This window comes from Bufo bufo, chromosome 3 (assembly GCF_905171765.1).
Source record: "Bufo bufo chromosome 3, aBufBuf1.1, whole genome shotgun sequence".
Lineage (NCBI taxonomy): Eukaryota > Metazoa > Chordata > Amphibia > Anura > Bufonidae > Bufo > Bufo bufo.
Window position 1 is genome coordinate 591,780,659 of NC_053391.1, and position 72,089 is coordinate 591,852,747.

The window sequence follows — 72,089 nt, forward strand, 5'->3', positions numbered from 1 at the left end:
ATATGCAGTCAGTCAGCTGTGCCTAGGAAACAACAGCATCTTGTGGCCAAACAGCAGAACGTCAGTCCAGAACATTTAATTTAATCCACACACACAGTGTTCAATCAATGAGATCTGTTTCTCAATCTCACATATCCAACGCTGCTTCTAAATGTCAGATAGCTTTCTACATTTAGACCACTAAGGTTACTTTCACATTAGCGGATCCGGGTTTTTTGCGGATCCGTCATGGATCTGCAAAAACGCTTCAGTTAAATAATACAACCACATGCATCCGTCATGAACATATGAATGTATTATGTCTTCCATAGCCATGATGGATCCGTCTTGAACACCTTTGAAAGTCAATGGAGGATGGATCCGTTTTCTATTGTGTCAACCAAATCGAACGGAATGCATTTCTATGACGGATCTCAATAGCGAAATTGAAAACACTAATGTGAAAGTAGCCTAAAACACGTCACGTCCACTTTTGCAGTAGGTGCCGGAAAAAGCCCAACGTTACCTTTTTATGCAATTAATTTAGTTATTTTTGTGAACCTCCACTGTTTATTCAGGTTCAGAGTCTTATATTCCTGGTCTGGCTGGCATTCGCAGGCCTCCTGTATACAGCATCATTTACAAATATATAATACTGAACAAACTTTATCAAATGCAGAATCTTCTCTAGAGCCCAAACGTGAGATACAAAATACACAGAAAACATCTCAGCAGACACATTTTGACATGTGGTTATCTATTAATATTTTCAGTTACAAGAAGCAGAGAGGATTTCCTGTTTTGGGTTATTTTTATCAGTTCCCATCAGTCAAAATGATGTTATGTAAAGATCATACCAGTATACAAAACGAAAACTGACATTCACTAAAACCTGTAATTCTGAGAAAGAAACTACAGATGCACAAAATATAATTAATGGCTGAGTGCATTCCGCATATTTCTACAAGAACTGGCTATTCATGTACGGGGCATGAATAGGACATGTTCTTTATTTTGCAGAACGGCCACAGAGATGTGGACAGCACACGGATGATATTTTTGTGGACCCATAGTGATTACTGGGTCCGCATGCGATCCACAAAAAAAAGCAGATCGGACATGGACCATAATTACAGTCCTGTGCATGGGGCCTTTGTTGCAGAAAATTTTCTGCAACTGAAAATCAGTTCCATTCATCTAAAAGGGGTTGTTTTGGCGGGAAGCACATGGGTACATAGTGTGCTCTCCGCATCCATTCCTGCCCCATTGAGAATGAATGGGTCTGCACCCGTTCCCGATATTGTGAAATGGATGCGGACCCATTTGCGGATGTGTGAATGGACCCAAAAACAGATAGATAGGGAATTGATTTATGGTTTTACAAACACATACATTAAGCATTTTTACCTTTAACATTAAATGGAAATTCTTCACATGAACTGTAAAACATTACATTGATCATTACATTCTTTGACATCACTAACAATTTTTGGAAAGACAATTTTGAGACTGAAAATGGATGACACCGGCTGGCATAGTTGGTGTGCCAGGACTGCTATTTAATCCTGTTTGTCAGATCGATCTAGGCCATAAGGCTCGGGCTACACAGCCCTATGTGTTGCACAACTTCTTGTCACAGAAAAATTGCGCAACATTTTTTTATAATGATAGTCAGTGGTGTCGACATGCTATGACTGCGACACGACAGTCGCAAAAATATCCATCCAGGTACGATTTTTGTGCGAACGTCACAGTCGCAGCATGGCGGAAGCAGCAGTGTGACACCATTGACCATCATTATAAAAAATGTTGCGCGACACATGCCGCGGTGTAGTTGTACTCTTTTTGTCACGCATCCTCGCCGTGTAGCTCTAGCCTTATTGATCAGTGACTACTATTGTTTGAATCTTGGTTTGCTCCATTCTACCTGCTTTCCAGGGACTAGCACTGTTACTTTCTCCCTCCTTCATCATATTAGTGTAACGGATCTCCTGGCACCCCGACTGGGTACCTCCATTGATTGATGCTCCTAGTACTTCCCGAGGACTCCAAGCACTTCACTCGATACCATAACCACCACAGACCCCACGAACCGCCGCAGCTTGGTTGGGGTCTTACCGTCCTCCACCCACGCTGGACCCAAGACCGGGCTTCAGCTTCCAGTGGGTGAACCTCTCCTAAATCCAGAGAACAGGAACCATGAACAAGCTCTTACAAGAGCTAGTAGTTATAGCCAGGGGAGTATAGCAAATCTTCAGCGAATAGCAATCCCCAGTGTCGATCAGTTACCCAAACACCAGCCTCAACATGATGAAGGGTAAAACAGGAACTCTTTATTGAACACACAAGCATTGACTTATATACACATTTTCCAACAAGGGTACTACCCCCGTGGACCTGGTTGGGAACTGAAATAGCAGCCAATGTTTTACAGTTTAAACACAAAAACTATACATTCAACAAACACAATGGCATTGTCTGTGACGCAATTAAAAAACACAATGGCATTGCCTGTGACGCACTCAATAACAGAATAGGCATGGTCTTTGACGCAATCAACAAAATACAATTACCAAAACACAATGGGCTCTGCCTGTGATACAATTAATTACCAAACATAATGGGCTAACTTAATAACTCACAGGCAGAAAACACAAATTTTTCCCCAACACACAGAAACCACCTCAAAACCCCACATATCCCCATAATTTACATCCATGGATAGCTCTAATCTAGTGATCTAGGTGAACAACATATCCAAAAATCACCCAGATCCGAGCAGGGGTTCCCGAATTCCATGGAAGTCACATTTGGCCGACCGCAAGCATGGCTTTTCTGCCCAAAACAGTTCCACAGATTTAGGCTGTGCGGCCGGTCTATCTTCTCCTTCAAAGTTAGTATATGGGCTGTAATCCTGAGGCAAGAGGCTGGCAAACAGGCCCCTCCAAAACCCAGTGGCGAGGTTATTTTCGCCACACATCTCTCCCTCCCAGGGAAGACTAACCAGATACCTGACCTCACGCCGGTCAGTACCTGAGTTAGTCTGGCAGCCCACCCACAACCAAATACTGGACCTGTTGAATTTGGTAGCCTGTCTCTGTCCAGTGAGTCCACCAAGGTTGTGTTGGTAACTGGTACTCCCGGTCTCTGTGTTGCTCCCTGGCTTGGAGTGGAGGTTGCTTTGTGGGCAGGGATCAGCGGTACTCTGCCAGCGCATCAGCTAGGCTAGTCTGTGGGGAGTCATCTTCTGAACAAGAGGATAGGTGTCACGGCGGACGTGCACTCAGACTAACAGATAAACCACCAACCAGGCTCTAGGCGAGAGGCAGGGGAAGGGTCACCTCCTAACTTATCCCTGACCTCTCTCCCTGCACTTCTCAGCCCACATGCAGACCTTTGTGGTAGGTATGATGTGTCCCCGTGCCTGGACTGAAACACCCTAAATTCCCTGAGATGGTGAAGAGGGGAAATAGGAGCAGCCTGCTCGCACAGAACCTGGATGGGAGAGATGACACCAAACAATCAAACAAGAAACCACACTTATCTCTCTGCACTGGAACAGACAACCTTTCTTCCTAGCTTCCAAGACCACAATGATTCCTATAATCCGCTCAGAGCACTGGGGTGGAGTGCTATTTAAACTCATAACCCCAACCAGTGCACCTGATGGGAGGCGGATCCAGCACGGCTCCAAAACAAAACACTAAACTCGTGCTGCTATTCTGGTCGACCTCCGCACACCGTCAGGACGGGGCATGACAGTACCCCCCCTTCTACGGGTGACCTCCGGACACCCCGGACCAACCTTATCCGGATGGGACCTTTGAAAAGCCCTCACCAGTCGGCTGGCGTTGACATCTAGGGCCGGAACCCACGTCCTCTCCTCAGGGCCGTATCCCCTCCAGTGCACCAGGTACTGAAGGGAACCCCGAAGAATTCTAGAGTCGAGAATCCTGGAGATCTCGAACTCCAAGTTTCCCTCGACTAGAAGAGGAGGAGGAGGCAATGGCAATGGTTCCACCGGTTTCACATATTTTTTCAGTAACGACCTGTGAAACACATCATGGATCCTCCAAGTCTGCGGAAGATCCAGCCGAAACGCTACAGGATTGATCACCGCAGAAATTTTATACGGACCAATAAATCTTGGACCCAGTTTCCAAGATGGCACTCTCAACTTGATATTCTTAGTGGACAACCATACCAGATTACCCACACACAGGTCCGGACCAGTCACACGTCTCTTGTCAGCCATTTGTTTATACCTCTCACCCATCTTCTCCAAATTCCCTTGAATCCTCCGCCAGATGGAGGATAAGGCAGAAGAGAATCTCTCCTCCTCTGGCATCCCAGAGGAACTAGTCCCAGAAAAGGTACCAAACTGAGGATGGAAACCGTATGCGCCAAAAAATGGCGACTTACCCGTGGACTCCTGCCTACGGTTATTCAACGCAAATTCTGCTAAGGACAAGAATAAGGACCAGTCCTCCTGATTCTCAGCCACAAAACACCTCAAGTAGGTCTCCAGGTTTTGGTTAGTACGCTCCGTCTGACCATTCGACTGCGGATGAAAAGCCGAAGAGAAAGAAAGTTGAATGCCAAGCCGAGAGCAGAACGCCCTCCAAAACCTGGAGACAAACTGCGTGCCCCTATCAGAGACCACATCCGAAGGAATACCATGCAATTTCACAATATTATCCACAAAAATCTGCCCCAGAGTCTTAGCGTTAGGCAGACTAGTTAGTGATATAAAGTGAGCCATTTTACTGAAACGGTCAACTACCACCAAAATCACTGTTCTCCCGGAGGAACTCGGCAGATCCGTAATGAAATCCATAGACAAATGCGTCCAAGGACGAGACGGAATAGACAATGGAAGAAGTGAACCAGCCGGTCAAGTATGAGCAACCTTTGACCGAGCGCAGGTTTCACAGGCTGTCACGTAATTCTCAATGCTCTTATGTAACCCTGGCCACCAGAATCTCCTGGACACCAGATCACAGGTGGACTTACCACCAGGATGTCCAGCAAGGACAGTATCGTGATGTTCCTTGAACACCTTGTATCGCAGGCCCTCAGGAACAAACAACCTCCCTGGGGGACAAGAACCAGGAGCCCCCTCCTGGGCTCCCAACAACTCCATCTCCAATTCAGGGTATAGAGAGGAGACCACCACCCCATCCGCTAAAATCGGCGCAGGATCCTCTGAATCACCTCCCCCAGGAAAGCTGCGAGACAAGGCATCTGCCTTGACGTTCTTGACCCCTGGGCGAAAGGTAACCACAAAATTGAACCTAGTAAAAAACAGTGACCATCTGGCTTGCCTAGGGTTCAGACGCTTGGCAGATTGCAGGTATGCCAAATTCTTATGGTCTGTATATACCGTAACGGGGTGAGCTGCCCCTCCAACCAGTGGCGCCATTCCTCAAAGACCAACTTGATAGCCAACAACTCTCTATCTCCAACATCATAATTCCTCTCGGCGACTGAGAGCTTCTTGGAGAAAAAGGCACACGGGACCCACTTGCCAGGGGATGAACCCTGTGACAGTACCGCTCCAACCCCCACCTCTGATGCATCAACCTCCACTACAAATGGCTGACACACATCCGGCTGCACCAGAATGGGAGCAGACGCAAAACACTCCTTAATAGCCGAAAAGGCCTGCTATGCCTCATCCGACCAGACAGAGACGTCGGCGCCCTTTTTGGTCATATCAGTGAGAGGTTTTACTATGGTAGAATAGTTTGAAATAAATTTTCTATAATAATTTGTAAACCCCAAGAACCGCATCAAGGCTTTCTGATTCTCTGGTCGGTCCCATTCCAGAACCGCCCGGACCTTCTCGGGGTCCATACGAAAACCAGAATCAGAAAGCAGGTATCCCAAGAACAGAAGCTCTTGCACCGCAAACAAACATTTCTCCAATTTAGCATATAATTTATTCTCCCGAAGGATCGTCAAAACCTGTCTCACATGATCCTGATGGGTCTTCAGATCAGGAGAGTAAATTAAAATATCATCCAGGTAAACTACTACGAACCTCCCCACCAAAAGATGAAAAATGTCATTGACGAATCGCTGAAATACTGCTGGCGCATTCGTCAACCCAAAAGGCATAACCAGGTTCTCAAAATGACCCTCATGCGTATTGAAGGCCTTTTTTTCACTCATCCCCCTCCTTGATTCTGATCAGATTGTAGGCCCCTCTCAAATCCAACTTGGAGAACACCTTGGCTCCAACAATCTGATCAAAATGGTCAGAGATCAAAGGCAGGGGATATGGATCCCGGACTGTAATACGGTTCAATTCCCGAAAATCCAAACACGGTCTCAGTGATCCATCCTTTTTCTTCACAAAGAACAACCCCACTGCCACTGGAGACTTAGATGGTCTAATATGCCCTTTTGCCAAACTCTCGGCGATATACTTTCGCATGACCTCTCTTTCGGGTTGAGAAAGGTTATAAAGCCGAGACTTTGGCAACTTAGCCCCTGGGACGAGATTGACTGGACAATCATAGTCACGATGAGGGGGCAATTCCTGAGCCCTACCCTCCGAAAAGACATCAGCAAAATCTGAGAGATACGGAGGTAAAACCGTAGTGGACACACCAGAGATAGAAGTGCCAAAACAATTATCCGAACAAAACTCACTCGAACCGATGATTTGTCTCGCTTGCCAGTCTATAATTGGGTTATGTTTAGTCAACCATGGCAACCCCAAAACTATAGGAGCTGGCAAATCCTTCAAGACAAAACAAGAAATAATTTCAACATGTGAATCACCCACCCTTAAGTGAATACCATGAACAATGTGAGTAAGGCTTCTTTGAGAAAGAGGGGAAGAATCAATTGCAAAAACACGAATCTCGTTCTCTAAAGTGCAAGTACTTAGTCCTAAATCTTGAAGGAAAAGAAAGTCAATTAGGTTAACACCAGCACCACAATCAAGGAACACCTCTAAAAAAACATTTCTTGACTCCAGCGCCACCATAGCTGGAAGGAGAAAACGGGAACTGCAGGGAGTTTGCATACCTGCCTGCTCCACCACACCATTCATGCTACCAAGTGTCAGGGAAGTTTTTTTTTTCTTTTTCTCTACCACCTGTGGTTTAACATAAGGACAAGCAAAAACAAAATGACCACTCTTTCCACAATAGTAACATAGTTTGTGCGATTTCCTAAAGTCTCTACTATCCGAATGGAAAGAAATCTGACCCAATTGCATGGGTTCCTCCGCTACCCCCGCGTTACCTGTAACATCACCCGGGGAGGCAATAGAGACAAAACCACTCACAGAAGGGATACCTTGTGCAGGAGAAGCCCTATACCTCTCTATGATACGTACCAAAGATCTGGCTTCTTCCGTACCAATCCCCGGAAGAAGCCAGATCTGCTGGCGAAACGGCGTTGGGTCAGGAGTCGGCCGAGAGATCTCTGCACCATTCAGGGTATGTTTATACTTTGTCCTTTTTATTTCAACCTCAATCTCTACAATCGCCTCCTTTGCACTTCGTTTGGGGCGTTGCTGCTATGAGGTTTTGAGGTATGCTCTTTCAGCTAGCATTCTTTTTCCCTTTTATTTCGTGCATCGATCTCCCGGACTCTCCTTGGGCCCTGCTACTCATCTGTGTGTCCCGCCTTGTGCTGCCTGTTTTATTATATATGTATGTATTGTTTATATGTTTATATATACTTACAATAAAGTTGTTTGGATCTTCATACATATGTAAGTTATTTTCATTCATCTCTATGATACGTCTGTCTAGCCGTACTGCTAACGACATGGCGTTCTCCAAAGAGTCTGGGTATTCATGAAAAGCAAGGGCATCCTTCAGATAACCCCTGACAAAACTGGCTACGTAACGCAGGATCATTCCACTCTGATTCAGCAGCAACACAATAAGCCTCTGCAGTATGTTCCCCCTGAAATAAATTACGTAATCTCGACTCTGCCATCGAGACCCGATCTAGGTCATCGTAGATTAATCCCAGAGCCTTAAATAATTCCTCCACCGACCGGAGCGCCCGAGAACCAGGCGGCAGAGAAAAGGCCCAGGATTGCGCGTCCCCTTTAAGCAGAGAAATAATTATTCCTATCCTCTGACCCTCATCACCTGATGATGATGGACGCAGCCGAAAGTACAATTTGCAGGACTCTCTAAAACGGACAAAGACATCCGTACCCCCTGAAAATCGATCAGGAAGACCCACTTTAGGCTCCACACAAACTTGACCTCCTCCTGATGCCAGAGCACTCTGACACCGTGCGACCGAACCACGCAGCTCCGCAACCTCTAGGGATAGCCCCTGCATGCGGTCAACTAATGCTTCAATTGACGCCATTACAAAACCGCTGAGTACTGACAGTCAAAGTTTTGGGCGGATTATAATGTCACGGCGGACGTGCACTCAGACTAACAGATAAACCACCAACCAGGCTCTAGGCGAGAGGCAGGGGAAGGGTCACCTCCTAACTTGTCCCTGACCTCTCTCCCTGCACTGCTCAGCCCACATGCAGACCTTTGTGGTAGGTATGATGTGTCCCCGTGCCTGGACTGAAACACCCTAAATTCCCTGAGATGGTGAAGAGGGGAAATAGGAGCAGCCTGCTCGCACAGAACCTGGATGGGAGAGATGACACCAAACAATCAAACAAGAAACCACATTTATCTCTCTGCACTGGAACAGACAACCTTTCTTCCTAGCTTCCAAGACCACAATGATTCCTATAATCCGCTCAGAGCACTAGGGTGGAGTGCTATTTAAACTCATTACCCCAACCAGTGCACCTGATGGGAGGCGGATCCAGCATGGCTCCAAAACAAAACACTAAACTTGTGCTGCTATTCTGGCCGACCTCCGCACAATGTCAGGACGGGGCATGACAATAGGGGAGGGCAGAGGCCAACTGTGCTTTGCCCAGATGCCAGCTCTTCCACTGGGGTAGCCTGTGGGGAGTCAGCCTCTGGACAAGAGGATAGAGGAGGGCAGAGGCCGACTGTGCTCTGCCCACATGCCAGCTCTTCCGCTGGGGTAGCCTGTGGGGAGTCAGCCTCTGGACAAAAGGATAGAGGAGGGCAGAGGCAAACTGTGCTCTGACCACATGCCAGTTCTTCCGCTGGGGTAGCCTGTGGGGAGTCAGCCTCTGGACAAGAGGATAGGGGAGGGCAGAGGCCAACTGTGCTCTGACCAGATGCCAGCTCTTCCGCTGGGGTAGCCTGTGGGGAGTCAGCCTCTGGACAAGAGGATAGGGGAGGGCAGAGGCCCACTGCACTCTGACCAGATGCCAGCTCTTCTGCTGGGATGGGGTCAGGAAATCCTACCCCCAGTACCTTGTTGCGGATCAGCTGTGGAGAGGAGGGATCGCTTACCTCCTCCTCCTGGCATTCCTGCGGGGTTGGTGGGGGATCTGTAACGGCCGTCCAGCATCCCAGTAGGCCTGGTGCAGAGACTGCGGTCCTATCTGCACCATCAGAGTTAGGGGTGCTGTCCCCCTGTGGTTGGGGAGAGAGACCGGTTGTCTCCTCTCCCATCAAGGTACACTGCCGCTGGGGAATGGAGACGATGCTCTTCTCTCCCTGAAAAACATACTGCCGCTGGGGAGCAGGACCGACTGTCCCTACTCCCTAAAAATCCGGCTGCCGTTGGGGATTTGGGCCGACTGCCCAGCATCCCTGTAGGGCCGGTGGAGAGACCTCAGTCCCATCTCCACCTGCCATATGGGGTTCCCCCCAGGACCAGTCTATGAGGTCCCCTACCTCTGCAGCTGGTACTGAAGCAGGGGATACTTCAGTCGGGTCTTCCCAGCTGTAGGGTTGTAGGTCTGGGATTGACACCCAGCTCTCCGGCAGTGTATATTGGGGCCGAATTGAGATGAGGAAGTATTGGTAATCCTGCTCCAGCTCCTACTACATTGTCACTAGAGATGCCAGGTCTTGTCTCACCTCTCTCGCTGTAGCCCAATCATGCATAGCCTCCCTGTAGTCATAGATATCCCAAAACCGGGACTCTCCAGAATCTCCGAAATCCGGTTCTGAGAAGGAATCAAACAACAGGCCAGGGCCATCATAATCCTTACCCTCGGGTCTGTCGTGCTCAGCCATCTAGGCGGAGTGCCGAATCACATACCACCAGAGTGCCTGGTAGGCGTTGTCTAGCCAAAGCTCCTTCCATACCAGGCTCTTGAGTTCTGTCACCCACTCATCCAGGGGCTGCTCTCCCAGAAGGGGCATTCGTGGGGCCACTCGCATCCGCAACTGCTGCTCCTCACTGGGGAGACTCTAGCCCCTCCGACGCTGTACATCTTCCAGGGCCTCGTGCCAGGCGCCTTTCCAGACTGCATCTGTCCAGTCCGGGTCATCCTCCTCCTCGTAGTGAAACGCTGTCCGAAGACTAGCCGATTCCATCCTGCTGTAGCCAGGGGCGCTGTACGGATACTAGTGTTGCCATCAATATACTCCACGAACAGTGTCTCCGAGCTGCTTCTCCTCACACTAGGACGCATCCCACTGCTGCCACCACTGTAACGGATCTCCTGGCACCCCGACTGGGTACCTCCTTTGATGGATGCTCCTAGTGCTTCCCGAGGACTCCAAGCACTCCACTCGACACCATAACCACCACAGACCCCACGAACTGCCGCAGCTTGGTTGAGGTCTCACCGTCCTCCACCCACGCTGGATCCAAGACCGGGCTTCAGCTTCCAGTGGGTGAACCTTTCCTAAATCCAGAGAGCAGGAACCATGAACAAGCTCTTACAAGAGCTAGTAGTTATAGCCAGGGGAGTATAGCAAATCTTCAGCGTATAGCAATCCCCAGTTTCGATCAGTTACCCAAACACCAGCCTCAACATGATGAAGGGTAAAACAGGAACTCTTTATTGAACACACAAGCATTGACTTATATACACATTTTCCAACAAGGGTACCACCTCCGTGGACCTGGTTGGGAACTGAGGACATAACATAGCAGCCAATCCTTTACAGTTTTACAGTTTAAACACAAAAACTATACATTCAACAAACACAATGGCATTGTCTTTGAAGCAATCAACAAAATACAATTACCAACACACAATGGGCTCTGCCTGTGATACAATTACCAAACATAATGGGCTAACTTAATCACTCACAGGCAGAAAACACACATTTTTCCCCAACACACAGAAACCACCTCAAAACCCCACATATCCCCATAATGTATGCATTCATGGATGGCTCTGATCTGGGTGAACAACATATCCAAAAATCACCCAGATCCGAGAAGGGGTTCCCGAATTCCATGGCTTTCCTGCCTAAAACAGTTCCACATATTTAGGCTGTGCGGCTGGTCTACCTTCTCCTTCAAAGTTAGCATATGGGCCATAATCCTGAGGCAAGAGGCTGGCAAAAGGGCCTCTCCAAAACCCAGTGGCGAGGTTATTTTCGCCACAATTAGTTAGTAATTCTACCACCATTTGGTGTTGGCTTGAGAGTAGCAACCACATGTGGGGGAATAGAAGTAGTAAAGGCACTGAGATTCCAGTCTCTGCACTTAGGTGAAGCCAATGCCAAACCATTTATGATTTTGGTTATACAGCTAAGATTTCTAAGGATAACCCCTCATTCGTAGGTCAGTGTTTGTTCAGTGATTTCCATCAGTGATTTTGAGCCAAAGCCAGGTGCGGCTCTAAACCCAGAACAGGTGCAGATCATTCTATTATACCTTATCTCCGTGGAGGCTCCATTCCTGGTTTTGGCTCAAAATCACTGATGGAAACCATTGACCAAAGCACTGATGTGTGAATGAAGGGATATTTTGGGGGCTATGCTACTACAAAAAAAATCAGGAATATATATATTTTAGTAACATAATCTCAGGATTCAAGAGGATCACCTACAGCAGGTTTCACCTTGATAATTCAAAATGATCTTTTTAGTGATTTCTTCATTTTCTTAGCAACCACAACAAATCTAGCAATTCTTTCAGTAAAGGAAGAAAAAAGGGAGAAATGGTGCTCTTCTATGGTAATATCGGCAGGAGTGCTCATCCATAAGTGTTGTGCATACATATCAGCACAACAAAATATTTAGCGTGTGGAGGGTTACTTTCAAAGTCACCAATGCTGCATGTTCCTGAAGTTGACAGTGAGTATCGACCTGGAGGTATATCGACCTGGAGGTATATCTCAATTCTCAAATGATATAAACTTCTTACATTGAGCACTGCCACTTGTGGAATGAAAAAATACAAGCGGCTGCAAGAGTTCTAAAGAACTGGATTAATTATTCATAAAATGCTACTCATTTCAACATCATACAAATTCCTGATAAAGACCTCCATATGAGGTTGAAACATGTAGAAATTTATGAATAGAATTAATGGAATGAACAAAACTAGTTCTTCAGAGCTCTTAAAACTCAACTTGACATGTTTCTTTGGTCCATATAGACTGACTGCAAAAAATAACGCAGCAAGAAGTTGATAGAACTGAATGAAACCTTATAAGTGTGAATGTAATGATAATATATGTAAGTGATTACAATATGAGAGCAAAAGGATAAGTTTATTGGGGGAAAACTGTACAACAGAAAGCAGGCTCTAGTACCCGTTTGGCCACCTCTTGCCTGGATACAAGATCCTGCAGCACATTTGCCCACAGATGTTACAGCTGCGCCTGCATATCCTGCACTCTTATAGGTCGCTGATGCTGGTGCCCCAGCCGGTCCCATAAATGCTTCATTAGAGAAAAATCTGGCAACCGGGAGGCCAAGGAAGTGTTGCAATCTGGCAGAGACATTCCTGTTAAACCCTTGCTGTGTATTGGTGAACATTATCTTGGTGAAAAATAGCAGGTGGAAGCCCACCCATTAAAGGCAACACATGTGGCTGCAGAATGTCCTGCACATATCACTGAGCTACTAAGGGTGACCGACTTTTGTATGCAATCGCCCCCCAGATCATCATGCCAGCAGTTTGGACAGTGTATTACTCCATAGCAAAGACAGTATTGAAGTACTTACCACAAGGCCTCCATACCCAAGTTCAACAGTTGTGGGATCCCAAACAAAATCTGGACATTTAAGGCAGGACATTTAATGGGCACCAAAACACCAAATTTCCTTTTGCTAAGACCCTTGGTCTAGGCAGAGACACAGGTGTGTAATGAAGGTGCTACCGGTGTCTGGATGGTCGACAACAAAACTGTGGGAGCTGCTCATGCTTTTCAGCAGATCAAATGAACCTCTCTACTGGTGGTATGTCTGGGCCATCTGGAATGGGCCTAAATTGGGGAAAGTTTGCTAAAATAACAATCCTGCTTCTCTTAATCCAATGATGCACCTCCTCTCAAGGTCTTACTGCTAGGCAAAATGTTTACAAGTGCATCACAGAGGCATGTGTAGCATTCAACAATCTCTCCCGGGAGGTATACTACCCAAAAGTAGCCTCTAAGAGCCTTTTTATAAGACAGCAGAGAAACCACTTTTACACCATCTTGTGGCAAGACCCAATGTCTAATCAGACCACATCTGTAATCATTTACATATCTGCTGAGAAATAACTTCATGCCAAGGTTTGCAGCAATCTGACATTTCTCTTTGGATCTTTTTTTGTCAATGAGTCAATAACAGCACAACAGTAAGAAGTTTTTCTATTGGTTTTGTTATACAACAAACCTAATTGAGGTGGAAATCACCAGCTGCAAAATTTTCACTTTCATTTTTGCTATGGTGGCATTGAAGCCCAATGTTCCCTATTGTTCTTATCAAAGAATTATTTATCAAAATTGTTTGCAATTTAAGGACAATGCCAATGTCTTTCAACAGATGGTAATTAATATGCAGTTTGTATGTAATGTGGGGATTTGCTCTGGTAGGCAGGCTTGCGGACGCAGTACAGAGGCAATGACAACGTCTTTAACTTAAACAGTGCAGTGTTTTATTCACACATACGTAAAGTGACAACAAAAAAGGCAGTTTCAGGGAAAAACAGTCACCTTGAATCTGGTGTTTGTTCACACCAGGCTGCAGCACATAAGTCCTTGGGTGAAGCAGAAGTCCACGTGCTTTTTCCCAAACAATGTAGCAGGCCTTAGTCCCGGCCCAAACTCTCAGGCTCAAACACCCAGACTGACAAAGCTCCACTATCAGATGGAGGATAATCCACACAGCTGAGACTGCTGGCTGTTTTTTTTTATCCCAAACCAAAACCCGGCCTGGAACTTGGGGAACAGCCACCCACCCTGCACTTTGGCTGCTCCCAGTAAGAGATGGCCCGGATCGGCTTTACAGACACACTAAATACTCAATAGTGTCAGGCAGCACTAGTTGCCACTGACACTTACAATTACCAGCTCTTACCTCACCTAGGCCAGGAACCTCGGTGACACATATCTTCCGTCAATGACGGCTCCTTGCGCTTTTCTACAGTAAATACATTTTTTGCAGGGAAGCTCCACCTTGAAGTCAATTTAAATAATAGAAATAATTGCATTCTATAATAATCATTCGCATTTTAAAATGAGAGCAATCAGGTATTGAATTGCAAGTCTCTGAGGAATTCTAAATTTTGACTGGCTGTTATGGGTATTGGTTGTGGAACCACTGTGCCAACTGACAGATTTAGCTTTGAGCTAAACCTAAGAGTGTTATCGTGGTGGGTCCCTGGGTTTGACCCTTTAAGTCCTATATAGGGATCTGGTCTTCGTTGCAGGGAATGTACCAGGCTGCTACCTCTTGGAGTAGTCTGCGTGTGGTTGGCTGCTAACCTATTGGGGTTAAGAGACACTGGTGACACTGGGAGGTCAGGGTAAGCAAAGTATGTACAAATCCGAGAAACAGGTCCAAAGTCAAGACAGGCAGCAAAGGGTCAATATGGTAATCAGGAGCAGGTCAGGGAGCGGATAATCAGAATCCAGGAACAGGCAGAAATCGGTACATGGGAAGATAATTAGATACATCACACCTTAGTAGGAACGAGCAGACTGTTGAACCTATTGCTCATGCAGAAAATAAAACAAATACCATTGCATACATAGCAAAAGCTGTTTAACATTTGAAACAGGCTAGCAGTTTTACATGGAACCAAAGGAGGGTTTAACCCTTGCAATATTTCAGAATGAGTTGAGGTTTAATAAAGAATATCCCCAATAGACATGCAGGAAACCGGTGCCTGGGCCTGTGGCCAGCGCGATGGACCTGCGTTGGACACAGGGTGAGTGGAGTGGTGCTTGCACCCACCTGAAGTAGTAGGGGAGGGGCAGGCACGGGTTGCTGTCGTAACACTTGTTAACCCCAGAAACTTCTCACCTGTGGCCCCAAGCTTTGACAAAATAGGCCCCTAATGCCATATGGCTTTAACTGAAGATTTCCACCAGAAAAGGGTATTTTTTTTTAAACTCATTATTCATAGATAACAATTTTTGGCAGTTTTCTTTTGGCAGTGCTATGCCAATGTAATTTAAGTACAATGTTTTGTTCTTCTGTAGCAGTCAGCACAAATGATAAGAACTTCTATATAAATAGATAATCTATTGTCAGTTTACTGCAAAGAAATCTTCATAATAGTAGGTGTAGAATTGGGATGACAACATGACTGTTCTCTTTGTTCTATTAATAGGCCTAGAAAAGGATTCCCACAGAAGAGCATTGCATTAGTTAGTGTAATGTGTGATGCTGTAACTGAGTCACTGCAGGAGGGTCTCGCTCTGGTCGCAGTAGTGGCCTGCTGAGAGAGATAAGCAAGACTGTCTGCTGTGCTAAAAGAACAAAGAGGGAGCAAATGAAGACCGAGGACAGGAAGGAGAATACATGGAGTGACTTTGAAAAAAATACATAGAATATCCCCTTAAAAGACAGCAAAAGATAACCCAATATGGAGCTGACTTTGGAGGTAATCATATTTTTAATGTAATAATGTATTAGATAGTGTTGAGCGCGAATTTTAATCGCGAATATCGCCACTTCAAGAATTTGCGAATATTTAGAATATAGTGCTATATATTAGTATTCGCGAATAGTGTTGAATATTCTAAATCGCGAATTTATCGCGAATATATTACATTGCCGATTTTCACAATCAAGTAAACAATGACTGGAGATCACGAATTCCCGAATTTGCGGCGAATATTCGGCCAAAAATTCACGAAATATTGCGAATTCGAATATTGCCTATGCCGCTCATCACTAGTATTAGACCTAAGTGATTATATATCTTTATGTGCAATTATAACAACAAACATTACAAATACAATGCAATTAAAAGGGAAGTGCATATCTTCTGCATAGATTGTGGGCCCTCAGCATAATCTCCATCAAATGGCCCATAGAATCCCAGTCTGATACTGTGCATTAAAGGGGTATTCCCATCACATACAATGGGGGCATATCGCTAGGATATGCCCCCATTGTCTTATAGGTGCGGGTCCCACCTATGGGACCCGCACCTACAACGGGAACGGAGCGGGGAGAGCTGTGGCTGGAGGACCCCGGGGTCCGTCCACCACCGAGCTCTGCTCTCTGCTGCTCCCATACAAGTTAACGGGAGTGCACTGCGCACACGCGGCCCCTGCTCCCATTCATTTCTATGGGACAGATGGAAATAGCTGAGCCAGAGCCCCATTGAAATCAATGGAGGGCGGCTGTGCATGACCAGTGCGCCCTCCACTCATTTCCCCGCCCCGTTATCTTTGTAGGTGCGGGTCCTAGCGATATGCCCCTATTGTATGTGATGGTAAAACCCCTTTATTGATACCAAAACATGTTCCAAAGTTATTAGACCATTAACATACCAAGCTTATTCGTTATCTAGTGCTTGACTTTTGACTTTTCCAAAGGCTTTACTGGGCAGCCTTTTAAAGCATCAGTCCTTTTGCACATATACTATGTGTAACACCCCAGAGTTGTGTTACTACACGCCTCTACCCCGCTACTATCTTCTAAGATCCTTTATACTGTTATCTGATGTAATTTATATTATGTCTCCCAGAAATATGCATAAAACTATGTTAAATGTAATGGTTCATGTTATTATCCTGGTTACCAGCAGGTGGCAGCAACTCATTGGCAGGGACAAGTTATAGTTTAGTGTATCTAAGCTGGAATGGTTTATTCCAGCTTAGCTCCCCCCTCTGTTAAGAGGTGGGCTGGACCCACATCCTGCAGTATGGGTGGAGAAGGAAGGTTCCAGCCACCCCATGCTAGGGAAAGGCTGTGTGATAGTGTTCAGGAGAACCGCTTCTTAGGGAAGACAGCGAGGACATAGCCTCGGCTCAGATATGTCCATATATATTCCCCAGCTAGAGCATCTTTAGCGCTGCTGAATGAAGAAGCAGAATCCACAGACAAACTCCAGAGTTCCAGGAAGAGAGCATCCCCTGAGAATCCATCTGTGAGATAAGTCCAGAGTCCTAGGAGAAGCTTATTCCTCCTCAGCTACTGTAGTCTCTCCCCACACAGCAGAAGTTACAGATAAGTGCAGAAGCTAATCCTGCCACAGTTACAGAGCTACCAAGCAGACGATTTATCCTGAAAGCTCCACATTTAAAGCAGAAGTACTCATTCCTACCAATCATTGCCAAAACCTGCTGGGACCAAGAGACCAAAGCTGTCTACTGTTTGGATGCAAGTTATTTCAAGTAAAGCAATATTTGAACTTCATCTAAAGGTCTGGACATCATTTATTCTGCAAAGTTCCTCTATTACTCCTACTATCACTGCACTCAAATTTATTGCAAGGGAGCCAGGAGCCTGGAGTCTGGCCATACCCAGGTAGGAGACACCGTGACACAATTATCACCACCCTATAGAGACATTATAGGCCATTACACCACTATGGCATTCCTAACCTGGGACGTGCGTTATAACACCTTGGAAGGGCCCTGGGATAGTACCCTGCATATGTTTTTGGGCCGATAAAATATAGAAGGAGCTAAAATACAGAATATGTTATCAGCTATGTGGAAAAGATGATTTGTTTGCTTTTGTCTGTTTTCAGTAGGGCTTGTATCTGTGAATATTAATGATGGCAACATCTCCACATATGACAACTACCAAATATGTAGGAGGTGATCGTTACCTGGCAGGTTTTGTTTTTGTTGAATAACACTTTTTGGCTGACTATTTGAGGTGAATTAAGTTATTCTCAGGTTTCAGAAGAGAAATAGGATATTAAAATATTATTGATTTCTGCACAGTCCAAGACTGAAGATCAGTGGATTCAGTCTGATGGTGCAGTACCTGAAAACACATTCATTGCAAAAAGGTTAATTTTGTAATGTACAATTGTTAAGTGGAATGTCGATATTTATTGTATTTTTGAACTCAGCAATATTGTATGGATAAGTCAGGGTTTATCACCTTGATGTAACCCCTTCGAGGTTGCTAGGAGATGGACCTTGGTCTTCCTACCTTAAAGGAAATGTAATCAAAGTTTTTTTTCTGCCAGTTAAAACCAGATAGTAACACATATCCTTTTTTTCTAATCTCTTTTTATTTTTTATTGCAGTTTTTTTAATTTCATTTCCTGAACCCGATTATGGGGGTGGTCATCTTGCCCGAGCTGCATTTAGAAAGCATTAATTGCTTTACAGCACAGTGGTCAGGAGGGGACCTCATTGACTTCTATGGGAGAGTTTTCTTGGCATGCTCTGAGACCTGTGCACAGGACATTGTACAAAGAAAGAATAGATAAGAACATAAGATTTGACAATCACCTATTGTGAATGGTGGATCCTATCTTATCTGTCATTCTAATACTGCCTGTAATAATATTACCTCTTTGTATAGATAAGCAGCTAACTGCAGTAAAATGATCTGAACAGACCAAGAAGTGGAGTCTATTATTATTCTTATTATTCTTAGTGGCCAGTGCGAAAACTACAGGATTTTATGTTTTTTTTTTAAATATACATAGTAAAAAGAAAATTATCAAAAATTATTTAATAATATATTAAACATAAAAATGTAATTTAAACAATAGGTCAATTTCTGATGACACAGTTCCTAATTCTGTACCCCTCTGCCTGGGAATTACAGAAATATACTAAGCACCTCAATTGCATGCCTAAGGTTCTGAGACTTTATAAAGACAGAGAAGAGGAGTACCCCAATCATTGCTGCTATCCATCAATACATTGCTATTGGGAAAGAATTGCACTGTGATCTGCTGTTGGAATTGTGCCTTGATACTGTTGTATTTACTACTACTCCTATTCTGCACTTTAGTAAAGAGAGACCTGTTTATTTGAACAGACTGGCCTGGTCACTGACTTCACTCACCATAAACCGGCCACTGCACCTGCATCCACAATCCTGCCTTGCATCCAGCCAACAGACTTAGCACCAAGGGCCTCAACTGCCACCAGGCAGGAGTCCTGACACCAGGGTGTGCCTTAAGGCAAGAAAGGGTGCATCCACCTACCACTGCACAGTCCTAGTAAGTATCGATCTGAGGATTGCTACTGTGTTCCATGTGCACCGCCATAACCACTTCCACTCCTATCCTCAACTTGCTCCTTCTGGGCTTGCTGCAATAGTAAAAATTCTGATAACGTACAGTAATTTCTGTATACTGTATATTAACTGGAGAGTAGAGTTGAGCGGACACCTGGATGTTCGGGTTCGACGGGTTCGACCGAACTTCACAAAAAAGTTAGAGTTCGGGACCCGAACTTGACCCCGAACCCGAACGCCATTGAAGTCAATGGGGACCCGAACTTTTGAGCACTAAAATGGCTGTAAAAATGTAATGGAAAGGGCTAGAGGGCTGAGAATGGCATCAAAATGTGGTTAAGAGCATGGCAAGTGCTCTGCAAACAAATGTGGATAGGGAAAAGACTTTTGAATAACATAAAATACGCAAAAATAAAAAATAATAATCTTGATCTAGGAGGACGAGGTCCATATAGAGTAGTAGGTTGAGGAGGCAGTGGATGTAGCGGTGTAGGTGCAAGCGGCGGTGGAGGAGGAGGAGGTAGCCTATACTGCTTTTTTGTTTTAAATTTATTTATATTTTTTTAAATTAGGGTACACCCCAAAACATTGGGAATTATAAGTCGTGCTAAATACAGGTTCAGACAATACACTGGCTGCAGGGCAGGCCAGCACCTCCAAGGCGCAAAGGGCAAGCTCAGGCCATGTGCCCAATTTGGAGACCCAGAAGTTGAAGGTGGCAGACCCATCATTCAGTACGTGTAGGCATGTGCTCACATACTGCTCCACTATGTTGCACGTCCCCGTGATGTCCACGATCCAATTGGATATCTTCTCTAGCAACTTTCGATGTTCTTTTATGCGCCTACCATGGTGATCACGGGTGGCAGGGAATCAGGGTTCCAGGCCGGAGAGGGAGCCTGAGAAAGGGATACCACATCCAAGGGAGGTCAATGGATGAAATTTAATGTAATTGAGCGGAAATGTGGGACAAAGTATTGAAGCCGAAGCTTCCAAGTTAAGGAGGGGGCGCGCGGCAATTACCCACTCCCGACTCGGGCAGGTAGTGACAATAAATAACAATACAGGACTCTTAAGATGCCCTGTTATTTGAATGATTAATAAAAAATTATAGGGAATGTCACTGGGGTATTTTGGATTTGGAAACGTTAGCCAGGAGAGGCCCTGCTGCCGCTTTGTTGACTCTAGATAACTTCTGCCTGATCGCACGTTCCTGTGACGTCCACCATCTATTTGGATATCTTCTCTATCAACTTTCGATGTTCTTTTCTGAGCCTACCATGTTGATCACGGTTATCGGCGAATTAGGGTTCCACACCGGAGAGGGAGCATGAGAAAGGGAGACCACATCCAAGGGAGGTCAATGGCTGCAATGAGATGTAGCGGAAATGTGGGACAAGTTATTAAAGCAGTAGGATCGAATGAAAAGGGCCAATTAAAGATGAATTTTAGAAATGTAAGTCCCTGTCACCTATGCAGAGCAGTGGTTTTTCATCGCCAGAAATGGGTTTATGTCACCCACCAATGGAAACGATTATTTTTACAAATTTCGGTCCCTGTCACCTATGCAGAGCAGGAGTTTATTCACGGTAAAAATTGTAAAATGTCAACCCAAGAATGTAACAGAAAAATTAGTGAAATTTATTAACCTGTCTACTAGGTAGAGCAGGGGTCTTTCACAGACAAAAATTGTTGAATGTCACCCGAAAATGTAAAAGAAAAATTTGTGAAATTTATTAAGCTGTCAACTACTGTAGGTAGAGCAGGGGTATATCACAGCCAAAAATTGGTGAATTTCACCCGGAAATGTAAGACAAATTAGTGATTTTATTTTTTTTCTGTCTACTATGTATAGCAGTGGTATATCACACCCAAAAATTGGTGAATTTCACCCGAAAATGTAAGACAAATTAATGAATTTTTTTACCTGTCTACTAGGTATAGCAGTGGTATATCACACCTAAAGATTGGTGAATTTCACCCGAAAATGTAATAAATTAGTGATTTTTGTTTTACCTGTCTACTAGGTATAGCAGTGGTATATCACACCCAAAAATTGGTGAATTTCCCCCGAAATTGTAACAAATTAGTGAATTTTTTTTACCTGTCTACTAGGTATAGCATTGTTATATCACACCCAGAAATTGCTGAATTTCACCCTAAAATGTGACAGACAAATTAGTGATTTTTTTTTACCCGTCTACTAGGTATAGCATTTCGGCCATGCTAACCCTGTCTTCTGAGGTGCTGGCGGTGCCCCAGTTGCGTTGGCGACCTCTTCCTCCTCCTCTGCCTTCGCCTTGTGCTTCCACTGTGCCCCCGCTGTCAGGTGGGAATGCCACCAGCAGCGCGTCTACCAGCGTGCGCTTGTACTTGCGCATCTTACGATCACGCTCCAGTGAGGGAATTAAGGACGGTACGTTGTCCTTGTAATGGGGATCCAGCAGTGTGGCCACCCAGTAATCAGCACAAGTTAGAATGTAAGCAACTCGGCGGTTGTTGCGGAGACACTGCAGCATGTAATCGCTCATGTGTGCCAGGCTGCCCAGAGGCAATGAAAAGCTGTCCTCTGTGGGAGGTGTATCGTCTGTGTCCTCTGTATCCCCCATCCACGCACCAGTGATGGCCATGAGCTGGTCTGGGTGCCACCCTGCTGTGAACATGGTTCCTCCTCCTCCATCTCCTCCTCCTCATCCTCCACCTCGTCATCCTCCAGAACTGTGCTCTGGCTGGACAATTGTGTACCTGGCATTTGTGGGTGCAGGAACCCACCCTCGGAGCCACTTGTGAATGACTGGCCGGAAACCCTATGAAATGATCCCTCTTCCTCCTCCTCCTCCTCCTGTGCCACATCCTCTTCCATCATCACCAGGAGCGTTTTTTCAAGGAGGCATAGAATTGGGATAGTAATGCTGAGAACGGCGTTATCGGCACTGGCCATGTTGGTGGAGTACTCGAAACAGCGCAACAAGGAACACAGGTCTCGCATGGAGGCCCAGTCATCGGTGGTGAAGTGGTGCTGTTCCGCAGAGCGACTCACCCGTGCGTGCTGCAGCTGAAACTCCACTATCGCCTGCTGCTGCTCACACAGTCTGGCCAGCATGTGCAAGGTGGAGTTCCACCTTGTGGGCACGTCGCATATGAGGCGGTGAGCGGGAAGGCCGAAGTTGCACTGCAGCGCTGACAGGCGAGCAGCAGCAGGGTGAGAACGCCAAAAGCGCGCACAGGCGGCCCGCACTTTATGCAGTAGCTCTGACATATCTGGGTATTTTTTAAGGAATCTCTGCACCACCAAATTCAGCACATGCGCCAGGCAAGGGATGTGCGTCAAAGCGGCTAGTCCCAGAGCTGCTACGAGATTTCGCCCATTATTTCACACCACGCTTGAGGCTCACTGGCACCAACCACTCATCGGTCTGTTGTTCAAGGCCCGTCCACAGCTCCTGCGCGGTGTGGGGTTTGTCCCCGAAACAGATACATTTTAAAACTGCCTGCTGTCGTTTACACCTGGCTGTGCTGAAGTTGGTGGTGAATGTGTTACACTGACCGGACGAGGAGCTGGTAGAGGATGAGGAAGCGGAGTAGGGGGAGGAAGCAACAGGAGGAAAACTTAAGCGCCCTGCAATCCTCGGTGGTGAAAGGACATGCAGCAAACTGCTATCCGCCTCAGGCCCAGCCGCCACTGCATTTACCCAGTGTGCTGTTATGGAGATATAACGTCCCTGACTGTGCTTACTGGTCCACGTATCCGTAGTGAGGTGCACCTTCCCACAGATGGCGTTGCGCAGTGCACACCTGATTTTGTCCCCCACTTGGTTGTGCAGGGAAGGGATGGCATGCCTGGAAAAGTAGTGGCGGCTGGGCACGACGTACTGTGGGACAGCCACCGCCATAAGGCTTTTGAAAATCTCAATCTCCACCAGACGAAATGACAACATTTCAAAGGCCAGTAATTTTGAAATGCTGGCATTCAGGGCAGGGGTTCGCGGGTGGGTAGGGGGGGGGGTACTTCCTCTTCCGCTCCAGTGTTTGGGAGATGGAGAGCTGAACGCTTCCGTGGGACATTGTGGAGATGCTCGGTGAACCAGATGGTGGTGTTGCTGGCAGATCCTCTGTTTGCGGGTTGGCAGGTGGCACTGTCACTCCAGAGTTGGATGAAGAGGCCGAGACTGCAGCAGAAGAGGAAGCAGGAGGAGCCAGAGACTTTTCTTGGTTCTTGAGGTGTCTACTCCACTGCAGCTCGTGCTTTGCACTTAGATGCCTGGTCATGCACGTTGTGCTCAGGTTGAGAACGTTTATGCCTCGCTTTAGGCTCTGATTGCACAGCGTGGAAACCACTCGTGTCTTGTCGTCAGCACATTGTCTGAAGAACTGCCACGCCAGGGAACGGCACTGTCTAGGGGACGGCAGCTCCGCTTTTGCACCCTGCTCCCTCTTCTGCTGTGTTAGTGGCTCTGTGCGACCACCGCCTCTTCCTCCGAACTACAAAGGTCACTCGCATGACCTTGATTCCATGTGGGGTCGAGGACCTCATCGTTCTCCACATCATCTTCCACCCAGTCTTCACCCCTTCCTCATGAAGCTGGACAATCTATTTTTTTCACTGCCCTCCTTGTCGGTCTGCACACTTTCGAAAGCCCCAGCAGTTGGCACCTGTGTTTCGTCATCATCCGAGACGTGCTGCGATGGTCCTCCCATGTACTCATCTTAAAACATAAGTGGTTGGGCACCGGTGCACTCAATCTCTTCCACTTCTGGGGCAGGGCTAGGTGGATGGCCCTAGGAAACCCTGCTAACAGAGTCATCAAAAAGCAGAAAAGACTGCTGCATGACTTGGGGCTCAGACTGCTTGGCTGATTTGCAAGGGGGTGAGGTGAAAGACTGATGGACATCAGCTGCAGGTGCCAACTCTATTCTTTCAGCAGGAGACTGGGTGGGAGACAATGTGAAGGAACTGGAGGCACTGTCAGCAACCCAATCTACTATCGCCTGTACTTGTTCTGGCCTCACCATTCGTAGAGCCGCATTAGGCTCGACCAAATACCGCTGCAGGTTCTGTCGCCTATTCGCACCTGAGGAAGGTGTTTCACTTGTGCGTGTAGCTGGCACAGATCGACCACGTCCTCTCCCTGCAACAGGAGCTCCACCAGCAGCACCACGACCAGGGCCATGTCCCTTATTTGATGCTCTCCTCATATTTTTTTTTATAGCAGAATAGAACAGCAGTATGTAAAGGGTGAATCTCACAATGACAGATGCAGCAAAGGCTAAGTATTTTGCCCAAAAAGGGTGTTTTTTTACTAACAGAATATGACAGCAGTATATAACGCTTGAATTTCACACGTGCAGATGCAGCAAGGGCTGTAAAATTATATATTTTGCCCAAAATGGGTGTTTTTTTAAAACCAAGAAAATTATAGCTGTATTTCTAGCTTAAAATGCACACTGACTAATGCGACAGAGGCCTAAGATGAAGGTTATTGGCAAAAATGGGTGTTTGTTCAAAGCCAGAAAATTATTGAAGCATTTCAAACTTGTTTTTAACAATCACAGATGCAGCAAGGGTTGCAATATTAAGTATTTTGCCCAAAAAGGGTGTTTTTTTTACTAACAGAATATGACAGCTGTATATAACGCTTGAATTTTACACATTTAGATGCAGCAAGGGCTGTAAAATTGTGTATTTTGACCAAAAATTGTGTTTTTTAAAACCCCAAAAATTATAGCTGTATTTCTAGCTTAAATTGCACATTGACTAATGCGGCAGAGATCCAAGATGAAGGTTATTGCCAAAAATGGGTGTTTTTTCAAAACCAGAAAATTATTAAAGTATTTTAAACAAGGGCTGCAATATAAAGTATTTTGCCCAAAAAGAGTGTTTTTTTTACTAACAGAATATGACAGCAGTATATAACTTGAATTTCACACTTGCAGATGCAGCAATGACTGTAAAATTGTATATTTTGCCCAAAAAGGGTGTTTTTTTAAAACCTGAAATTTATAGCTGTATTTCTAGCTTAAATTGCATACTGACTAATGCTGAAAAGGCACCAGATGTAAGATATTGCCAAAAAAGGGTGTTTTTTTAAACCCAGATTATTATTGCAGTATTTCAAGCTTGGATTTGAATGTCACAAAAGCACAGATGCAGTGCTGGTGCACTGAGCTTGCATAAAATGGCCGCCGCCACCCACCTAACTAACAGACGGATAAAAGTTATTTTTCTCTGTCACTGGGCTCAGGGCAGGGTAAAAAGATTGTGCACTGCACCCACACAACTAAATCTATGTAGATCGCTGAGTTCAATTGGAGTTCTGATTAAAGATTCTGTCCTATTCTCTCCCTCACAGCAGCAGCATCCTCTCCCTACACTAAGCACAGCAGAGTGACGTGCAGAGCTACGTGACTCCAGCTTATATAGAGGCTGGGTCACATGCACTGGCCAATCACAGGCATGCCATTAGTAGGCATGGCTGTGATGGCTTCTAAGGGCACACAGTTAAACACTTGTTGATTGGCTGCTCTGCAGCCTTTCAAAAAGCGCAAAGAAATCGCCGAACCCGAACTTTTACAGAAATGTTCGGGTTCGGGTCCGGGATCCAAAAATCCTAAAGTTCGGTACGAACCCGAACTTTACAGTTCGGGTTCGCTCAACCCTACTGGAGAACTCTTGGTCTTTGACTGGACACACATTTTCCTCTAAGGAAAATGTGTATGGTGAGACAGGAAATTGAAGGTGGTTCAGAAAAACTAAATGTTGCCTCAAGTGTTCTCCCTATAATCTGACACAGCTTTGAAGGGTATACCATACTTCTGAGTGTACTGAGTGATGTTTTGTTTCAGGCCCCAAATATCCTGCCTGCCAGCTATATCCTGCCTCAGGATGGCAATACAATTGCATCTAAAGCACTGGAAGAGCTGAAGGACCTGTGATAACATCACAGGTCATGTGACTAGTAAAACAGGCAGTGGTTGAGGACCTTCAATTATGTCACCGTCGTGTGACCAGTGCAGGAGAGGATGGCAGTGAAGAGGAGAAGTCCTGGAGGAAGAAGCTGTGGTGAGGTATGTACATGAGAAGAGGTAAGTGAAGGGAGAGGCAGACCAATGCTGGGAGTTGTGGTTATTTAACTGGGACTGTATGTTAGGGCTGAAGGGAGGGATGTTATTTACATGGAACTGTGTGTTGGAGATGGCTGGGGAGGGGGTCATTTTATTTACATGGGACTGTTTGTTGATGGTGGCTGGGGGAGTGAGTGATGTTATTTACATGGGACTGTATGTTGATGGCGGCTTTGGGAGGGAGTGCTGTTATTTACATGGGACTGGATGTTGGAGGGGGCTGGGGTAGGGTGATGTTATTTAAATGGGATTGTATGTTGAAGGCAGCTGTGGGAGGGGATTATGTTATTTAAATGGGACTGTATGTCGGAAGGGGCTGGGGGAGGCAGTGATGTTATTTATATGGGACTGTATGTTGATGGTGGCTGTGGGAGGGAGTGATGTTATTTACATGGTACTGAATGTAACAGGGGTCTGAGGGAGGGAGTGATGTTATTTACTTCGGACTGAATGTTGAGGGGGCAATGTTATTTACGTGGTATTGAATGTTGAAGGTGGCTGGTGGGGGGGATTATGTTATTTACATGGGACTGAATGTTGAGGGGGTGATATTTACATGGGATTGCATGTTGGAAGCGGCTGGAGAGGGGGTGATATTATTTACATGGGACTGTATGTTGAAGGTGGTTGGGGAGGAGGTTATGTTATTTACATGGGACCGTATTTTTGAGGGGGCTGGATAGATGGTGTGATGTTATTTACATGGGACTCTAAGGCGGAGGGAGGGAAATAGTGTTATTTACATGTGACTATATATTGGAGAGGCTGAAGGGATGGGAGTGATGTTATTTACATGGGACTTTATGTTGGAGGCGGCTGTGGGAGGGAGTGATGTTGTTTACATGGAACTATATGTCGAAGGGGGCTGTGTGAGGCAGTGATGTTATTTACATGGGACGGTATGTTGATGGCGGCTGTGGGAGGGAGTAATGCTATTTACATGGGACTGAATGTTACAGGGTTCTGAGGGACTGTATGTTGAAGGTGGCTGGTGGGGGGAATGATGTTATTTACATGGGACTAAATGTTGAGGGGGTGATGTTTACATGGGATTGCATGTTGGAGGTGGCTGGGGATGGGGTGATATTATTTACTTGGGACTGTATATTGGAGGGGGCTGGAGAGATGGTGTGATGTTATTTACATGGGACTCTATGGCGGAAAGAGGGAAATAGTGTTATTTACATGTGACTATATATTGGAGAGGCTGAAGGGATGGGAGTGATGTTATTTACATAGGACTGTGTGGTGGAGGGAGGAATATAACTACAGGGGGCACTGCAGGGGCAGTATAAATACTGGGGGTACTGTAGGGATATTATAAATCCAGGGGACATTATAGGCGTTCTTATTACTACTGGGGGCTCTATAGGAGTGACTTATAGATCCGCCTTATTACTACTAAGAGCACTATGGGGTGCCTTATTACTACTAAGGGGTCTGTAGAGAGCTTTATTACCACTAGGGGAACAATAGGGGGCCTTATTTCTACTGGAGGGGCTCTATGAGGTTATTATTAATACTGAAGGGCTCTTCTACTAATGGGGGCACTCTCGTGGAGCGTTATCATGGTAGGGGGCACTATAGAGGGCAGTATTTCAAATGGCTGCATTTCTGGGAAGCATTATTACTGTTGTGGGCACTGTTGGTGGCAGTATTACTAATGAGGGCATTCTAGAAGTGAATTACTATTGGTGGGACCAGGGGCGGACATATCACCTGTGCAGCCGTTTCAGCTGCACAGGGGCCCAGCTTGTGAAGGGGCCCATTCATACTAGTAAGCGCTTCTGGAAGCGCTCACTAGTATCATACTAGTGAGCACATCCATAAGGGCTCACTAGTATGAATGGGCCCCCACTAGTATGCAAGAGAGAGCCGGTGGCGGTGGAGAGAAGCGCTTACTTACCCCTCCAGCTCCGCTTCTTCCCTGGTCTCCTCCAGCCTGACTGCGTACAGCGTGCACTATGACCTGACACTGTACGCAGTCAGGTCACGTGACTGTCCAGCGCGGGCTGTTTGAGACACATCAGGACACCCCGGCGGACATGGAGAGCAGCGGAGCAGGAGAGGTAAATTTTAATTATTTAGGCAGGTCCATAAATATTGGGACATCGACACAATTCTAAAATTTTTGGTTCTATACACCACCATGGATTTGAAATTAAACTAACAAGATGTCCTTTAACTGCAGACTGTCAGCTTTAATTTGAGGGTATTTACATCCAAATCAGGTGAACGGTGTAGGAATTACAACAGTTTGCATATGTGCCTCCCACTTGTTAAGGGACCAAAAGTAATGGGACAATTGGCTTCTCGGCTGCTCCATGGCCAGGTGTGTGTTATTCCCTCATTATCCCAATTACAATGAGCAGATAAAAGGTCCAGAGTTCATTTCAAGTGTGCTATTTGCATTTGGAACCTGTTGCTGTCAACTCTCAAGAGGAGATACAAAGAGCTGTCACTATCAGTGAAGCAAGCCATCATTAGGCTGAAAAAACAAAACAAACCCATCAGAGAGATAGCAAAAACATTAGGCATGGCCAAAACAACTGTTTGGAACATTCTTAAAAAGAAGGAATGCAGCGGTGAGCTCAGCAACGCCAAAAGACCCGGAAGACCACGGAAAACAACTGTGGTGGATGACCGAAGAATTATTTCCCTGGTGAAGAAAACACCCTTCACAACAGTTGGCCAGATCAAGAACACTCTCCAGGAGGTAGGTGTATGTGTGTCAATGTCAACAATCAAGAGAAGACTTCACCAGAGTGAATACAGAGGGTTCACCACAAGATGTAAACCATTGGTGAGCCTCAAAAACAGGAAGGCCAGATTAGAGTTTGCCAAATGAAATCTAAAAAAGCCTTCACAGTTCTGGAACAACATCCTATGGACAGATGAGACCAAGTTCAACTTGTACCAGAGTGATGGGAAGAGAAGAGTATGGAGAAGGAAAGGAACTGCTCATGATCCTAAGCATACCACCCCATCAGTAAAGCATGGTTGTGGTAGTGTCATGGCGTGGGCATGTATGGCTGCCAATGTAACTGGTTCTCTTGTATTTATTGATGATGTGACTGCTGACAAAAGCGGCAGGATGAATTCTGAAGTGTTTCGGACAATATTATCTGCTCATATTCAGCCAAATGCTTCAGAACTCATTGGACGGCGCTTCACAGTGCAGATGGACAATGACCCAAAGCATACTGCAAAAGCAACCAAAGAGTTTTTTAAAGGAAAGAAGTGGAATGTTATGCAATGGCCAAGTCAATCACCTGACCTGAATCCGATTGAGCATGCATTTCACTTGCTGTAGACAAAACTGAAGGGAAAATGCCCCAAGAACAAACAGGAACTGAAGACAGTTGCAGTAGAGGCCTGGCAGAGCATCACCAGGGATCAGTTCCAGACTTCAGGCTGTAATTGACTGCAAAGGATTTGCAACCAAGTATTTAAACGTGAAAGTTTGATTTATGATTATTATTATGTCCCATTACTTTTGGTCCCTTAACAAGTGGGAGGCATATATGCAAACTGTTGTAATTCCTACACTGTTCACCTGATTTGGATGTAAATACCCACAAATTAAAGCAGTTAAAGCACATCTTGTTCGTTTAATTTCAAATCCATTGTGGTGTAGAGGCAAAAATGTTAGAATTGTGTCGATGTCCCAATATTTATGGACCTGACTGTATTTGCCACTTAGTTTCATTTAAGTGAATGGGTCTGGGCTGCAATACCAAGCATAACCACAATAAAATGTATGCCATTGTGCCTGGCAAGGCTGGGTTCACATCACTTTTTGCCATCCGTTTAACTTATTAAAAAAACATACACGTTAATGGATGCCTCAGACAGATGCCATACAGTACTTTTTTTATTTTTACATATCCATTAAATGAATGGGAAAAACGCGATGTGAATCCACCCTAAGCTGTAAGGAGGCTGCAGATCCCAATGGCAGTGCTCAAACAGTTGATCAGCAGACGTGCTAGGAATCGGACACCCATTGATCAGAAATTGATAACCTATCCTGTGGATAGAACATCAATACTGAACTCCTGGAAAACTCCTTTAAGCTTTTTCAGTATTTTGAGGCCAAATTTGGAATTCGGTTAAATCCGAAACTAGTCTCATATGACTCATAAAATTTATAATAATTTCATTTCTTTTGAATCCTTATCTAACATTACTCATTTTCATAATATACAGAAAGCCCTGTAGCTGAATAGTGTTGTTCGCGAATATTCTAATCGCAAATTTTTATTGCGAATATTGGCACTTCGAGAATATCTAGAATATGGTGCTATATCTTCGTAATCGCAAATATTCTAGATTTTTTTCATCAGTACCCATGATTCCTCACTAATCTTGCTTGTGGGCCAATGAGAAGGCTGCAATATCTTTGAGTTTAGGAGTAGTGTTGATTGCGAATTTTCATATTGCGCATTTTCCCGATTGCCGATTTTCGCAATCAAGAAAATAATGACTGGAGATCACGAATTCTCGAATTCGGCAATATATGACGAATATTCACCCAAATATTCACGAAATATCGCAAATTCGAATATTGCCCCTGCCGCTCATCACTGCAGCTGAAATCATCAGAATTAGCGCTGACGTAATGACTTGCAATACCATGCTCACCCACCTGCAATCCTTCAGCCAGTTTTGTATCATCTCCATAGTACAACCCTCTGAAAGAAAGAGAAATCCTGTGTTGTATGTCATATTTCTTACTGTCTCCTCTTTTTCATGGTATGTGCACAGCTTATGAAGCTGTAAAAAGGATCACTTTATCAAGAAACATCTCTAAGGGCAAAGCAACATGCGGTATCTGATGTTGACGTGTCACAAGGTGGTCCTCCTTTCAATTTAAAAGGATATCAGAAAATGGACCTCTTAGGCTGCGTTCACACGAGCGTGTCCGGATTAGTTCCGGATGCGTCCCGGTGTGTTGCGGCAAACCCGCGCGAGTAGGAATGCAATTGCAGTCAGTTTTGACTGCGATTGCGTTCCGATGTTCAGTTTTTATCGTGCGTGTGCAATGTGTTTTGCACGTGCGTGATAAAAAACCGACTGTGGTACCCAGACCCGAACTTCTTCACAGAAGTTCAGGTTTGGGTTCGGTGTTGTGTAGATGTTATTATTTTCCCTTATAACATGGTTATAAGGGAAAATAATAGCATTCTGAAAACAGAATGCATAGTAAGTGATCAGTTGAGGGTTAAAAAAAATAAAAAAAATTAACTCACCTTCTCCATTTGTTCGCGTAAGTCCCGGTCTCTTCTTTACTTCTCCAAAGATAAACTATGGGCTAAAGGACCTTTGGTGACGTCAGATCACATGCTCCAATCACATGGTCCATCACCGCGGTGATGGACCATGTGATTGGAGCATGTGATCTTACGTCACCAAAGGTCCTTTAGCCCATAGTTCATCTTTTGAGAAGTAAAGAAGAGACCGGGACTTACGCGAACAAACGGAGAAGGTGAGTTAATTTTTTTTTATTTTTTTAACCCTCAACTGATCACTTACTATGCATTCTGTTTTCAGAATGCTATTATTTTCCCTTATAACCATGTTATAAGGGAAAATAATACAGTGAATAGACTGTCACCTAGCAACCATGCGTGAAAATCGCACAGCATCCGCACTTGCTTGCGGATGCTTGCGATTTTCACGCAACCCCATTCACTTCTATGGGGCCTGCGTTGCGTGAAAAACGCAGAATATAGAGCATGCTGCGATTTTCACGCAACGCATAAGTGATGCGTGAAAATCATCGCTCATCTGAACAGCCCCATTGAAATGAATGGGTCCAGATTCAGTGCGGGTGCAATGCGTTCACCTACCGCATTGCACCCGCGCGGAAATCTCGCCCGTGTGAACGCAGCCTTACACGTGATGTGAAAAGGGCCTTCAATGTGATGTATGTCTAATACAAAAGCGTTCAAGTGTTTAAAAAGGTTTTGCCATCTGGGCTATTGATTGCATATCCTAGAGATGAGCCTTCAATGTCCTAGATGGGCCCACCCGTTTAACTATATGTTAAGAAAAGTAACCAGTACTACTGCTTGCTGCTTACTGCAATTTTGGGCATAATTTTCTCAATGGACAGTTAATGCTCCTACGACTGTCTACTAAAAAACAAAAAACAAAGAATTCCCACACAGCACGTAAAATGGTCATATTTTGTGGTTGTGGTTTTAAGGCTTCAATTTTTTCCACATGAGTCAAAGGTGGCAAAACCATGAAAATAATGCATAGCATAACCGTGAAAATTACTGAAAGGGTACAGACACATAATCGCTGCAAATCCGCAGCATATAAAACTGTCTAGTGTATTGTGTTTTTTATACTCACCTTCCCAAAAAGCATTATCCATATCTTGGAAAGTGAATTCTGATACTGACATTATTAGAGCTAGTGCATCTTCTACCTCATAATTGTTGTTCACATGATGTGACCGTGACCAGGCGGAACGTCTGTCTGAGGGAATCATGCCTGCCATTGTTGCAAATTTCATGGGTTGTAGAAATTCCAAACACTGCAAAAAATAAAAATAAAAAAAGTATTACATTTTTTGTATGCAAAAATACCGCTATGCAACTGCAGCTCTGATTTTGGCCTCATGCACACGACCGTTGTTGTGTTCCGTGTCTGTTCCGTTTTCCGTGATTTTCTGCGGACCCATTGACTTTCAATGGGTCCGTTGAAAACTCGGATAATGCACCGTTTGTCATCACGTGATCCGTGTTTCCAGTCCGTCAAAAAAATATGACCTGTCCTATTTTTTTCACGGACAAGGTTCGCGGACCCATTCAAGTCAATGGGTCCGTGAAAAAACACGGAGGCACACAAGATTGTCATCCGCGTCCGCGCGTCCGTTTTTTTCCTATCATTTGCAAGGCAAACTTGACTTAGATTTTTTTTTCACTTTTCATGTCTGGTGATCCTCCAAAAATCAAGGAAGACACACGGAAACAAAAACGGAAACGGATCACGGAACAACTGAACAGCTTTTTGCGGTCCGCAAAAAATACTGTCGTGTGCATGAGGCCTAATATGTACATATTGAATTGAATCATTTGCCAGCTTTAGCGCCTGTGCTGTGGTTTGGAAGTGCCCACCTTGCGTCTGAGTACCGAGTGGTCATCGATGCCACAATTAGAACCACATTGTTTACTCAGTCATCATTGTTAACATCAGACACAGTTTGGCAGGTTACCCCACAGCCATTAACAATGAAGACTGGAAAAATAATATGGTTCTGATTAATTACTATGATGCTGCTGTGCCTCGTATGGCCACCAGGTACTTGGCCGCATACCATCTGCAGTATGGCTGCTTTTTGTGGCCATACACACACTTAGGGGGTCATTATACACATTTTGTTTTTCAAGTCCTGGTTTTGGCTTACAAATACTAATTAAAAATACTGACAATGTGAAAGTGGCCTTAAAAGACTTTTCCAGGCTATTTCTCAAAGCAACTTCCCCAGTGGTAATCTAATCATTGAAGATCTAGTTGCTGTAATTTCCCACAATCAGCTTTGCTATTACTGGGGACAAATTTCCCGTTTAGGGAAAATATATCAGTTATTGTACAGTCACACGGTCAGATTTCTTGGTGCAGCTTTGGAAGCCAAAAACTGGACTGAATTCAAAACAGATGAGGTCGTATCTGTCCTTTATATTTTCTCTCCTTTTATGATACACTTGGCTTCCAAAACTGCATCAGGAAACCTGACCGTGTGGTCTTATCCTTATTAGCTCCTGCTAATTGATCTTCAAATGCCTATTGACTGTCTGGCAAAAAATCGTATTTGATCTTGAGACACCAACAGAAAAGTTAATATCCTGGTGAAATGTTGCTGAAATCTGTATATGTGGTGGGTAGACGAGATCATACTCCAGCTATAACATTGTCCCAGGGCCCTCACCCATCATGTGTCATTTATAATCTCTGTACCTCCTATACAAAAACATTGTCATTCATTTTATTTCATGTTCTCTCTTTTTTAGCATTACTTTTAAGCCTTGTTCTTAACAATCTCTCTTAAAACATAATGAAGAAAGTATGTCGGAAACTGATCCTTAAATCTTGGTGGTACAATGCCTTCGGGAAGACAATTTGAAAAAAAGTTTAGCTCTCAACATGAAGGATAGTCTAGCCAAAATGACAATCCTTAAGATAAGTTATACTCCTGAACCAAACAGTTATGACTGGATGTCCATTAGACAAGTGAATTACAATATATTAGGTTCTGGGACGTCCGTGACATACTGTATGCCCCCAAACCTTATAATAACTTCATCTGACACCAGTGACATGTACAGTGGAAGCAGGAACATTTGAGTAAGTATGAAAATTCACTTATCCGCTACAATAAAAAAATAAATTTAAAAAAACTGAACGGTTAACTACTTGTACAGCAATTAATGTACACACATCCATGCATTAAGAAAATCTTCTATGATTGAACTTACCGTACGTTCTTGTGCCCAGCTTACAGAGATCTGACGGGCACATCTGTTGAGAACTCTTACAGGAAGCTCATTATGACAATTTTGGTATCTTGCTACAACATTATATTTTTTGTAAACCACATGTTATTTATGGAACTCCCATGGCACGTTCTATATTTTAATCACTTGTAACTAAGGGTACTTTCACACTTGCGTTGTTGGATTCCGGCAGGCAGCTCCGCCGCGGGAACTGCATGCCGAATCCGGCAATCTGTATGCAAACGGATACCATTTGTAGACGGACCCGGATGTGGGTCCGTCTCACAAATGCATTGCAATACCGGATCCGTCTCTCCGGTTGTCATCCGGAAAAACGGATCTGGTATTTATCTTTTTTATATTTTTAAAGGTCTGCGCATGTGGATCGTTTTTTCCGGAACACTTGGAGCAGGATCCAGCATTAAAGCATTTCAATTGAAAATAAAGCCAGATCCGGCATTCCTACAAGTTTTCCGGAATTTTGGGCAGATAAAATACTGCAGCATGCTGCAGTATTTTCTCCGACCAAAACCGTATTGTGACTGAACTGAAGACATCCTGATGCATACTGAACGGATTGCTCCCCATTCAGAATGCATTAGGATAAAACGATCAGTTTTTTTCCGGTATTGAGCCCCTAGGACGGAACTAAATACCGGAAAAGTTTAACGCAAGTGTAAAAGTACCCTTAGATAGTATTGATGTAAAAGACTATATTTGCATGTGCAGTGTGTGACATGGTTGACATAGGACATAAAGAAAAAATGTTGCTCTATAGATGTTTAGGGGCACATTTATTAAGACCACCTTTTTAGACTCTGGTCTTAATAACCCCTATACCTGGCGGTGAGTCTCTATGAAAATGCAGTGCAATTTGCAGGCAGCATGTTATAAAGCAGAAGGAGCTGAGCAGATTGACATATAATTTTGTGGGAAAAGAATCTACAGAACTTGTAGTCTATTCATTTAAATCTCTACTTGGCTTGTTTGAGCTCAGTAGCCAAGTGGACGGTCCTGTCAGTGACTGATAGCTATCTATATATACATACTTATACAGGGAACACTGTCAATGGCTGATAAGATGACCCACTTGGTTACTGAGCTCAGAATGAGCAGAGATCATAATGAAAATAATACAAGTTTTATGAATGGTGCATAAGTTTTTCCCACGTTTTAGGAGCATTCCACAAAATACTGATTAAGGGGTTTGATATACCTGCTTCCACAAAATATTGATGGGGGGTGCAATATACCTGCTTCCACAAAATACTGATTAAAGGGTTTGATATACCTGCTTCCACCAAATATTGATTGAGGGCTACGATATAACTGCTTCCACAAAATAATGATTATGGGGTTCGATATACCTGTTTTCACCAAATATTGATTTTGGGGGTGCGATATACCTGCTTCCACAAAATACTGATGAAGGGGTTTGATATACCTGCTTCCACCAAATACTGATTGAGGCCTGCGATATACCTGCTTCCACAAAATACTGATGAAGGGGTTTGATATACCTGCCTCCACAAAATACTGATTGAGGGCTGCGATATACCTGCTTCCACAAAATACTGATTAAGGCTTATTGCACACGACCGTATGTTTTTGCGGTCCGTTTTAAACGGATCCGTTGTTCCGTTTTTTGTTTCCGTGTTGCTTCCGTTTCCGTTCCGTTTCCGTTCCGTTTCCGTTCCTTATTTTAAAAAACAATATCCGTATGGTTTCAGTCCTCGATCCGTTTTTTGCAGTTCGCAAACGGAACAAAAAAAAGGTGTGAACATCTTTCTTGAACACATCCCCTTTTTCACTCCCCCTATTTAACTTGGTCATGTGCGACTTGTTACTCCAATTTTATCAGCTTGTTGCAGCATTGAGAGCGTACTTGGAATCCTGTGTTTGGCAGACATTGGATTGTGGCTACAATTTTCTGTTGTATCATGGCTGAGGAGGAACTGGTTCTCTTGTGCTGGCTGATTTCTCGGGAACAGGAACAGCAGCCTACTATGCTGAACGTGGAACCGAGGAGGAGGAGGCATTGGGTTCACCCAATTCTCTGTCAGCGGCGCAGGAAGGGTCATTTCCACACGCTGTACATGGATCTGCGACAGCATCCTGAGAAATTTCATGGGTATTGTCGTATGTCTGTGAGCAGCTTTGATTTGTTGTTGGCGTCTCTGCGTCCTGGCCTCACTTACCAGGACACTAATATGAGGCGCTGCATTTCTCCTGAGGTACGGCTCATCGTCACGTTGAGGTATGGATATTTCATATGATTTATATGTTTGTGTCATAGTTTAGATGCAATGTGATTATGAGTATATATATTAGTCTAAAATTGTGGTTGTTAAAGACCAGGCATGCTCAACCTGCAGCCCTCCAGCTGTGGAAAAACGACAACTCCCAGCATGGCCGAACAGCCTACAGCTATCAGCCTACAGTAGGGCATGGTGGGAGTTGTAGTTTTACAACAGCTGGAGGGCCGTAGGTTGAGCATGGCTGTTATAGTATATACTGTATGTGTTGCATGACTGTTTTTATGTTTGTGTCTTCCAGATTTTTGGCTACTGGGAATTCATTTGTATCTCTGCATTTTGAGTTCCTGCTGGGAGTCTCAACTATTTCTCGGATAGTTCGTCAAACCAGTGATTTGATTTGGCAGCAACTCCGGGGAGTGGTGATGCCAGTGCCCAAGGCTGAGGATTGGATCCGAATTGCTGAGGGTTTTTATGTTGATGCGCAGTTTCCGAACTGCATTGGGGCACTGGATGGCAAACACATACGTGTTAAGAAGCCGCCTCACTCAGGGTCCCGGTACTACAATTATAAACAGTATTTTTCTGTTGTGCTAATGGCCTTGGCTGACAGTAATTACAAGTTTTTAATTGTGGATATTGGGGCCTATGGGAGCACTGCAGATGCGTGCATTTTCAGTTCTTCTAGAATGGGTGATCGGCTTCAAGCCAACCAGCTTTCACTCCCAGGGGCCAGAATGCTGCCAGGTTCTGCGGGACCACCGGCTCCATTTGTTATTGTGGCTGATGAAGGGTTTGCTTTGACACCCCATGTCATGCGGCCCTTCCCCAGACGCAACCTGGATGACAGCAGACGTATATTTAACTATCGGCTGAGTCGAGCCCGTCGGTATGTTGAGTGTGCGTTTGGAATACTCTCACAGAAGTGGAGAGTATTACTGTCATCCTTACAGATGGCACCGGAGAATGCCACCAAGGTTATTCAAGCGTGTGTGATCCTGCATAACTTTGTAAGGATTCATGATGGTCACTCAGAAGTTGATGAATTGGAACCTGGTACGTCTTCTTCATCCGGAGGATTGGACCAAACCCTTCATGGACGACCTGGAACTGCAGGGATTGCAGTTCGGGCTCTCTATGAGCAATATTTTTCAAGTCCTGAGGGAGCATTGCCGTGGCAGATGGACGTAGTGCATGGCAGATAATGAATTGTCTGGACTCTGGGCATCTTAGTATTTATTATTTTCCAGTGTAATTTCTTGTGTGGGTGTGGGGGGGGGGGTTTATGGAGATAGTGTAGGACTCACAAGACAAAGAGGACCCTTGACGTGGGCTTGTGGGCTGGGGTTCCAATGTAGACAATAAAAAAAATAACACTATGTAGTAAATCATGTTCGCTGTGAACATTTATATTTGTATTTTGGTCTACATTAACCCTCTAATACCTCATTATCCTTATATATTTATTACATATGTATTGTGTGTTGAGATTGCCTAGTCTTTATCTACATTTAACATTTTTTTAACATTCTTTATCCCTGCAGAGCGCTTTAAAGACGCTGTCCATTGTCCTGCCATTGGAGGTTATCCCAGCACTTGGAAGATTTGGCTTTGTAATACAATTTGCATATATATGTTTGTGGTTTACTACAGGAATGTCCACACCGCAGCACTCAAGCTGGAGAAAAAGTTATTTTCCTGCATTTGTGGACATACCACAGCTATTCAGACATGCAGGGAGCTCTAGTTTTTTAATAGCTGTAGTGTGACAGGTTGAGCATAGCTGTCTAAAAATATACATACTTCCCTATTTCTCCTTAATGTACCAAATAAATACTATATATGTGTATTCTATTCCTATTCTTCTTATAAGTCAATAAAGTTTGTCATGTTGTAATATTGGTATGTATGTGCAATATGAAATAAAAGTCGACACATAGATTTTTGATTCATAAAGTATATTATTAAATAAAAATATAAATTAAAATATACACAAAAGGCTTAACAATCAGCCCAAATTAGTTATTACTCAAACGTTAACATAACATTAAAGATCCATTAGCTCCCTCAAATATAACCCCGGACCAGTTTGACGAGGGCCAGCAACATTACTTGCACCGGTGTTACTCATTGTGGGCCCTGGATATTGTGGCCGTGGCATCAACTGTGACTCTTGGGAATAAAGAGGCTGTGAATATGAGGGTGGCCTAGGAGGTGGTTGGACCATACTGGGCCCAGGTTGGGTTTCTTTTGCTAACCTAAATGCACGTTGCTTCAGGTTTTCCACCCAACTCACCAGTTCATGGGGATCAAGTGGCGTTTTTAAAATTGTCGCCACTGACCCCATGATGTCAATAAATATGGTTTGCTTGTATGAATCCAGATCTTCAATAAGAAGAGCAAGACCACAGAGCATCCGCTCCTCCTTTCCTTCCGCCCGTCTCTGCCTCAAATAGTCAAGCACCTGATTTTGAACCAGGGCTTGAGTATTTGAGGCAGAGACGGCAGTGTTAGTTGCCCCCCTTCTCCGCCGTGGCTGCCTTCTTCTTGTCTCAGGGCTTGACTGAATTGCAGCCGAAGGACCCTCCAAAGCTGAAGACTCCTCCCTCTCTTCCTGCAGCACTGGTTGGGGCTCGTCATCCGCAGTAAGTGTGGAGTCTAGGGGATGCGCACCAGCATCTTCATCACTGTTGGTGCTGCTATGATCTCCCTCTTGCTCTAGGCTGTCAACGGTCCTGTGGAATGAGAGATAATTGCAATCAAGGAAAGTGTACATATGAAGGGTATAGACCGAAAATAAAACATTTACTATACACACTGGAACAGAGTCTACCATGATAATTATTATTAATGTTGACAGTATTTATAGTACTGGTTGTCTATATATCAAAATTAAGAAATATGTAGGAAAAAACAACTTTATTGGTCGACAAAATGGTCTCCAAAAGTTAAGATTCATGTTTTCGAAAACATAAAAGGGTGCTGCGCTGACTAGAGGCCAATCGGAAAAGGCACAGACAACACCGAGAAACGAAGTGTGATGGTACGTATCCAAACAAAGAGAAGAGAAAGTCCAGCTTCTAAATTAATAAGTGGTATCTTTAATAATTCACTGCAATAAAAACCTAAGCCAATCAAAGTCTACGCGTTTCGGATCCTACAATATTGATTCTTTTATACTCAATATTGTAGTATCCGAAACGCGTAGACTTGGATTGCCTTTGCTTTTTTTTGCACTAAATTATTAAAGACACCACTTAAATTAATTTTTAAGCTGGCCTTTATCTTCTCATTGTTCATATTCATGTTTCAAGTATGGGAAAAAGACATTCCAACAATTTGAAATAGTATTTTTCGTCTATGGTTCACATGAGCCATGTGAAGCATTGCAGAGGCCAAGGTCTGTTTCATTCCTGCCAGTGATGTAATGTCCTTGTCCACACTATATGCTAGACCCTGACTTCTGCATAGCAATGTGGCCGACCTTTTTTTCAAAAAAGGACCAGCACTGATTTGTGCTGGTAATGTCAAGAGAAAAAACAAAGAGATGGAAGTATTCTTCTAGCAGGGTGTGTAGAAGGGCAGATTTTTACCCGCAGAGAACTAAGTGTACCATGCATGTGCAAACAAAAAATAAGTTTACAGCATAGCATAGCACAAACCATTACTTCTATGCTGGTATAAATGAGTACAAAAAAACAACAGTACGAATATTTTCTTTTGGCCAAACATTACAAGAGATAAAATAATTACAGTGGTTACTCACCGCCTAAGATCCAACACGGGTTTGAGAAAGTGTAATTGTTTCGTATACAGATACGTTTTTTTACGGGGACCACCATCTCCACTTTTCCCAAGTCCCTGGACACGTTCACGCCGGTATTGGTCCCGGCACGATTGCCAGCGGGTTTTGACACGTAGTACTGTAGAAATATAACCGAACAAAAATTCTATAAGAATATATCAATACAAACTTATCAATGCACATGTTAACCAAGGCTTTCTACCACATGCTATAACATTGTAGTTTCTAAACTAGTTACGTGCATTGACATAAAAATCTGGGTCATCTATAGACAGGTTCTATATTCAGTTTTTTGCCCACATACATTTAATGGGCCTGTAAACACAATTGCCATATATTTACATGATATAAATGTCAATACATGAGGCCTAAACACTTTAGCATATATGTATTTTGAGAAAAGCACGAGAGACACCGGCGGACAAGGTTGCTGACATCCAAAACTATCTAGTGCTATGGAAGGGGATAGTTACTAAAAAAAAAAGAGTTTTACAAAAGTGCACCTTCATTACAACATGGCCTATTTTCCTGTATTCACATATAAACCCACCAGTGCATCACAGTTTTGACATAATTCCAATAAACATTTGATAAAGAAGCACACATGCCCGCATGGGTAGGCTTACCTAATGTGCGCCTTTTCGACGAATTGCCCTTCTCCCATTCTCTCGCCAGCATCTCCTTTGTAATCTCCTCCCAGGCACGCTCCTTCACAATGCGATCATGGTACTGATCTTGGCTGGTGTCCCACAGCTGGGGACGCTCCTGTATGAGGCTGATGAGCTTGCCAACATCCATCTTTTAGCTTTGCAGGCAAGTCAGACAGCGTGGGGGTGGGTTATTTAAGTGCACATGTGCTCACTTCCTGGATTGTAAACACAGAGCACATGGCCACAGTGGGCAGGGCCTAGCATCTCCTAACTAATGATCCGCAAAAAACGGATGACATACGGATGTGCTCCGTATGCATTCCGTATGTGTTCCGTTTTTAAACGGACCCATTGACTTGAATGGAGCCACGGACTGTGATTTGCGGGCAATAATAGGACATGTTCTATGTTAAAACGGAAACACAGAAATACGGAAACGGAATGCATACGAAGTACATTCCGGTTTTTTTGCGGGCTCATTGAAATGAATGGTTCCGTATACGGACCGTATACGGAACAATAAAAACGAACCGCAAAACGGAAAAAAAAAAACGTTCGTGGGAATGAGGCCTAAGGGGTTTGATATACCTGCTTCCACAAAATACTGATTGAGGACTGCGATATACCTGCTTCCACAACATACTGATTAAGGGGTTCGATATACCTGTTTCTACCAAATATTGATTGAGGCCTGCGATATACCTGCTTCCACAAAATACAGATTAAGGGGTTCGATATACCTCTTTCCACCAAATATTGATTGAGGACTGCGATATACCTGCTTCCACAAAATACTTATTAAGGGCTTTGATATACCCGTTTCCCTAAAATACTGATTGAGGGCTGCGATAATACCTGCTTCCACAAAATACTGATTAAGGGGTTCGACATACCTGTTTCTACCAAATATTGATTGAGGCCTGCGATATACCTGCTTCCACAAAATACTGATTAAGGGGTTTGATATACCTGTTTCCACCAAATATTGATTGAGACCTACGATATACCTGCTTCCACAAAATACTGATTAAGGGGTTTAATATGCCTGCTTCCACAAAATTCTGATTGAGGGCTGCGATATACCTGCTTTCACAAAATACTGATTAAGGGGATCGATATACCTGTTTCTACCAAATATTGCTTAAGGCGTGCGATATACCTGCTTCCACAAAATACTGAATAAGGGGTTTGATATACCTGCTTCCACAAAATACTGATTGAGGGCTGCGATAATACCTGCTTCCACAAAATACTGATAAAGGGGTTTGATAAACCTGTCTCCACAAAATACTGATTGAGGGCTGCGATATACCTGCTTCGACAAAATACTGATTAAGGGGTTTTATATACCTGCTTCCACAAAATACTGATTGAGGGCTGCGTTATACCTGCTTCCACAACATACTGATTAAGGGGTTTGAGATACCTGTTTCTACCAAATATTGATTGAGGCCTGCGATATACCTGCTTCCACAAAATACAGATTAAGGGGTTCGATATACCTGCTTCCACCAAATATTGATTGAGGCCTACGATATACCTGCTTCCACAAAATACTGATTAAGGGGTTCGATATACCTGTTTCTACCAAATATTGATTATAACCTGCGATATACCTGCTTCCACAAAATACCGATTAAGGGGTTCGACATACCTGTTTCCACCAAATATTGATTGAGGCCTGCGATTTACCTGCTTCCACAAAATACTTATTAAGGGCTTTGATATACCCGTTTCCACAAAATACTGATTGAGGGCTGCGATAATACCTGCTTCCACAAAATACTGATTAAGGGGTTCGATATACCTGTTTCTACCAAATATTAATTGAGGCCTTTGATATACCTGCTTCCACAAAATACAGATTAAGGGGTTCGATATACCTGTTTCCACGAAATATTGATTGAGACCTACGATATACCTGCTTCCACAAAATACTGATTAAGGGGTTTGATATGCCTGCTTCCACAAAATACTGATTGAGGGCTGCGATATACCTACTTTCACAAAATACTGATTAAGGGATTCGATATGCCTGTTTCTATGAAATATTGATTGAGGCCTGCGATATACCTGCTTCCACAAAATACTAATTAAGGGGTTTGATATACCTGCTTCCACAAAATACTGATTGAGGGCTGCGATATACCTGCATCTACAAAATACTGATTAAGGGGTTTGATATACCTGTTTCTATCAAATATTGAGACCTGCGATAAACCTGCTTCCACAAAATACCAATTAAGGGGTTTGATATGCCTGTTTACACCAAATATTGATTGAGGGGTGCAATATACCTGCTTCCACAAAATACTGATTAAGGGGTTTGATATACCTGCTTCTACCAAATATTGATTGAGGCCTGTGATATACCTGCTTCCACAAAATACCGATTGAGAGCTGCGATATACCTGCATCTACAAAATACTGATTAAGGGGTTTGATATACCTGATTCCACCAAATATTGATTAAGGCCTGCGATATACCTGCTTCCGCAAAATACTGAAAAAGGGGTTTGATGTACTTTTTTCCACCAAATATTGATTGAGACCTACGATATACCTGCTTCCACAAAATACTGATTAAGGGGTTTTATATGCCTGCTTCCACAAAATACTGATTGAGGACTGCGATATACCTGCTTTCACAAAATACTAATTAAGGGGTTTGATATACCTGCTTCCACAAAATACTGATTGAGGGCTGCGAGATACCTGCATATACAAAATACTGATTAAGGGGTTCGATATACCTGTTTCTACCAAATATTGAGACCTGCGATATGTCTGCTTCCACAAAATACAGATTAAGGCTTATTGCACACGACAGTATATTTTCACGGTCCGCAAAACGGGGTCCTGTTTTTCCGTGATCCGTGACCGTTTTTTCGTCCGTGCGTCTTCCTTGATTTTTGGAGGATCCACGGACATGAAAAAAAAGTCGTTTTGGTGTCCGCCTGGCCGTGCGGAGCCAAACGGGTCCGTCCTGAATTACAATGCAAGTCAATGGGGACGGATCCGTTTGACGTTGACACAATATGGTGCCATTTCAAACGGATCCGTCCCCATTGACTTTCAATGTAAAGTCAGGAGTCCCTTTTATACCATCGGATTGGAGTTTTCTCCAATCCGATGGTATATTTTAACTTGAAGCGTCCCCATCACCATGGGAACGCCTCTATGTTAGAATATACTGTCGGATATGAGTTAGATCGTGAAACCTCATTTCCGACAGTATATTCTAACACAGAGGCGTTCCCAGGGTGATGGGGACGCTTCTAGTTTGAATATACTACAAACTGTGTACATGACTGCCCCCTGCTGCCTAGCAGTATCCGATCTCTTACAGGGGGCCGTGATCAGCACAATTAACCCCTCAGGTGCCGCACCTGAAGGGGTTAATTGTACTATCATATTGTACTATCATATCCCCCTGTATCGCAGGCCTCAATCAAATATTGATTGAGGCCTGCGATATACCTGCTTCCACAAAATGCTGATTAAGCGGTTTGATATAACTGCTTCCAGAAAATACTGATTAGGGGTTTCAATATACCTGTTTCCACCAAATATTGATTGAGGCCTGCGATATACCTGCTTTAACAAAATACAGATTAAGGGGTTCGATATACCTGTTTGCACCAAATATTGATTGAAGGGTGCGATATAGCTGCTTCCACAAAATACAGATTAAGGGGTTTTATATACCTGCTTCCACCAAATATTAATTGAGGCCTGCGATATACCTGCTTCCACAAAATACTGATTAAGGGGTTTGATATACTTGCTTCCACCAAACATTGATTGAGGCCTGCGATATACCTGCTTCCACCAAATATTGATTATGTGGTTAGATATACATTTGTCCACCAAATATTGATTGAGGCCTGCGATATACCTGCTTCCACAAATACTGCTCTTCTCTAGGGACTTAGGCGCAGGGTCATTTTGAAAATGACAGGCAGAGGAAGAGGCAGGCCGTTCCGCAGGTGTGGTAGGGGTCAGGCAGGTGCACAAGGCCGTAGCCTAAGTGGGAAGTTGGAGAAGGTGCGTGCAATTACTTCAAAGGGCGCACCAGAGGTGGTTGAGTGGCTCACTCAGCCTTCTGCTTCTGCACCCTCCTCATCCTCTATATAAACCCACCTCACTCTCTGCTGTGTGCACCCCCAAAGACACCACCACCACCATAGACCCTCTACTCGAGTCAGAGGAATTATTTTCCCATCCATCCCCAGGCCTTACCGATGCGCTGCTATTCTTGACATCGGATGAAAAAGAGGAGGTAGCAACGGCCGCCACCCAGCGGTCTGACGACAGTACCCAGGTCAGCCCAAGGAGGGAGGTCCCCGCTGTTGCTGCCCACTCTGAGATCTCAAATGTCAGTGGTGGTGAAGATAATGATGATGTGCCGATGGACATCATGTGGGTGCCCACAAGAGAGGAAGAGGAGGGGAGTTCAGAGGGAGAGACGGAGCAGCAGAGAGGAAGGAGAAGGAGGAGAAGCAAGCAGAGCTCGCAGGGCACAGTAGGCAAAAAGCAGACTTCAAATGTATCTGGAACGAGCCATCCACCATGCACGGTCACTTCTGCTTCTCCCAGGACGCCGGCACTTGGCTCCGCAGTGTGGGCTTTTTTTAACGTGTCAGCTGCTGACAATAGTGTTGCCTTCTGCAGCCTGTGCTGTCAACGCATAAGTCGCGGTAAGCCCAACACTCACCTAGGGACGACCCCCTTAAGAAGACACCTGGCCTTCCCTTTATCGAGCCCATTGGGAGCAACTCCATCAGATCCCACAAAGCCACACTCCTGGCGCTTCACGTCCTGCCTCTTCTCTTTCTCCTCTCTCCTCCCATTTGCTCTCCATTCCACCTTCCACCCTGCCGTCGTCGCGTTCATCTGGCAGAAGGTAGGCTTCCGTGGCCCAAATGTTCTAGCGTAAAAAGTTGATGACGCTGGATAAGCCTCTTGCCCAACGGCTGACTGCTGGCTTGTCGGAACTGCTATCCCGCCAACTACTGCCATATAAACTGGTGGACTCGGAGGCCTTTAGAAAATTTGTGTCTATTGGCACACCGCAATGGAAGGTCCCCGGAAGGAAATATTTCTCCCAGAACGGCATCCCAGAGCTATATGGCCACGTTAAGCGGCAAGTGAATATATCTCTGGCACACACTGTCGGTGCCAAGATACATATGAGCACAGACTCAATGTCTAGAAAACACGGGCAGGGAAGGTACATAACTTTTACTACCCACTGGGTGAACCTTCTGACGGATGTCAAGCATGTAACCCGTGGCTCCCGTGTGGATTTTGTGTTACTGCCAAGGATTGCATGCAGGCCTGCCTTTTCTTCTCTTCTTCTTACTCCATCCTCCATCTCCTCCTCGGCTGACTCCTCCTTTTCCACTGGTACCGCCTCTTCCACTGCGCCCCCCAAGCTCACGAGAACCTATTCGACATCCCAGGTAAGACGTTGCCATGCTGTGCTGTGGCTGTTGTGCCTAGAAGCCAAGAGCCACACCGGTCCTGCACTGCATTCAGTTCTGCGGTCACAGGCCGATCAGTGGCTAACCCCACTCAATTTGACAGTTGGTAAAGTGGTGTGCGACAACGGTTCCAATCTGCTCAGCGCGCTGAAATAGGGAAAAATGACACACGTGCCGTGTATGGCACACACCCTGAACTTAGTCGTGCAGTGATCCGTTGCCAAATACCCCGGGGTCCAGGATGTCTTGTGGCAAGCCAGGAAAATCTCTGGGCATTTTAGAAGATCTTACACGGCCATGGCTCGCCTTGCTGACATTCAGCAGCGACACCACTTGCCCATCAGACGTCTGATTTGTGACTGCCCAACGCGATGGAACTCCACCTTGTATATGCTTGATAGGCTGCTCCAGCAGCAATGTGCCATTAACGACTACATGTACGAACTCTGCAGCAGGACAGGTTCTCGGGAGCTTGGTTTCTTTTCACAGCGCCAGTGGCTTCTCATGCGCGACACATGCAGACTTCTGTGGCCATTTGATGAGATCACCAAACTGGTCAGTCACAGCCAGGGTGCCATCAGTGACATCGTACCATACGCCTTCTTTCTGGAGCGTGCATTGCATTGTGTCATTGAATAAGCCGTCGAGGAGCAGGAGCTAGAAGATGAGGAAATCGCAATGCTAAATAAATTCCCAGGGCGGCTACTTCATTTGAGACAAGTCAGCAGGAGTCTGAAGAGGAGTCAGAGGAGGATGGTGCCTGGGGGAGGAGGAGGAGCAAGAAGAGCAGTCTTTAAACTTTTCTGGGATCCCTGGTGTTGTCCGTGGCTGGGGGGAGGAGACCGAGGATGACATTCTCCTGGGCGATGAGCAGGAGCCAGGCCACTCCATCACTTCCAATTTAGTGCAAATGGGGGCCTTCATGCTCCAGTGTTTGAACAGGGACCCCGTATAAAAAGCATAAAGGGAAAGAACCAGTACTGGGTGGCAATGTACTTAGACCCCCGGTACAAACACAAAATGGCAGACATGTTACCAGCATCACAGAGGGCTGCAAGAGATGCTGCGTTCTGCTGTTGCGGGCGCTGGCAAAGGAATTTTCACCCACAGCGAAACAGGTGTGGGTACCAATCCTACCGCACCTGCAAGAAGAGGAAGGTTGGAAGATGTGTTGGTCACTTCGGATATGAGATCATTTATGAAGCCAACCCATCGAAAGCTGCCCTCTGGATCCAGCCTCAGGGAACACCCAGACCGACATGTGTCCGACTACATTGGGTTAGCGGCTGATGTTGACGTTCTGAGAAGCGAGGAACCCCTGGACTACTGGGTGTGCAGGCTTGACCTGTGGCAAGAGCTGGCACAATTTGCCATGGAACTCTTGGCTTGCCCCTCGTCGAGTGTCCTGTCCGAAAGGACGTTCAGCGCAGCAGGGAAGATTGTGACCGATAAGCGCACTCTCCTAGCTCACGACAGTGTGGACTACCTCACATTTCTAAAAATGAATGAGGCATGGATCTCAGAGGAATTTAACACCTGTGATGACCACGTGTAATTGAATTTCCTCATGCCAGCCAACACATATCCACCACCATCCAGAACAAAGAATGGTCCTTGTCTTATGTATATACAGCGGCATAAAAGGCCTTTTCTGTCAGGTGAATGCCTAATTTTTGGGGCCTGTACCCCAGTGGCCTACAGTAAAAATTGTATCCAGTGATCGCCTAATGTACCTCCAGCCACATCATCACAAGCTCTTTTCTGTCAGGTTAATGCCTAATTTTTGGGGCCTGTACTGGCCTACAGTAAAATTTTTATCCAGTGACCGCCTAATGTACCTCCAGCCACATCATCGCTAGTTATTTTCTGTCAGGTAAATGCCTAATTTTTGGGCCTGTACTGGCCTACAGTAAAATTTTTATCCAGTGACCGCCTAATGTACCTCCAGCCACATCATCACAAGTTCTTTTCGGTCAGATGAATGCCTAATTTTTGGGGCCTGTACTGGCCTACAGTAGAATGTTTATCCAGTGACCGTCTAATGTACCTCTAGCCACATCATCACAAGTTCTTTTTTGTCAGGTGAATGCCTATTTTTGGGGGGCCTGTACTCCCATGGCCTAAAATAAAAAATTTCTAGGCTCCACAGGGCACTTTATTTTAAGTTTCCCTTTAAGATGCATAAAAATGGTTCCTGATTAAAATACATATTATTTGTGGGAATTTTTGCAAATGATCCCCCTCTGGTATTTCACTGTCCTTGTTGTGGGACTATTTGTGCACTTCTAGTAAGTATTTGGTGGCTGCAAATATGAGCTGAAGGTTTTTCAGGTTCGCCTGCCATTAAAGTCACTGGGGCCCGCCGCAAACGCGCAGTTCGCGAAAATTTGGCTGTGAACACGCGTTCGCAAACAGTCCTGGCCGATTTTCGTCCATTATTAGTGACAGGTTCCTTTTAACAGCTATGAATGCTCCAGACTTCTCCAGCCTTCACTTTCTGGAAAAGCAAACACCAAGCAGCTACAAATGTCAAGACACCCCAAGAACATGTTTTGGAAGGGGGGACCCATAAGTACTGCAGTTTTGTCTGTATAGTTTGTCAGATTTAAAGTGTGACTTTTGCTTCAGATAGCTTTTCAGAATAAGCTTGTGTGTGTCAGGTCTGTATCTAACCATTATATGACTTGTATCTGGTATTTTTCAGTTTTCTCTGAGCTGGTGGGTGGAGGCTCTATGATATCATGTCTACTCATACACTACACATGGAGACAGGAGATTCCTCCCTAACTCCTATCTACCTACCCTAAGGCTCCATTGACACGTCCACAAATGGGTCCGCATCCGTTCCGCAATTTTGCGGAACGGGTGCGGACCCATTCATTTTCTATGGGGACGGAATGGATGCGGACAGCACACAGTGTGGGGCCGCAGCCGCATTTGCAGAGCGCGGCCCCGATCTTCAGGTCCGCAGCTCCGCAAAAGATAGAACATGTCCTATTCTTGTCCGCAGCTTGTGGACAAGAATAGGCATTTCTATAGGGGTGCCGGGCAGGTGTGTTGCGGATCCGCAATTTGCGGGTCCGCAACCCACCACGGACGTGTGAATGGAGCCTAACACCGTGAGAAGCAGCAGCAGTAATGGAGGACATTGCTTAGCAGTACTAAGCAGTTTAGATGTGAATTCATCACAAAGGCAGTAAGTCACTTACAAGCCGGCCCAGCAGCAGTCTCTCTGTTAGTCTCTCTGTCTGTCTGCAGCAAGTCTATGCAATTTGTTCCTTCAAGGAGCAGGCAGCCTGTCTTCAGTGAAAAGGAATCTGAGCAGTAAATTAAGAGAAGGGTGATTTTGCTATAAGAAGAAAAAGCATGTGTGTGCCTAGTGCATTACTGTGGCAAAGGCAGATTCTGTGCAGCCGCTCATCGGCTTTTTGGCACCAGATTCCAATAGCAAAAGACACTGTGTGAACAGCCCCTGAGGCCACTTTCACACGGTCAGAATTTGGTTAGTATTTTTCATCAGTATTTGTAAGCCAAAACCAGGAGCTAGCCCAAAACACAGCGGAGGCGCAAATCTTTCCATTATAGATTTTCTCTGTTCGTTCCACTGCTGGTTTTGGCTTACAAATGCTGATATAAAACACTAACCAAATACTAACCATGTGAAAGTGTCAAAGGGTGCTATGACACGTAACCTTAACCTTTTGGTTCCAGCGGCATAACTATATACATTGTGGTGGTAAACTCTTAACTGTAATCCGACGTATAAAAGTATCAGGTTCCCTTACAATTTTCACAGTTTTCCTTAAATATTATATCTGTCATTGTAGTACGCCAGACGTGGAGGTACTACAATTGGTTTGTAATGTACTGCTTTGTAATATTCATATTATGTCATTTTTCATGCAATGCACCATGTTCATCAGCAGATGGGGTACAGTTGGCAGTGTTTGGCAACAGGAATGTTACTTACCATTCCATTTTTCCCCTCTTGGTAGGAGTGGGCTGGTCCGACTTCCTGCCAAGGGAAGGGCAGAGCTTATTTAGAGAGGAGAATGTAGAAAGTGAGTAATAAGGGAACATGCACTCCATCTCCCGATCCTCCAGACCATGTTCACCACAGAGACGGCTCATATAGAAGGACATCATTGATCCAGAGATACTGCAGGGTCCTAGGCCTGGGAACATTTGTAAACTACTGCATATTTGTGTCAGAAGAGTAATCAAGCTATCAAGACTCTGCTGAAAAGTGGTGGGTAACATGTTAAGACACCATAACTGTAGTTCATGACAGGCATAACTAAAAGCCTTCATCATATAGTGGACACCTACAGCTACAGGTATCAGAGTAAAGCCGTAAGGAAAAGAATCCAGAGTGAGACTTTGTGAACTTACCTTGGAAGAGAGAAATTGCACTTTGTATTTAATACTGCTGGATAGGCTGCTATTCATTTTTTTGAACTCAGTAAAGAAGGACCTTTTTTTCTGCCTGGTTCCTTAAATTCTTCATCATCATCTTTTTTACTGCATCGAACCCTAGGATGTGACAGCCTAAGGTAGAACACTGTGACACAACATCTACTACCACTATCACTCCTAGATAGGCCCAATGCTAAAACTGAAAAATTGTCCTGGTAATGTGGACTTCACACCACCGATGAAGCCTGCGGACAAGGGGGGCAACGTGGTACTCATGTCACGTCCTAAAATCCACAAGTCGCTGAGCCACCCCCCTGGACGTCCCATCATCTCGGGGGTTGGCTCAGTAACGGAGCCCTTGTCAAAATACATAGATTGGTTACTCAGACCACTGTTACCTTGTGCTGCGGCGTACCTGAAAGACACCAATGAGTTTTTGCTTGCGTTGAAGGAGATTCATTGGCAGAAAGGTGACGATTTAGTGTCTCTGGATGTGGAGAGCCTCTACACCCGCATCCCTCATGAAGCGGGTGTGGAGGCGATCCAATCCATACTTATGAATGTAGGAAAGAGTGAGCTTTTTGTAGGTTTGTTGGTGAGGGTTTAACATTCATACTCACTAACAATGTCTTCAAGTTTGACAATAAATGGTTCAGGCAAAAGTTAGGGACGGCCATGGGGACCCCGGTCTCCTGTACGTTTGCCAACATGTACTAGGTTAGAAGACAGATATGTGTTTTCTCTATCCAATTGAACAAAAATGATATGGGAATGAAATTTACACTGACTTTTGGTGGCACGTACTTGGAATTTTTGGACGTGGCTGTCGTGGTGAGGGATGACGAGTTGGTCATGGAGGGCTTCAGAAAGCCCACGGCGACCAACTCCTTACTCCACCATGGCAGCTACCATCCTAACTGGGTGAAAAAGTCCCTTCCATATGGACAGTTTATTAGATTGCGGAGGATCAATAGTCATACAAGTGGTTACCTCCGCAAAAGCTACAGAGTTGAAGCAGCGTTTGGTGTCTAGAGGGTACCCGGAGCTTGAGGTGAGTGCAGGAATGCACAAAGTGCTGAATGATTTTTCTCAGCATGATTTATTGAAAAAACCGAGAGGTAATAAAAAAACAATTGATGACTGAGTAGGGGACATGGAAAAGAGGATAAAGAACTGGACAGGTTTACTTTTACCTTTAGGTTCAGCCCGATGGCTGATAAAATACAGTCAGTCATTTTTTGTAATTGGAATATCTTGGAGAGGGATCCATCCCTAGCAATGATCACTAATAACAAGCCCCGTATTTCTTTTAGAAGGTGCCATACCATAAAAGATAAAATAGTCAGAAGCAGATTTGTTACTTCCCCAAATACCACTTGGCTCACTAGAAATGTCCCAGTAGGAAATTTCAGATGTGGGGGTTGCTTCCTCTGTAGACGGAACTCTCAGTCCAAATTCATCAGTGTGGCTGGTTTGAACTATAGAGTTCGCAGCTTTATGAACTGCCGCAGCACATATGTTGTGTACAAGGTGACCTGCGGTTGTGGCCGGTTTTATATTGGCAAGACGATTCGCTGCATGTATGAACGTGTTAGAGAACATTTGAGTTCAGTCGACACAGGGAAGGGATCCCCCAGACTCATTGAACACTTTAGGGAAGCGCACGCTGGAGATGCGAGTTCATTAAGATTTGCAGGGATTGAGTCCGTCCCTCCTCCTTTGAATGGAGGAGATAGACATCGCCAATTGTTGCAGTGTGAAGCGCGATGGATATTGCGGACGCAGGCAACAGGGAACTCAGGCCTAAATGATGGACTGGATTACAGTGTTTTGTTGTAATTTAGGGCTCTTTCACACTTGCGTTGTCCGGATCCGGCGTGCATTCCATTTGCCGGAGGTGCCCGCCGGATCCAGAAAAACGCAAGTGAACTGAAAGCATTTGAAGACGGATCCGTCTTCAAAATGCGTTCAGTGTTACTATGGCACCCAGGACGCTATTAAAGTCCTGGCTGCCATAGTAGTAGTGGGGAGCGGGGGAGCCAGGGCCGGACTGGCCATAGGGTGGGCCGGGCCGCCTCAGGGGGGCCGCCTCAGGGCTCGAGTGGGTGTGTCGGGTATGGCCTAATCACACCCCTGTTCTCCGCCTCCTGCCAGCCCCGGCTGCACAGCTTAATCATCATGACTGAGTGACACAAAGAAGACACAGGAGCAGTATACTTACCGTCCGTGCGGCTCCCGGGGCGCTCCAGAATGACGTCAGAGCGCCCCATGCGCATGGATGACGTGATCCATGTGATCACGTCATCCATGCGCGTGGGGCGCCCTGACGTCACTCTGGAGCGCCCGGGGAGCCGCACGGACGGTAAGTATACTGCTCCCCCGCTCCCCGCTACACTTTACCATGGCTGCCAGGACTTTAGCATCCCGGCAGCCATGGTAACCATTAATTAATTCCGGATCCGGCATTAATTCCGGATCCGGCCTTGCGGCAAGTGTTCAGGATTTTTGACCGGAGCAAAAAGCGCAGCATGCTGTGGTATTTTCTCTGGCCAAAAAACGTTCCGTTCCGGAACTGAAGACATCCTGATGCATCCTGAACCGATTTCTCTCCATTCAGAATGCATTAGGATAAAACTGATCAGGATTCTTCCGGCATAGAGCCCCGACGACGGAACTCTATGCCGGAAGAAAAGAACGCAAGTGTGAAAGGGCCCTTATATAAATGCTCTGTGACAAATATGTTGAATGTAGCAGTTTGTTTTTAAATGTAACCAATGTGTATCAGCACCAGGAGGGCGTCACTGATTGTACAGCTGATGCTTTGACGTGAAGTGCTTTAAGAGGTGGAGTGCAGGTGCACACACCTGTAGCAGCCTGATGTAGCGCATATTGCGCGAAACGGCCGTCGTTGCATCCAGTGTGCAGGGAGGTGACTCCTAGCTCCGGTGCCGCGTGTGTCTTGCTGTATGTGGCAATAAAGGAATATTCATATTTTCACGATGGTGAGTGCCGCCCGCTTTCTTTCTACAAAGAAGATTATTAGTCTCTGTAATATGTTTACAGTTCTCAGATTTAATTAAAGGAATTGCCATTAGGTGCATCATTAAGTGCATTACCAATATAACCTGCAGAGGGAAAATTGGGTGGTGTCTTAAATAGAAGCTGGGAGAAACTATCTGCAATGATAATTATGTTTCTATATAGTTATAACAATTATTTTTTGGGCTTCCAGTGTCACATATCAGGTAAAACGTGAAAAACGATGACTGGATGCCAAGCATTCATATCCAAATGCTGACTCTCTATACACGTCATCCACATATACTGTAAAATCTAGAATCCTGGCCATCCAGTTGCAACCTGCTTCTACTAGTCACATAGTATAGGAAATATTAAGATTCATATTAACAGTGACAGCACAGTTCTGCATGTGAAGACTGTAGACGGTTGAATACTGTTTGGGAATGGCTGACCGGATCCTCAGAGCCATGAGATGAGTTCATGATATTGGCCATAGACTCCCAGGTTGCACACCCCTAAGGCTGCTTTCACATAATACAATAAATGCATCCGTCATGAACGGATCCGATTGTATTATGTCTTCTATAGCCATGATGGATCCGTCATGAACACCATTGGAAGTCAATGGGGGACGGATCCGTTTTCTATTGTGTCAGAGAAAAAACGGATCTGTCCCCATTGACTTACATTATGTGCCAGAACGGATCCGTCTTGCTCTGCACCACATCGCGGACAGAAAAACATTGCTTTCAGCGTTATTCTTTCCGCGATGGGAGCGCAACCAAACGGAAAGGAAGTCATTTTGGTGCATTCTGTTTAGTTCAGTTTTGTCCCCATTGACAATGAATGGGGACAAAACTGAAGCGTTTTCTTACGCTATTGAGATCCTATGACGGATCTCAATAGCCCAATTGAAAACGCTAATATAAAAGTAGTCTAAGGCTGGCTACGGCTCCTAGTGTGTATGCGTATCATATTGTGGACAATGACTGCTGTGTCATGTCATTGTCCATGAGATGACAAACTGCAAAATATGTTGTAGCTAGGAAAGAAAGCCAAAATCAATAAATAAAAGGGATAGTAATAAAAATGGGGGATGTATGAATGGAGTATATGAATTTGTAATGTAGACTGCGTGCTTGTGTAGTGAAAGCTTAAAGGGGATGTATTTTTCTTCCAGTTAAAACCAAATATGGGTCACAGACACAATAGTCTGGAGGGGACCTCATTGACAATTCTGGGAGATTTTACTAGGTATACTCCACAGAGGTCGGGGGGGGGGGGGTGTAGATAGGCTGTGATATCACCTATTGTGAATGATGGATCCTGTGCTGTATATCTATCTGTCTATCAGTGATATCTGTTATTCTAATTCTGCCTGTGATAATGATATGACTGCTGAAAAGTGATCTGTACAGATAAAGAAGTGGAGCCTATTACTACTGCAAAAACTGCAGGATATTAGAATTTTGTTTTACATATAGACAGTGAAATGAAAAATAAAAAATTACATCACCAAAATTCATTACAAAATATGGTTAAGGTAAAAACTAAATGTAATCAGTAGGTCTGCAGTACTACTCTAGACCTGGGGGTATCTGCAAAGGTTGTATTGTAAATAGTTATGTATCGTTATGTATTATATATTGTATGTTTTGTAAAGGTATATGGTTGGAAAATGGTTGACAGGAACAGGGCTAACCACCATGTCCCTTCCTTCTTGGTAGTGGCTGGGCTTGGGCTGGTCCAGCTTCCTGCCTGGAGTGGGAGCTCCTGTCCAGAGACAGAAAGGAGAGGAAGCACACTGCACAGCTCCTGAAAAGGATTCTGCATAGAGAACAGCAAATCAGGTAAATGCTTGAGAAGTCAGACAGCAGAGTGACCAGCTAACACCTGCATTAAAGCCACTGCAAGAAGGTGAGGGACTACGGCTAAGACACCCATCACCCAGACACTAGGCCAGTTACAAGTCAAGTCTAAATCTGATAGTGGACATCTGCATTTACAAGTGCTACCTCACAGCCATCCAACCTGCCTCCATATTCCTTACTGGTGACAACAAATTTAACTTTAATTCCACTGCTATTGAATGTACCTGAAGTTATACTTTGTAAAAGAGACTGTTCTATGTTTACTTCTGACCTCATTCTTCAAAATTGCATTTCCACTGCACCAATCCTCAGGTAGCAACAGCCTGAGGGAGTACACCGTGACACAACACTTCATCAGTGCCACTACCACACCTATCCCCCTGGGGGGCTCGCAGCAGGTCATTTTCTGATAATACATTCCTTTTAAGTGACGTGAACTTGGAGTCTTAGCGTATTCTGCAGTCTAAAACTCCTCTAACAGAAATCACTACCACGCAGCTTTATGTTGACTTCCTACAACAATCAAATTTGTATTTAGAGCTTCAAACATAACATAATATCTCTAAAATATGTTGCCAGATGTCAGTCGTTCATCCGTAAATATTAGAGCCTCTGTATTAATTAGCATTATTCATCCCACTGCAAATCTCCATGGGAAATTGAGGTTTAGGATACATGCCGTGCACCACACATCCAGAAGTTGTTATAATCCCCTGCCATATAAATTTGGGTTCATTAAACAGTGTTATATAATTGTGCCCAGGTGACAGAGACCTGTATGCTAACTGTAGAGCAGAGCGGCATATGCCGAGGAGAGATGGGAAAAAGATAAAACAGCACATTTGGCTCTACAACCTGAGCCAATATATAAAGACAATTAGTGCCCCTGTGAACCATTTTACACTACATGCTGTGCTTTTTGTTTTTTTACTAATCATAGCCAACAATTTATAGAAGACTTATTAGTGAAGTGAAAAGGGTCCTAAAGATTTTGATAACTCTTCCGCATGCCCAAGACTCCAAACATCTATGGACCACATAAACATCTATATTTTGTTCTGCAATGGTGAAATTTGAAAGTTGTTTTATTGGTAACACACTGGCAGGTTAGGTGACAACTTGATCACGAACATGAATATATTTATTCCAGATAGGGCATACAGGGGCGGAAACAGACAGCAGAGGGCCCCTGTGTAAAGAATGTGCCTGGCCCCCGCCTCTCAAGCCAAATTCTCAACATAACCTATTCCGTCCTAACATTACTTATAGCAATACAAAACATACAGGGTAAGGCTACTTTCACACCTGCAGCACTACGCTCCGGCCACCTGATCCGGCAGAGAATGCATGGAATTGGCCGGACACAAACTCAGGCATGCAGCGGTTTGTGTCCCGCTGATTCTCTGCATTTTTGCCGGATTGTGGCCGATCTCTGCCAGACCCTATTATAGTACAGTAGGTGAACCCGATTTTGTGTCAATCTCGCTCTCTTTCTCGGCGAGATTGAGCACCTACGAGCCCCATCGCGGGAGCCAGCGCCGAGCTGGCTTGCCGCGATAGAGACAGAGCCGTCATAGAAGCGACGGGAGATCCGACTTGGATTCCCGCCAATTCTACACGTGTGCGGCGTTTGTTATGAATCCTGAGGGGGAAGTCCCCGCCGGATTTTAAATAAAAATCCGGCCTGGGTCCCCCCCTCAGGAGCATACCGGGCCCTTAGGTCTGTTATGGGTTGTAAGGAGAGCCCCCCCTACGCCGAAAAAAACGGCGTAGGGGGTCCCCCTACAATCCATACCAGACCCGTATCCAAAGCACGCTACCCGGCCAGCCAGGAAGGGAGTGGGGACGAGCGAGCGCCCCCCCCCCTCCTGAGCCGTACCAGGCTGCATGCCCTCAACATGGGGGGGTTGGGTGCTCTGGGGCAAGGGGCGCACTGCGGCCCCCCCACCTCAGAGCACCCTGTCCCCATGTTGATGAGGACAGGGCCCCTTCCCGACAACCCTGGCCGTTGGTTGTCGGGGTATGCGGGCGGGAGGCTTATCGGAATCTGCGAGCCCCCCTTTAATAAGGGGGCCCCCAGATACCGGCCCCCCACCCTAAGTGAATGAGTATGGGGTACATCGTACCCCTACCCATTCACCTGCAAGAAAAGTGGTAAAAACACAAATAAACCACACAGTGTATTAAAATATTTTATTTTTCTGCTCCGGAGGCCGCCCCCTGTCTTCTTTATTAGCTCTTTTACCAGGGGGGGCTCTTCTTCTTCCGCTATCCCGACGGGTCTTCTCCGCTATCCGGGGGGTCTTCTCAACTCTCCGGGGTTCTCCTTCTGTCTTCTCCGCTATCCGGGGGGGTCTTCTCAACTCTCCGGGGTTCTCCTTCTGTCTTCTCCGCTATCCGGGGGGGTCTTCTCAACTCTCCGGGGTTCTCCTTCTGTCTTCTCCTTCTGTCTTGTTGACTCGGCGCACCCCGGTTCTTCGTCTCGCGAGACTCGGCGCACCCCGGTTCTTCGTCTCGCGAGACGAAGAACCGGGGTGCGCCGAGTCAACAAGACAGAAGGAGAAGACAGAAGGAGAACCCCGGAGAGTTGAGAAGACCCCCCCGGATAGCGGAGAAGACAGAAGGAGAACCCCGGAGAGTTGAGAAGACCCCCCGGATAGCGGAGAAGACAGAAGGAGAACCCCGGAGAGTTGAGAAGACCCCCGGATAGCGGAGAAGACCCGTCGGGATAGCGGAAGAAGAAGAGCCCCCCCTGGTAAAAGAGCTAATAAAGAAGACAGGGGGCGGCCTCCGGAGCAGAAAAATAAAATATTTTAATACACTGTGTGGTTTATTTGTGTTTTTACCACTTTTCTTGCAGGTGAATGGGTAGGGGTACGATGTACCCCATACTCATTCACTTAGGGTGGGGGGCCGGTATCTGGGGGCCCCCTTATTAAAGGGGGCTCCCAGATTCCGATAAGCCTCCCGCCCGCATACCCCGACAACCAACGGCCAGGGTTGTCGGGAAGGGGCCCTGTCCTCATCAACATGGGGACAGGGTGCTCTGAGGTGGGGGGGCCGCAGTGCGCCCCCTGCCCCAGAGCACCCAACCCCCCCATGTTGAGGGCATGCAGCCTGGTACGGCTCAGGAGGGGGGGGGGCGCTCGCTCGTCCCCACTCCCTTCCTGGCTGGCCGGGTAGCGTGCTTTGGATACGGGTCTGGTATGGATTGTAGGGGGACCCCCTACGCCGTTTTTTTCGGCGTAGGGGGGGCTCTCCTTACAACCCATAACAGACCTAAGGGCCCGGTATGCTCCTGAGGGGGGGACCCAGGCCGGATTTTTATTTAAAATCCGGCGGGGACTTCCCCTCAGGATTCATAACAAACGCCGCACACGTGTAGAATTGGCGGGAATCCAAGTCGGATCTCCCGTCGCTTCTATGACGCGCTTGCTGGGATGTGCTGTCACTATTCCAGTGAGTGCGAGATCTCGGCACCATGTTGCCGAGTATCAGCGCGACGCTGTCGTGCTAAAAGCACAATCTCACAAACACCTACTGTAAATGTGGCCGGCGGACATTCTGTCTGCATTCAGCAGTGCTGGAGCATTCCGGCAGGTTGTTCTCTCCTGGAAGAGCCTGCCAGAATCACTAACTCAGATGTGAAGGTAGCCTAATACAGGTCCACATACCTCTTACATCCAGGGATGTCTTCGTTGATGTAGATGTTCTCTGTCCTCATCTTGTTTCAGACCACACCGCCATGATGATTTCTTTCAGTCATCTCTTCTTTCTGCAGGGTTTGACAGACAGACATCTTAGTTTCCTAGTTTTCCATCATTCTCCCACCTAATCAACACCCCTCTAATACTGTGCCTGCTGTGCTCCCTATACTAGTTACACACAGATAGTTCCCCTTAAATAATTACTGGCACACAGTGTCCTAAAAAATAACTGTGCCTAGAAACCAGTGTCCCTGACACTAATAGTGTAAACATAATGATCCCCAAAAATAAGTGTGCTAAGCTGATACCGTGCCAGGGTGTCCACCAAAGTAATACTGCTCCCCAAAATCCCACCAATAGAAATAATTATCTACCAGACAACACATAGTAGTAATAGTGCCCCTACTGTGTCCCAGAAGTAATAATGCTCCCATACTGCTCATACTAGTATTCAAGTTCCTCATAATCCCTCAACTGTAATAAAGCCCACCATAATGTCCCCAGTGGTAATAATTCTCTTTATAATGTGTAACAGTAGAAAAATGCCCCCTTATAATGTACGCCAGTACATAAAAGTGCCCTGTTGTGTGGCAGTATAAAAAAATACCTCCTCTTAGTGCCCCCTGTAGAGTCAATGTCCCCATAGTACCCTCATAATGTGTGCCAATGCCCCCTACTGTTTGCCAAAAAAAAACCTCTTAGTGCCACCAGTCAGGGCTGGTGCAAGGATTTTTGCCACCCTAGGCAAAAGCTAATTTTGCCGCCCCCTTGATTCCTCCCATTGATCCGCCCCTTTATATATCATTGATAATACACGCATCAGCTGCTGCAGAACCTCTTTGAACTCAATGTCTGTTCATCAATGATGGACATTTACCTCGCAGCCCCTATTCAAAAAGAAGTTCTGCAGCAGCTTCTAGAGCATACCACAGCCGCTGCAGAACCTCTTTTTGAAGAGGGCCTGGGAGCTAAATGTCCATCACTGATGAACAGACATAAAGCTCAAAGAGGTTCTGCAGAAGCTGAGGCTTGTATTAGTAGGTCTCGGAGCTGTGCTGGGAATATAATTGATAATACATGCCTCAGCTGCTGCAGAACCTCTTTTGGAAGACGAATTGTGAGATAAATGTCTGATGAATAGACACAAAGCTAAAAGAGGTTCTGCAGCAGCTGAGCCATGCATTATGAGATGTGGAGGCAACGTGACTTATAAGGAAGGAGGGGGCGAGTAATGGAGGCGGGACCAGGGGTAAGGATCGGGGCGGTGCAACTCTTCACAGGGCAGGAGGGGGGAGGCAGTTAGGAGTGGAACGTTCCTCTGGTGAGAGAGAAAGGAAGACCAGGCAGACGGGCTGGGCGTGGTTTGTCATCAGTGGGCGTCTCTGATTTCTCACCAAAGCCTTTAGTGTGGAATTGAGGAGGCGTGGTCTCACTTGTTGAGGTAGGCGTGTTTCCAGTGTCATACGAAGCAGTGGTAAGTGTTGGGAATGGCGGGGGCGTGTCTGCTGAGAGTGGACAGGGTGTGGTTTTGTCGGCGGCGAGGGGAGGAAGAAGGCGACACTTGCAGGAACCGCAAAGGGGGAGGAGGTAGGAGAAGGTGCTGAAGGAGGGGAGAGAGGGGAAAAAAAAAGACAATGGAGCTTGTGTGCGGCTGCGGGAGATTAAAGCTGCCGCCGAGCATCAGAGCGGAGAGCGGCGCCCCCCAGCAAGAGTGCGCTCTACGCGGTGGCCTATTTTGCTTATGGGTGGCGCCGGCCCTGCCCCCAGTTAAGCCAAGGTCCCCATAGTGCCCTATAATTTGTACCAGTATAAAATACTCCTATATCGTGTGCCTCCCCTTGTCCCCATGGTGCCTGACAATGTGCCAGTATAAAATGCCCCCATAATGTGTGCCAGTATATAAAATAGGGTCACCAGTAGATGCCAAAAACACAGAAATATAGTGGCAATACTGGAGGAGCGGCTCAACCCCTAACACTGTAGCGTGTTTTACATTGGGGGAGCAGCCCCACCGCATGTGGACCGCAGCAAACGACTATTCCCAGCAAAAAATGCATACGGTGGAGGATGTCGGCGCGGTCCACATGCACCACAAGGGCATCCTACACAAAACGGAGCATTGTGCGGATGTAAATACAATCATATAAATCACAGAAAAAATGCACCAAACGGATATGCCACTGACTATACTGGCTAGTCATAAATGCAGATATTAAAAGCTGAGACTTTCGCCAATATATTCCTGTCAGGAAAATATCGGAGCCCATCATTGCACCACGTCACGGTCACTCAGCATGGCAAAGGGTCCTACCACTACGCTACCTATGGTGTGAACACGGTCTGAAGGTGATGTAATCCAGCTCGCAGCCAGGCTTCCACACAAACACCTAGCAGGACAACTAGTGCAATGTGAACAAAGCCAAGTCTGCAAACCACACCCATATCAGACCCTGTGATGGAGGTCACCAGGTGCAAAAGAGTGTTTGAATGCCAGGTAACGGCACATACACTACATATAAAACAAGACAAAAAACACAGAAATATAGTGGCAATACTGGAGGAGCGGCTCAACCCCTAACACTGTAGCGTGTTTTACATTGGGGGAGCAGCCCCACCGCATGTGGACCGCAGCAAACGACTATCCCCAGCAAAAAATGCATACGGTGGAGGATGTCGGCGCGGTCCACATGCACCACAAGGGCATCCTACACAAAACGGAGCATTGTGCGGATGTAAATACAATCACCAGTAGATGCCCCCATATTGCTCCCCCCCCCTCTCCATAGTGCCCATGTGTCCTAGCATATAAGATAGGGCCCCCATAGTGCTACTCCCCCTCCATAGTGCCCCCCATGTCTGCCAATATATAAGATAGAGCCCCAGAAGATGCCCCCATAGTGCTCCTCTCCCCCTTCTCCAAAGTGCCCCCCATGTGTGCCAGTATATAACATAAGGTCCCCATAGTGCTCCTCCCCCTCCATAGTGCCCCCCTTGTGTGCCAGTATATAAAATAGGGCCCCAATAGTACTCCCCCCCTACATAGTGCCCCCATGTGTGTCAGTATTTAAAATAGGGCCACCCATAGTTCTCCTCCCCCTCCATAGTGCCCCCCATGTGTGCCAGTATATAGCATAGGGCCCCAATCGTACTCCCCCCTCCACAGTGCCCCCTATGTCTGTTAGTATTTAAAATAGGGCCCCCATAGTGCTCCTCCTCCTCCATAGTGCCCGCCCATGTGTGCCAGTACATAAGATAGGGCCCCTAGTAGATGCCCCCATGAGTGCCAGATAGGGCCCCTAGTAAAGTGTAAATAAAAAAAATTAAAAAACTCACATACTTACCTCCTTGCCGCTTTCAGCGATGCGATGCAGGCCTCTTCCGGCCTGTGTCCCATGCTGTATGGCTCAGGCGGCGTGATGACGTCATCGTGCTGCCTGCGCCGTCCTCTGATAGGTTGCAGGCCTAGTGCCTGTAGCCTATGAGAGGACTGGGGAAGGGAGATGCCTCTCCCCTGCCCCGTCGCAGCATCCATCCGTATCGCTGTCCTAAGGACAGCGATACAGATGAATAGAGATGAGCGCTTCCACAATGGAAGCGCTCATCTCCCCCTGCTGCCGGTAGGAAGGGGCCCCCTCCTGCTCTGGGCCCCTGTGCAGCCGCACCGGCTGCACATGCGGTATGTCCGCCCCTGAGGGCATAGATAGGGGGTGGCATGAGAAGGTGCTAGGTGTCAAGAGGGGGCAGCAACTTGAATATTTGCTTGTGTTGATGGAAAGCTTAGCTATGGCTTGTCTGAGACAACTCTAGAGGTATTCTTCATGTAGTGTTAACACAAAGATTCTTGAGTACCCTCTCATGGGTGCAATGAAAATGTAAGGTACTGGCGGATGGATGACAAACATACTTAAAGGGGTTGTCTGATCACAGACAATGGGGGAATATCTCTGGGACCCATACCTATATTGAGAACGGAGCCCCAAAAGTCTTGGATGGCCCACTGTGCATGAACAGCCGCTCTCCATTCATTTTCTATGGGGCCGCCGAAAATAGCCGAGCACTGGCTTGGCTATTTCTGTCAGGCCCATAGAAGTGAATGGCAGCGGTGGTCGGTCATGCGCAGTGCGCTTTCATTCACTTCTATGAGGAGTGTGCTTGGTGGTGGCCGGACCGGAGTCCTCCAGCCACCACTTTGCGGCGCTCCGTTTCCGATATATGGTAGGTGCAGGTCCCAGCACCTATAAGACAATGGAGGCATATCCTAGCGATATGCCCCCATTGTCTGTGATGAGACAACCCCTTTAAGGTGCCCTTGCAACTTCAATAGCTTGTTTCGCCAACAGTTATCCAAGTGTGCTTGTTTTTTTGGTGCCGTGATTTTAATTATGACAAAATAAAGGTACTACCAGTTCATTTTATCCAAGTGCTAGTTCAATCGTGTTTTTTTCCCAGTGGGTAGCGATACCCAACTATAGAACATACCCAGGTTTTAAAAAAAAAAATTTAAGAAAAAAATATTTAATACTAGCTCAGCAAAAATAACGTTAATTCTCTGGGTTATGACAATACTGAGTATGTATAGGTTTTTACCTTCTACTACCTTTAAAAATAAAAACACTTAAAAAAATCATTTGTTTTTGCATTGCCTCAATCAGCAAGCCATAACCTTTTTAGTTTTCCAGTGATGCAGCTGTGTGAGGGTTTGTTTTTTGGGGTATGAGTTGACGTGCTAAATGGTACCATTTTGGGATACATATGACTTTTCACCATCACAATCAGCACCCAAGATCATGTCATGAAGGGTGGGCTATAGAGGCTACAGTATTGTACAGTACTGTTGACTGTGGCCTCTAAGCGGCTAAGGATGCCGACTCCCATTCCACTCCCATACCCCGCCGCTGTGTCAGTACTTGCAGTGGACAGTGAGCATTGTGAGAGAAGGGAAATGAGGCAACTACACTGGCTTGCTTTTTATGTCCTAATGGAAGTGGCACCTTCAGGGGCGTAACTACCATAGCAGCAGACTATGCAACTGCTATGGGGCCCAGGGCAAGAGGGGGCCCAGTCTTAGTTGGGATCATCTCTTGTACTGTAGGTGAGAACTTGATCAGGACTCTACCCTCTAAAGAAACAACTTTTAGCAAATGAGGCAGTGGAAAAAAGGGTCATTGAAAAGGGTTTAGGCGGAAACCCTTCTGTCCTGTGTGGGAGGCTGGTTTGATCCTTGCAATGGGGCCCTTACTTCTCCATGTACGCCACTAGGACTAGGGATATTGTCACTTATTTGCCACAGTTATCTGTATGCTGGTAAATATACAATCATGACATTAATAAACAACATAATTCCACAATTTCCACATGAAGAAGATGATCTATGCTTCACCTCTCCCTGCAGCCTTTCAACACATTCCCCACTACCCACCCATGTTTCCCATGCTGGCTGACATAAAAGCCACCTGGGGGGCTACTTCACGCCATCTCAGGCTGTGTATCAGCATCATGACAACCGTTCATAATTACTATGCATTCTGAAAGCTTTCAGACCCTTTTTTCAAATTTTAGCCTTGTGCTAAAATAAAGAAAAAAGAAATTAAGTTTTTCTCCATCGTTCTGCATTCAGTAACCAAAAATGACAATGTGAAAACATAAATCTTTGCTAATTATATAAAAAAAAATAAAAAAATAAAACTTGCATTGATGTAAGTATTCATACTCTTTACTCAGGACTTAGTTGAAGCACTTATGTCAATGCAAATAAATACATTTGTAATAATGTTTAAAATTCTGCTTTCACTTTCTTGTATAGAGTGATGGGGGGAAACTTTTACATTTTAGCACAAGGTTGCAACATAAGAAAATGTGGAAAAAGTGAAAGGCCTTTCACACGGGCGAGACTTCTGCAGGGTGCAATGCGTGAGGTGAGCGCATTGCACCCGCACTGAATCCGGACCCATTCATTTCTATGGGGCTGTGCACATGAGCAGTGATTTTCAAGCATCACTTGTGCGTTGCGTGAAAATCGCAGCATGCTCTATTTTGTGCGTTTTTCACGCAACGCAGGCCCCATAGAAGTGAATGGGGTTGCGTGAAAATCGCAAGCAAGTGCGGATGTGGTGTGATTTTCATGCATAGTTGCTAGGAGATGATCGGGATGGGGACCCGATCATTATTATTTTCCCTTATAACATGGTTATAAGGGAAAATAATAGCATTCTTAATACAGAATGCTTAGTAAAATAGCGCTGGAGGGGTTAAAAAATTTTAAAAAATAATTTTATTCACCTTAATCCACTTGTTCGCGCAGCTCAACTTCACTTGCTGTGCAGGAGGAAAAGGACCTGTGGTGATCATGTGACGGACCATGTGATGAGCGCAGTGACGTCACCACAGGTCCTTTTCCTCCTGCACAGCAAAGAAGAAGAAAGAAGAGAAGCCGGGCTGCACGAACAAAGGAATTAAGGTGAGTTAAATATTTTTTTTAACCCCTTCAGCCCTTTTACTAAGCATTCTGTATTAAGAATGCTATTATTTTCCCTTATAACCATGTTATAAGGGAAAATAATAAAATCTACACAATACCTAACCCAAACCCGAACTTCTGTGAAGAAGTCCGGGTTCGGGTCTAGGTACCAAACATGCAGATTTTTGCGCATTAAAATGTTTTGCACTTGCATTTTCCCGCGTAGCACCCGCATCTTATCCGGCCCAAATCCATGATGCCCGTGTGAAAGACGCCAAGGGGTCTGACTCTGAAATTTCCAAATGCATTGTATATGGTAAATTGAGCAGTAAGGGTACTTTCACACTAGCGTTTTTCTTTTCCGGTATTGAGTTCCGTCACAGGGGCTCAATACCGGAAAAAAAACGGATCAATTTTAACCTAATGCATTCTGAATAGAGAGCAATCCAGTCCAGTCCCTCTTACGCTTTTTGGCCGGAGAAAATACCGCAGCATGCTGCAGTTTTCTCTCCGGCCAAAAATCCTGAACACTTGCGGGAATGCCGGATTGAAATGCATTAATGCCGGATCCGGCCCCAAGTGTTCCGGAAGAACGGATCCGGTTTTGCGGTCTGAGCATGCGCAGACCTTTAAAAATGAAAACAATAAATAAATACCGGATCCGTTTTTCCGGATGACAACCGGAAAGACGAATCCGGTATTGCAATGCATTTGTGAGACGGATCTGCATTCGGATAAATCTCACAAATGCATCCGTTTGCATCCGGATTACCGGATCCGGCAGGCAGTTCCGGCGACGGAACTGCGTGCCGGACTCCTCTGCCGCAAGTGTGAAAGTACCCTAAGACAAACAAAACTCATAAAAATTTTATATTTTTGGGCATTTTAAATTGTATATTTGCTGAAGGCAAGATAAAACAATGCACAGTATACTGTATGTCAGACACAATGTACCGTACTCTGATAACAGATGAGCGCAATAAGGAACATCAGGTCTTTGTAATGAAGTCAGTACTAGCAACGTACAGCAAGAGCCTGTGGCATTCAATTCAATCATTTTTTGGGTGAGGGTAAAACCAAATTATATCAAAATCATTACTGATAACGGAGGAAGTAAGAGCTTCTATGATCAAAAGGCTTGAACTATCCAAAGCATGGTAGGTACTGTAAAACCATGGCTAAAATGAATGAACAGAAGCTAGGCAATATTGAGCACAAGAAAACTTTGTCTATTTACAAGGGTGGGACAACTAATAAGAACATAAAGGGGTCCTCTCCGAATAGGAAAAAAATAAAAAATAAAGATACCAGCATACATAAAACCATACTGTAAATGTCATCAAATAGCAACAGATGCCGATTGCCTATTGTAAACTGTAATGGCTGCTACTGAATGTAACTAGGACAGGGTTTAATTCTTTACATCATTCTTATTCTATGTTTGGGATGACTAGACACTGCTGCAGCATCACCAGCTGATCATGGAGCAGCAGAACGTTTCTCCTCAGCTGTCAATGCTGCATCCAGGACCCATGGCTCCAAAATCCTGTCAGGCTGCTAGACAAGCCTGAACAAGACTGAAGGATCAATGTCCTGTATTATGTATCCACCCTTCCCTAAATAAGTCTTGAGCACGCAAACCATACAGTCTAGGATAGGTTTCTGAATAAGGATAGCAGTCATTTTAATTTACAAAAGTGATTATCACCTAGTAAATATGAGTGAATCTATTTTAAATAAATAATATTTGACCATTGAATTTTCCAAAAATTCAGGTCAATTCCGACTTTTTTGGAGATTTGATACTGGCAAATTTCTCAAAATTGCATTATCCTTTTTTTCAGATCAGAAGACAGTATTCATTAAACATTTAAAAAAATCCATAAATTGCCATCTTCTGGAATGCCACCCTAGGTGATATAACAACATTAAAACATGTCAGCATAAATAATATAGCAATCACCTTCTATTAGCAATATGTTCATTATGGCTGGAGGATAGTGGCGAGTGAATTTTTGGAAATTTATTCAGATTGGATTTGGCCAAATCAGTCAAATTCTACCCAAATCAAAAGTTCTCCAATTGTCCTGAAAAGGTGCGGACAGGGGGCATTGCTAGGGTCTCAAAAGATTTGGGGTCTAAGCCCCAATACATACAGTATGTGTTAAATGTATGATCCATTTTTGATCCATTGTAGAGCTCTCAGTAGTTATAATACCCCTATAATACCCCTATAATGCTCATAGTAGATTAATGTCCCCATAGTGCGTAGTTATAATACCCCTTGTAGTACCCCTAGTAGGTATCATGCATACTAGTGCCCCCAGTAGTTATAATGTCCCCTCTAGTACCCTTAGTAATTATGCCCCCTGTAGTGTCCTCAGTAAGTATAATGCCCCCAGTAAGGCCTCATGCACACGACCGTTTCGTTTTTTGCGGTCCACAAACAGCGGATCCGCAAAAAACCGGAAGCCGCCTGTGTGCCTTCTGCAATTTGCGGAACAGAACGGGCAGCCCATTGTATAAATGCCTATTCTTGTCCGCAAAACGGACAAGAATAGGACATGCTATATTTTTTGGGGCGGACCACGGAATGGAGCAACGTATGCGGACAGCACATGGAGTTCTGTCTGCATCTTTTGCGGACCCATTGAAGTGAATTGGTCCGCACCCGAGCCGCAAAAAATGCGGCTTGGAACAACAACGGCCGTGTGCATGAGGCCTAAGTATAATGCTTCCTACAGTGCCCCATTAAGTGTAATGCCCCCTTTAGTGCTCTAATAGTTATAAGTGCCCCCAGTAGTTATAATGTCCCCTCTAGTACCCTTAGTAATTATGCCCAGTGTAGTGTCCTCAGTAAGTATAATGCCCCCATTAAGTGTAATGCCCCCTTTAGTGCTCCAATAGTTATAAGTGCCCCCAGTAGTGCCCCCATTAGTTATATTGCATCCTCTGTAGTTCCCCTCAGTAGGTATAATGCCCCATGTAGTGCCTTCAGTAGGTATAATGCCCCTGTAGTGCATCCAGTATTATAGTATACTCCTATAGTGTCTTGAATATTATAGTGTCCCCAGCACCTATAGTGCCCCCTATAGTTATAATGCCCACCCACATAGTGCCCCACTACTATTTTTCCCCAAAGTGAGGAAGAAAAAAAATATTCACCTAACTTCCTGCTCCTAGCAACCTTCTGCAATGCAGACCAATAGCCTCTTCCGGTCGTGGACTGAGTTGCCGGCTCCTGGGCACAGGCGGTTGTGATGAAGTCAATGCACCACCTGAGACTTGCCGCAGATGGGCGTGATGTCATCACTTTGTGACTCCCTGCACTATTCTGCTGTCTCATAGGTTTCAAGCCATTACATTTTTATTCACGGTAATTTATTTTGTTTTTTAATTGAAAAAAATTGAATTAAAGAACAATTACCGTAAATGAATGCTGAACTTCATGGATCAAGTTTTGTTGGATTCCTACTGAAACCATTGTCTTGGGCACCAACAGACTTGTCTGCCCCTCTACAGAGTTGCTATTTTTCATGGTCTTTTGATGCACATTTAGAATTACAGTAAAATTAGTGAAATAATCTACTACATTAAAAAAAGTTATAAACAGTTCTGAAAGAACTGCATGAATAACCACACCAAAACCGACACATGCCAATACAGCCTCAGACCTCATGCACACCGTTGTTTTACAGCTCTGTTTTATACATAGTACTATGGCTCCAGTAGAGGTGCATGAGCAGCCAAGTTTATACACTGGAATAGAGTTTTCGTTCCCGTTGGATATAGCATGAGATTGCCATGCGTAAAGATGTATTCTCCCCTACAAGCAATGTTCAATACATACCCCACTCAAATGTTCTTACTTAAAATTGTCTTGTGGAATGGTGCATGACAAATTGCCTAGTCTTCAGTGTGGCTAATCGTCCTTCCAAATAGACCAATGTTATAGTCAATTATGAGGAACAAACCAACTCCATGGAGAAACATTGTTTCTGTGCAGCATGAAGTTGTGCTGCCCGTGAATGATCTATGGAGATACTGTACCAGGAGTTGCACCCCTGCTGATCTGAAAATAGGTTATCAAAACCATGACTTCACTCCACAAAAATTAAGAGGCACATTTATTAAGACCATAAAAGGTTTCTATGTTCAGGTTTTTTGATGCAGGATTTGATCATAGACAGAGGGCACATAGGAAGGAAAGACACTGGGGGAGATTTATCAAACTGGTGTAAAGTAGAACTGGTAATTTTCCCATAGCAACCAATCAGATTCCACCTTTCATTGTTCACAGATCCTTTGGAAATAAAAGGTGGAATCTGATTGGTTGCTGTGGGTAACTACGCCAGTTTTCTTATACACCAGTTTAATAAATCTCCCCCATTCTCTTTTTGAATCCACTCTTGGCTTTGGCTTTCAAAACCTGCATTAAACATCTGACTATGGAAATCCAGACCAATAGATAACATTATATGCCAAAGCATGTTTCCTGATGATGACCATGCCAACAATGTTGAATCTACTACCTTCATATTCATAAAATAATGCAGCTCCTGAGTAACACTACATAAGTCCGTCAAGTTCAACTTCTACTTAGCAGAACATAAAGAAGTATGTACTGAATAACTATGTAAATGAGGTTCATGACACGTGCATTTATAATAGTAACATATCTTATTATAATAATTTTAAATTATGGAAGCAATTATAACATAAAAGATTGCATGTTATGTATAGAATAAAGATTGTCATAGTAGCTTGATCTACAGTTACTGCCATGACAGTAAGCCTAAGACAATTTAGAATATTGAAAAATATGTTAATTTGTACCAGTCATACAGTTATAATTACAACTGATTAATATTATATAAAACAGACTTCTGCCTTCAAACCACAGATTCAAGCCCTTACCACCTCCTACATCCTCCAACTCAAAAACTATTCCCATATCGGCTCCTTTCTCAGACCTGAGTCAGATAAAATGCTAGTTCATATGTTGCGCCTAATGATTCAACACTGGTATGTCTGGGGTTTTGATTCTTAATTAACTAATTAACATGTACTGAGACAATACAACATAAAGAAATAACAGTATCATGAAAACAGCAATAAATGAATCAAACATGGAGATCAGGACCTCTTATCTCCAAGTAACCTGGTGTGCACTGCAATAAGGGTCCCACCAGTAACATTCCCCTGAGGTAGATGGTCCCACTCTAAAGTCATATTACAGGACCTGTATATTGCCATTCTGACACTATTAACTTCAGAATATTATGGGGGTAATTATTTTTACATATTCTATATTTCCCCCACAAACTAATGTTGGCCTTGACATCTCTGTTTTCACCATGAATGCACAATAGTGAAT

The 72,089-nt window shown here is 45.0% G+C and overlaps 1 protein-coding gene across 1 annotated transcript; it reads right to left on the reverse strand.

Moving 5' to 3' along the window:
- Positions 1-15,576: 15,576 nt before the first annotated feature.
- On the reverse strand, positions 15,577-37,289 carry LOC120993932. The gene is made up of 6 exons (XM_040422394.1): positions 37,243-37,289; positions 36,930-37,159; positions 35,027-35,118; positions 32,901-33,084; positions 31,186-31,231; positions 15,577-15,690 (listed from the first exon to the last, which is right to left on the reverse strand). The coding sequence occupies exons 1-6, from the start codon at positions 37,287-37,289 to the stop codon at positions 15,621-15,623; spliced, it is 669 nt and encodes a 222-aa protein (XP_040278328.1). The 3' UTR covers positions 15,577-15,620.
- Between the last annotated feature and the right edge of the window lie 34,800 nt (positions 37,290-72,089).

What these genes read in the sequence shown, in the direction of transcription:
- LOC120993932 (XM_040422394.1), bottom strand. Translation starts at nt 37,289, where the DNA reads ATGAGCCGTACCTCAGGAGAAATGCAGCGCCTCATATTAGTGTCCTG. An exon ending in GCTGGGCACAAGAACGTACG is followed by an intron (nt 33,085 to 35,026) that starts GTAAGTTCAATC and finishes TATTTTTTGCAG; the next exon opens with TGTTTGGAATTTCTACAACC. An exon ending in GGATAATGCTTTTTGGGAAG is followed by an intron (nt 31,232 to 32,900) that starts GTGAGTATAAAA and finishes TCTTTCTTTCAG; the next exon opens with AGGGTTGTACTATGGAGATG.